General features: G+C 40.9%; 2 protein-coding genes across 4 annotated transcripts; both read left to right on the forward strand.

Annotated features, from left to right (window-relative positions):
- Positions 1-22,804: 22,804 nt before the first annotated feature.
- On the forward strand, positions 22,805-29,971 carry LOC114299259 (DIS3-like exonuclease 2). The gene is made up of 8 exons (XM_028243961.2): positions 22,805-22,899; positions 23,223-23,344; positions 24,355-24,710; positions 24,851-24,904; positions 24,991-25,059; positions 25,971-28,229; positions 28,374-28,445; positions 28,780-29,971. The coding sequence occupies exons 2-8, from the start codon at positions 23,230-23,232 to the stop codon at positions 29,242-29,244; spliced, it is 3,390 nt and encodes a 1,129-aa protein (XP_028099762.2). The 5' UTR covers positions 22,805-22,899; positions 23,223-23,229; the 3' UTR covers positions 29,245-29,971.
- Positions 29,745-38,286, forward strand: LOC114299258 (uncharacterized). Of its 3 annotated transcripts, none has more exons than XM_028243959.2 (7): positions 29,745-31,932; positions 32,073-32,214; positions 35,576-35,677; positions 36,014-36,138; positions 36,245-36,519; positions 36,615-36,708; positions 37,702-38,286. In XM_028243959.2, exons 1-7 carry the CDS (start codon positions 31,822-31,824, stop codon positions 38,152-38,154), a joined length of 1,302 nt encoding a protein of 433 aa, XP_028099760.2. In that variant the 5' UTR covers positions 29,745-31,821; the 3' UTR covers positions 38,155-38,286. The 3 variants fall into 3 exon arrangements, with proteins under 3 accessions (XP_028099760.2, XP_028099761.2, XP_082777221.1); XM_028243960.2 differs by having other exon boundaries at positions 36,245-36,513; XM_082921095.1 differs by lacking the exon at positions 35,576-35,677.
- Positions 38,287-72,089: the final 33,803 nt, after the last annotated feature.

The raw sequence follows: 72,089 nt of genomic DNA on the forward strand, positions 1-72,089 counted from the left end.
ATAAGTACTCGATTGCTTCACCTCCTTCGACTGGATGATCGGCTAAGAACTCTGCCACTGCTCTTCCCTTGACTGACTTGCGTGTCACATATTTTAGATCGAATTCGGAGAGCAACAACAACCAACAAGCTAGCCTACCCGTAAGTGCTGGTTTCTCAAAAAGATATTTGATGGGATCGAGTCGTGAAACCAACATTACAGAGTGAGCTAACAAGTAGTGCCGCAGCTTCCTGGTAGCCTATACCAAAGCTAAACAAGCCTTCTCCAGCGGAGTGTAGCGGGTCTCGTAATCCAACATCTTCTTGCTCAGATAGTAGATGGCCCTCTCCACTTTATCCTATGATTCTTGTGCGAGCATGCAGCCCATTGTAGTCTCAGTCACTGAAAGGTACAATATCTACGGTTTCCCCGGCTCTGATGGCGACAGCACGGGCGGGTTCTGTAAATATTTCTTGATCTGTTCAAAAGCAGCTTGGCATCGGCCGTTCCATTGGAATTTCTTGCCTTTCTTCAGGAGACCAAAAAGTGGTTCATAAGTCAAGGTTAATTTTGAGATAAACCGTCTTATGAATTGCACTTTACCTAGAACGCCTCGCACCTCCTTTTTAGTCCTTGGTGGTGGCATTTCTATGATGGCCTTGATCTTTGAAGGGTCGACCTCGATGCCCCTTTGTGTAATCAGAAATCCCAGCATTTTTCCCGCTGTAACACCAAATGTACATTTCTGAGGATTCAGCCGCAACCGGAATTCCCTAATCCTTTGGAAGAACTTCTGTAAGGCGGTGTAGTGGCCCTCTGTTTCTTTGGACTTGACAATCATGTCATCCACGTACACTTCAACCTCTTTGTGGATCATGTCGTGCAATATTGTGGTCGCGGCCCGTTGATAAGTAGCTCCAGCATTCTTCAACCCAAATGGCATTACTCTGTAGCAGTATGTCCCCCACGGGGTGGTGAATGCAGTCTTTTCCCTATCTTCAGGTGCCATTACTATCTGATTGTACCCTGAGAAGCCATCCATGAATGAGAGCAAAGCATGCCCTGCTGTGAAATCCACCAACTCATCGATATACGGCAAGGGAAAGTCGTCATTCGGACTAGCTCTGTTCAAATCCCTGAAATCCACGCATACCCGGATCCTGCCATCCTTCTTCGGCACTGGAACGATGTTGGCCAACCAAGTCGGGTATTCGGACACCAGCAGGAAGCCTGCATCGATTTGCTTGGTGACCTCTTCCTTAATCTTGAGAGCCCAGTCTGGGCGGATCCTTCTGAGTTTCTGTTTGATAGGTCGGGCCTCGGGGTCAAGAGGGATCCGGTGCTGTACAATCTCAGGATTGATCCTAGGCATGTCTTCGTAGGACCACGCGAAAACATCTTTGAAATCTTTTAATAAGGCGACTAAGCGCTTGCATTCCTCCGAAGACAATGTGGACCCGATCTGGACCAGCCGCGGGTCCTCCTCAGTACCAATATTCACGGTAATGATTTCATCCATTAAGGGTTTGACAAATCTCTCCTGCTCCTGCTCAATTAAACATTGCAAAACCGGAGCAATTTCTTCATCGTCGTTTTCATCAAAATTTTGAAAGTCTGCGTTTATGCAATAAATTAAGGGCACAGAAAAGTACTCAGAAACCACAGTCACTTGATTCTCATTAAGCACATCCAAATCGTCCGAATTCTCGATTACAACAGACTCAAACGAGAAAGAAAAAGACGACCTGGACATAACTGCGGCATCCGGGTTATCATCCCCAGGATTACCAGACTCAGACTCAGTCGAGCTGGAACTTGATTTCGACTCACAAGATTCGGTGGAATCAGATTCCGGCTCACTACCTGACCCAGTGCTGCTGGACAAAAACCCCTCCTCGTACTGCCAAGTGAGAGAGGGTGCGATAGATGCATCCAAAATAGTTGCTGGCAGGCCCGCAGCCGTTCCATTCCCGATCACGCATACCGAGAAGTTATCCCCCAAGCACTCCTGGGCGATCGGAGGATCTGAAAGTAGACACGCTAGCGCTACCCCCATTTCAAATTCGGTGCCCTTAGACTGCACTTTCTTACTCTGTTCAACCTCAGTTGATGGGTCTGTCTGCTCCTCGGCAACGTCATCCCCGGATAGTTGCAGGTCGAAGAAGATCTCGAAACTAGGCACGCGCTTCCTCTCCGCGTTCAGCCATGGCTCCGGGAAGCCACAAAATGGGAAGTCCTCCCCCTCCCGGACGAAGCGTCCGTTTAGGGTACCCTGAATGGGCCTATGCATTAATTCGAAAGGCTTCCTAGCCTTCTTTGCTCTGGCTCTCCCAGCCATCTCTTTACCCTTCCTCACCCAGTCCTCTTTAGTGGGCAGATAACCCAAGCCAAAGGTATGAGGGTTGTGTGGCACTTCGGCCAATGCTGCGACGCCCTTCCGGCCGCTCCTTCCTAACCCCATCCCGGGGATGTGTTGTAACTTGTTCATGAGGTAGACGGATTGAGCACTGACGTATACTCCCTCATTAACGGCCATGATATTTTGCACAACCCGGGCCTCAGCCAGAGTAAATCCTGATAAGAACACATCCTCCATGCCGTGCTCGATTTCCAAGACTGGTGTAGACACTTCTGGCGGTGGATGGATTGATGAATTCCCAAAAACAATAGCTACCCCTTTCCCGTGAGGGTACTTTAACATCTGATGCAAAGTGGAAGAGACTGCCTTGACCTGGCGCAACCACGGTCGCCCCAAAAGTAGGTTAAAGGTTACGGGAACGTCCAAGACATGGAATTCAATGTCGTGTTGTCCTGGACCAACCTGAGTCTAAATTTTGACAGTCCCCATCACCTCCCTGCTAGTGTTATCATAGGCTCTGATCACTTGAGTAGTTGGCACGAAGTCCGCGGGCTTCAACCCGATCGCATATGCCGTCCTTGATGGGCATACATTAATGGCGGATCCCGTGTCGATAAGAACCACTGGCACCCACTTGTCTCTACATTCCACGGAGACGTAGAGGGGTTTGTTGTGATTTGTGCCCTCAGGTGGTGGTTCTTTGTCTGAAAAGGTTAATGCCGGGGAACCTCCTCCGGGAAAAACCAGCCCAACCAGTTGTTCTGGTGTGGTGTCTATAGAAAGCTTGGCCTTGTCCATGGCTGAAAGGACAGCCTGCCTGTGTACTCGCGATGCCATAAGCAGTCCCCAGATGGAGATGTCTGCTTTTATTTTCTTTAACTGCTTCAATACAGCCTCCTCTTCAAGCTGCTTCTCCTTCTGTTTCTCAGCTTCTTTATCCTTCCCAGATGCCTCGGGTTGGTCTAGGTGCGGGGGCTTGAAGTACCGCCCGCTTCTTGTCATGTGATCAACCTCATCGAGGTACCAGGTGTCATCTGGTTGATTGCTTCCCCAGTCTTCGTCTGTGTGGGCAAGACATAAGTCATTGTCTTCCCACCACATTCCGTTGGCATTCAAAAGGCACCTGTCTGGCTCAGGCATGTTTGTACTCACAGCACTTTCAGCCTGCCTTCCCACAGCATCCTCTGTTCTTGTGCCCACAGCACTTCCGATCCCCTCATGGATTTTGGCTTTCCCGGTTCTCTCAGATCCTTGTTGTTCTACCTGCATCAGTGCAGTTTGTTGTTCAACTTTCCCTACATTCACAATGCTTTTGTCCTGAGCGAAATTCTTTGTACCGACACTCTCCGGCAATGTAACCTGACTTCCGGCCCTTCCGGCCACAGTTGATACTCTCGCCCTTGTCGGGCCCTGTTCTGGTTGGGATTCTTCCACCACATCTGGTTGATCATCCAGCCACCCAGTGGCCTCTACCGATTCCTCATAATCAAACCAGTTGACTGCCGCACCCCCTGATTCTTGGTCATTGAAAAACTGTAGGTTGGCAAAGTCCTCCTCCACAGCTGTCAGATCATTTGCCCCTTGCTCAAATCCACCCCCTGGATCACACACAGCTCTTCCTTCTCTGGCAATTCTATACCCAGCCCAATCTGGCCTGTTGACAAGATGTACTCACTTGGATCGTAGGCTTCCCAGCAAAACTCTCAGACTGTTCAATCCCAGACTCAACAATCCCATTCTTTCCTGAAGTCTGCCCTGCCCCATCTTCGATGGTCACCACCGTTAACTCGGGTTGGGTTGTGGAGATGTCCATCATGCACAAAAAGTCAGTGCAGTCGGGAAGGAGCACCTCCGGCTTAGGTAGATGGATAGGAGTAATATAGATGCTAGGATCGTAAGACACGACCCCAGTCTGGATAAGATTGACTCTTTTGGGAGGTGGAGCTTGGTTGTGTGTAGGGAGTGGATTGGTTGTGACGTTAGGTTTCTCTGGGGGTAGAATCACATTTTTATCAATGAGGTCTTGAATCTCGTGACGCAGCCTGAAACATTGGTCAGTATCATGACTGTGCTGCTGGTGATATGCACAGTACTTGGCTGGGTTGTGAGAGGGTGGAAGTGGATTTGGTAATGGCCTCGGCTCCAGGGGTTTTAGATGCCCCTTTCTGATTAAGACCCCCAGAGCCTTAGACAAAGGCATGTACAGTGGGGTGAAGGTTCTTTGGCCTCTGGGCTGGTATTTAGTGGTTTGGATATTACTTCCGGATGCACCGGAGAAGGGTGTGGCTGCCATGGGCCTTGGAAGGGGAGGGGGAATAGTGGCGACCATGCTGACCTCCGAAGCTCTTACGGTTGCAGCGCCACTCGGGCCTGCGTTATTGTTGCAGTTAAATGTTCTCCGGGGCTGCTCCCTGTCCTGGTCAATTAGACCTTGCTTCATTGCATCCTCGATTTGTACCCCCATCTCATGTAGATCCGAAAAGGTGGGGAAGGGGAGTACAATCATCTTCTGCATCAATTTTGGTTGGAGATTGTGCACAATTATCCTGATTTGGTCCTTATCAGTGGGCCTCAACGTCATCATCGATGCCTTTGCCCTCCACCGAGTTACGAAATCTGAGAAAGTCTCCTTGGGCTCCTGCCTCGTTGTTTCGAGATCACGAGTTGTAATCTCGATCTAGGTATTGTATGAGTACTGTGCGACAAAGGCCTCGGCCATTTCATCCCAACTTCTTTTTACCTCATCTTCCAACTTCGCGTACCAGATAGCGGCCACGCCCAACAGGGTTCGGCCGAACAGCGAAAGCTTTTGTGGTCGGGTTAGGCCCATTGGCCGCAGTATATCTGAGAATAACCGGAGGTGAACCATGGGATCCCCGGACCCGTCGAAACGATCAATCTGCGGCATCTTGAATCTATCTGGCAACGTTACAGCCACATCAGTATATCCGTCCTTGATATCCGGAATAGCCTTTACTCCTTGTGATTTCTTGAAAAGCTTCTCGAGCTTGCTCAGTTTCAGAGCTATATGGTCTATTTCTAACTCGAAGGGGAGTCCGGGTGGTTGGGTGTATGGGTCTTGGACAGTTGAGGCGGAAGTAGGGGCGGAGCTGGCCCCGTTGGAAGGTCCGTGTCCTCTTGGATGTTCTGGACATTGGGTAAGGTGTTCTGGGTGTTTGGCAGGGTATTTTGGACAATAGGTGCCTGCTCGGGTAACGGGATCCCTGGTGGGGGAGGAACTGGATGTGAGGCAGATGCTACATTTTGCTGTTGCAGTCTAGTGATTAGTTCGGCCTGCTGAGCCATGATTGTGGCCTGCTGTCTAGAGAACTATGCTTAGCGGGCAGCGTCCTCCTGCATTTGTCTCATGCTCTCTTGGAGCTGACGCATCATTTCTTCCATCCTGGCGGTATTCTGCTGATCTTGCTGACTGACTGGTATGTGTATCTCTATGGCAGAAACTGACACCTCAACCCGGCTGTTCGCTGCTAGGGTAGACCACTGTTCTGGTAACCTCACTGCGTTTTCTTGGCCTTCTTCTGACAATTAGGGGTAGAGAATGAAACACTGGCTGTCCGTCAACCAGATCCTCCAATCGATTGAGCCGGCGACCTCTTGTCCAAAGTGCTTGGGGAATATCTACTGGGTCGGAAGCAATTGTGCTAAAACTACCCCTAGTAAAAAGATAAATAAAGCAATAAGGAAATAAATAAACAGATAAACGGACAGCGTAACAGCTTAAAGTAAATGCATGACACACAGCCGGGCATAACAACACACGGTCGATAAGCTGAATACACACTGTCCTCAATCACTGATCATTATCCCGAATCACTGTCCCGAAAACTGAATCTCTGATACCCGCAGATAACTGATTCTCAAACACTGACTGATGCCCGCAGGCCTGATGCCCCAAACTCATAAACTGATACATGCATTTCCCTGTAGAGACGCACTCTAAAAGCACATAGCAGATAAGTGAAAGCCAAAACACCCCTATGTTGGGGCAGGGTTTCCCTGTCCTATTTTGTTAGGAGCTAGGGTTTCACTACGCACGCAGCGGTTTCAAACAACCTATAAACGGGTAAGCAACCTGTCCTAGTTTGGAATGGTCACTATAGATCCGAATATGCACTAGGTCGAATGGTCAAAAATGGTGCCCCGGTAAAATCGGGGTTTATGTTCCCATACTGGCAGAGCCCACAACCGGTCAGCCTTATGGTTATGCCTTGACAAGACAAGCCTCCAGCAAACCGTTCAGGAATAGCAGATGGCAAACACGGTGTCTTAGGCGCACCAATGCAAATGCAATGCAAAGAAACACATAAGTGTAATCAAAACAAGATATCATGAGTTCGAGTCAAGTTCTCTAACTTCCCAGCAGAGTCGCCAGAAACTGTAGACGTCCCCGAACGCCCCGGGAGGGATGAGTCCCGTTCTGTTCATTTGGGGTTCACTACAGTTCGGACTCTCAAATTGTCACGGTTCTAAATCTGAACCAAAGAGTCCAAATCCGACAAATCGTTTTGAGAAAACAGATTTTGAAAGAAGTACCAAACATGGACTGCTTTGCCAGATACAGAGTCGCCACCTAAATGTTTTATTTTGGGGAAATTTAGGAAACCCTGACTCGTTTGCCTAAGGCCACGTGTCCGTCATCACCAAAGTTGCCTCAACTCGGGAACTTGGGTACGATTGGGGAAGGTCACTTCGTGAGCACCCCCGCTCGCCCGATCAAAGATCGGCCTCTACTAACCATGTTATCTATTTTTGAAAACATTATGTGTTCTTATTCCGGTTATTAGCCTAGATTTACTATGTGATGCGCACAACATACAAGTATAGACTGGATCGTCTGAATTGGAACAAAATATTTCATGTTTATTTTTTTTAAAGTGGTTTGATGGTGCTACCCGCAAGTAGGCTAAGGCGTGGATTTGTCACCCTCGGGTGGGCTTAGAAAAACATGATTTTGCCACTATCTAGTGGGCTTAAAACACACATTTGATGAATTGTTCCAATTTAAATAACCCAACCTTCACCCACAAGCATTCAGGCAGTTATATCACATAAGCATATAGCCTCATGGTAAGCATGCTATTCATGGCAGTCACTCACACGCATGCAAGGATGCTAAAGCATAAAACTTACCGAGTACTCCAAGCCAAAACAGAAGCTAATTAGAAATCCATGCATGATCCTAATTATATGGAAATGCCTAATGCAACACATGCAAAAATGCAACTATAGCAAGCTCGGCTATTCTAAACATGGCATATGAAATGCTACAGCTAACATGTATTGAACTTGGAATTGAAAATACAATGCAGTTAGTATGATGCGCCGAGCCCGGTTCATGCAAAACAGATGAATGAATGCAAACATGCTATCATACTGTGTGCTAATTGAAACATGCCCTAATCTAATCATCATAAGCGGGTAAATAAAAGGGAGAAAGACGTGGGGTTGGAAGACATACATCACACACACGCACACTTATTACAACATTGCCCTCGCGCAGAGGGTCCGAATAAATAATATACAGTCCCAAATAAATAGTACAGTCCAAATAAATAATACAGTCCAAATATGTACAAAAATCCTAATTAATTACCAAATTAACTAAGAAAACAATAAATTGGCATGCAAGCCAGGGGATTGCCTTGACTCTGCTTCGGATGATGAATGATGCATATCCGGGTTGCTTTTGCACGGAAATCCACTGTGATGCCCCAATTAGCCTCTGTTTTGCAATAATTTTTGGAAATCGCGCCAAGCCCCAGAAGACTGTTGATTCTTGATTTGCTGCAACAGAGAGCAGGAAAGGGGCATGGCAATGTATTTTCACAAATGTATGCATGCTTCGATCCTCGTGCCACCAATCACGCATCTCGATGCATGATGGCCGAGGAGTCGAATTGCATGACTCAATATGAAATGAATGCACATATAAACACAACAAAACCTCAACTCCATCATGGGTAATCCGGAGTGTCGATGACTGGGAATTGAGACACGTTCCGTCACTTGGAGTACGAAACGTACCTCGTTTCCCGTGCTCGGGCTAACTCCTATCCCAAACACAATGCAGTATGCATGACATGCATGAGTGCAACTAAGATACAACCTAACATGCACAATGCTATGAAATGGCATACACGATGCACGAGGTAACATGGCATACACAATGCTCTAACATACAACCTAGCATACGCAATGCTATGAAATGAAATGGCATATACAATGCACGAGGGACTTACACCAACGTGAGTGGACCTCAGCCACACTCACATAAGAGGCCATGAGATGAAAAAATGAGATACTCGAAATGCGTGCACACATGCACGCAAACCGAAGACCGAACCTAAGGCACGAAATGCCACTCTAACAAAGTATGGCAAGGCATGGAACATGGTATGCAAACATGCAAATTTCAATGCTGAAATATGACGCAAAACAGCCCCGAATCATGGAAACATGGTACCCGATGCATGAAATGAATCCCGAAACATGAAATGAGGTACATGGAATGACTTATGGCTATGCAAAGCATGCATTATTTGAACATGAAGTGTGAAGACAGAATCAAGAAAGTCCCAAAACAAGCATATTTACAGTTTCAAGCAAGGCCAAACAATGGACACAAATAGGACTAAACTAGCATGCAAAAAATGGCCCCGTAAGAGAGGTAATGAAGCAAGTAACAGCTTTTGGCCCTAAATGGCCAAGATCCCTTCAACAAAGTTGAAGAGGGACTCACAATGAAGCACTTTACAATTTACAACAAGCCACGGATCTAAACACAAACAGGCCTAAAACAATGTGCAAGAAATGGGCCAAAAGGGAGACAAAGAAGCAAGTGATGGTTTCTGGCCTCAAACAAAAGAGGGCCCTTCAACAAAGTTGAAGAGAGGCCCAAAACATGGTATTTTACAGTTTATGATCAAACCCAAAACAGTGCACATGCAAGCTTAAAATACTATGCAAAATAAGGCCTAAAAAGAGGTTTAAACACAAAGTGTAAAAGAAAAGCCTCAAACAGCAAAAGACCCTGGATCAAACATGAATAGGGAGTCAAAATAAGGCTATTTACAGTTCGGACCAGAGTCCAAAAACACAAGCGGAAGGGGCTAACAAAACATGCAAAAATGAGGCCAAAAGAGGGATAAAGAGGCAAGTGACAAAAGGAAGCCTCAAACAGTGAAGATCCCTTCAACAATGTTGAAGAAGGGCTCAAAATAAGCCCCTTCACAGTTTATAACCAAGCTCAAAAAAATTTATAAATAGGCCAAAAATACTATGCAAGAAAGAGGCATACAAGAGAGGTAAAGAAGCAAGTGTTAAAAGGAAGCCTCAAAAAGGGAGAGACCCTTAAACAAATATGAAAAAGGGCTCAAAATAATGCTATTTTCAGTTAGGGTCGGAGCCCAAATATGCAAGCAAGTATAGCTTAGATTGTATGCAAAAATAGAGCCAAGAAGAGGAGAAAGAGACTTACCCTTGAAGACCAATCTTTGACAGCCTTTTGGACCAAGTTTGGTGGCTCCTTAGCTCTGGAAAATAGTTCCAAATGGCTGGAATGGACGGTGGTGGTGTGGTGTTAGGTGGTGGTGTAGAAATGGTGTAGGGTTTGGAAGGTTTTTTGAGGGTTGGAGTGTAGGGAGAGAGAGATACAATATAAGAGGCTTAGAGAAAATTTTTGTAACCCTGAAATAGGAGCTGGAGCTGCTGTTATATAGGCCAAAGAGGGGAGAAAAAGGGGGGAAAAGAATTCAAGTTTCCCCCCAAAAGTGCAGCCCCCCGGATACAAATTCTGGGGGGAAACAGAATACACTTCTGTAATGTACCTGGAGAGAGGATCATGGCCGGCTGGTTATTGAGGTTGCAGGTGGCCGGCCGACTCTCCCCATGGCCAGCCGGCCAAGGGTCAAAAGGGCCAATCATGATTAGTGGCCGGCCACCCCAGAAAGAGGGCCTCTCATGTGTGCACAACACAACCATGTAGTAAAAAACTGGAGAAAGTGAACTAGGAGAGAGAAAATGCCACTTTTAGGAGGGGTTCAAAAGGGTCACACAGAATTACTGGCCGGCCATGTGATATTGGTGGCCTCCCATGTGTGTACAACACAAATATGTGGTTTGGGGCAAGAAAAAGTGGCCTTAGGGTGGTCAACATTGGCTTTTAAGTGAGAAAAAACGGGCGACGAAGGGCGATGGAGGAATAAAACTGGTTGTCAGAACAATTGCTGGCCTTCCATCCTTCTACGACCTTCTTAACAATGAAACAGAGGTCCCTGCCAAAAATGAACCCAAACCGATGCAAAATGAAGGTTCGGGGGCCGAAACGCGCAGCCCGAGGCCCCGAAAACTGACTGTTAGGCACCGGAAGTGGTGTTCGACCACGAAGTTGGTTTCTCAGACCCCAGTGTCCCTCAAAAGGGAGCAAATAAGATGCATGCCAAAAATCGGAGCAAACGGAGGTGGTTAAGCGGACCCGAACCGAGGCATACGGCCAGCGGCTCTGAAAAATCGGAAACCGGACTCCAAACGGGCAAAATGGCCTACGACCACAAAACGTAGCCTACGGCCACTGAGAGATGATCTACGAGACCTCTCCCTCCCTTCGGGAAGAGAAAATAGAGAAAACAGAGTCTGGTTCGCAAACCGAGGCAAAGCATGAAAGAGTTCGGAAGTCCGGAGGCAAGGCTCGCAACCGAGACTCTGAAACCTCTAAACGAGCACGATATGCAACATTACCAAGCGCTTAATTGGTGACGTCTGAGTCTTAAGGTCGGTCAAAAATGGGGTGTCTACAGCACCCCAGACCGTTTAAAGTTGGCGACTGGGTTTTAAGAAAGGTCATGGGTAACACCCTGGTGCCAGGCGAAGGCAAGCTAGGGGCAAACTGCGAAGGACCCTACAGAATAACCGGTCTAGCGGGCAAGGGTGCATACCACTTGGAAGATTTAGACGGCAAAGGCATACCCCGACCACGGAATGCAGCCAACCTCAAACTGTACTATTTTTAGTTTTCATAGTTGTTATTCTTTTGAGCAATGACTTGTTTGCCTTACATTTCAGAATGTAATACTCTTTTTGTCAATATAATAGAAGTGATTTACCTTTGTTGAAGCAATCTGTTGTTTTCGATGCTTATTTCGTGATTTTAACTGAGATGTTTTATTCTGTTTGATCGAGTTGATGACTTGCTCAACTTTGGTATTCTAACCGAGATGTTCTAGTCCGGTTGGTTGAGTTGATGATGTACTCAACTTTTTAGATTCCAATGGAGATGTTTTATTCCGGTGGATTGAGTTGATGACTTGCTCAACTTGATATTGAAACCGAGATGTTTTACTCCGGTTGGTTGAGTTGATGATTTACTCAACTTTTAGATTCTAACCGAGATGTTTTACTCCGGTTGGTTGAGTTGATGATTTACTCAACTTTTAGATTCTAACTGAGACGTTCTAGTTTGGTTAGCTGAGTTGATGATATACTCAACTTTTAGATTCCAACCGAGATGTTTTATTCCGATTGATTGAGTTAATGGCTCGCTCAACTTTGATATTGAAACCGAGATGTTTTTACTCCGGTTGAATAAGATGATGTTCTACTAAACTTCGAGATTTCAACCGAGATGTTTTACTCCGGTTGAAAAAGTTGATGTTTTACTCAACTTTGTGATTGCAACCGAGATGTTTTATTCTGGTTGAATAAGTTGGTAATTTGGTCAAGGGCGAGTCAATGGTTTGCCTAGCCAAGGTCGTTTGCCTGGCTGAAGTTGTCTAGCTTAAACACAGTGCAAACACTTGACGAAAATAGAACTTTTCATTAATGAGGAACAACATTACAAAAGGTGGGGCACTAGCCCGGTTACATTTTCAAACGAAAAAGAAAGAAGACAAAGAAAACTAAACCAAGGGGGAAAGGTCTGTGAATTCATCCCCGGTCGCGGTCGCCTCCAGGTCGACCGTGGTTATGGTGTCCTGGGCGCCGGTCTGCTTCTGGCTGGCCTGCTTTGGGCGGTTGTCACCCTCGGCATTTTTCTCGGCGTCTTCCGCTTTATCTTCCTCGACCTCAATCTACAACGCGCTGAAGATGTCGTTGGCATATGGCACAAGGTACGTCGGCAGGAAGGCAGCTGGGGGAGAGGCAAACACGTCGGTCTCAAATCCTTGGCCGAGCTGTTCACAAGCAGCCTTCCAGCCCGCCTTGAAGAAGATGTCTTAGGTGGCATGGACTTGCTTTGTGTAGTTCTCTTCAGCCTCCTTGAAACCGGCGTTGTTGGCGTCCTCCAGCTTCTCCTTCCTTGACTGCTTCAACGCCTCCAGCTCGGTCCAGATGGCGTCCCTTTCTTGTTCGGCGACACCAAGCTAGCCGAGCAACCTGGAGTTGTCTGAATTCGCTATCTCCAGCGAAGCCTTGGATTGTCCGAGCTCGGCTTGAAGGTGTTCAACCTGGCTGGCAGTGTCGGTTGCCTTCTGCCGGAGTCAGTGGATCCTCTCCATCACCAAGTGTTGTTTCTAGATGGCCTGCAAGAAGAAAACTTTATCAGAGGAAGGAAACCGAGTAAACACTTGGAAAAATTTGAACAAAGTACGCAAAGTCCTTACCTGGGTCATGGACTTGACCGAGGACTTCACCAGCCGGGTGTCCAGTACGTGGTCACTGCCGACCATGTTGCTCAGTAACAACAAGGCTTTGGTTAGGTCAAAGGCGAGTAGATGCTCCTTGTCACCTTTGACCGAGGCAGTCGCCGGGATCTCCCTACCCCGGTGCTCGAGCTGTGGCTTCCATAGCGGTGTTGGGTCAGTTGTCACCGCTGGTTACTCGGTGTTCAACTCAGCAACTAGCTCAGCAGAGGGGTCGGTACGTGGCCTTTTCCCAGCTCGGCGGCTTTCTTTGCTTGCCTGCCCAGCGGCAGGAGATACCAGTGCAACTACAGTCCCGCTCGATTGACCGGCAGCGGCTGTGCGGGGCGGGATGATCGGTAGCTCGGTAATGTAGCAGTGAGGAGGTTTTTGATGCGGCTTCTTTTGGCCATCTCTTCTGCCTCGGTCAACCGGATAAGTGGCACGTCCGGTAATGTGGGACCGGGAGGGGAAGATGGTGCACGGAGGAAGTTTGTAACCTTACTCCGGTGTGGAGCTGAGTACCTGTAAGTTGGCACGTAATTGAGGAGTTCGTGGCAATCCCGGTTGCGGTAACGACGCACAGTTCTGATGGATGGTTCGTTGGGATAATGGTAGTTGGCTTGCAAAGCTTTGATCGCTACAAAGAGGATAGGAACAAAGCATATTAGTACAAAATGGTTAAGGAAAGTAATCTAACCGAGTAGTTAGCACAACTTACATGTTTCGCCGAAATTCTTGCTGATAAACCAGCCCGGCACATCGGCTGTCTCGTAATTACTGGACACCCAGAAAAATTCGTCGTCATGTAAGTCCTTGTTTGGGGTACCGGTCACTATTTTCTTCTTGCCCGGTTTGATCTTTAAGTAATAGGCAAGACAATTGCCTGTATGCCCGAGGGTATGCTGGCGAAGTATCTCAGCCATTCCTAAGTTGGTTCCTAGCTGGTTGTTCAGCTCGTGGATCCCGTTAATTATGCGGTAGGTGTTGGTTGAGACCTGGGTTGGAGCTAGCCCAGTGCGCCGCAAGAATTCGCAGATCAACGGGTTAACCGGGAAACGGAGGCCACCTTCGATGATGGAAAACACGGTGAAGGGGCACTGGTCTAATCTGCCCCACGGGGTCGTGTCCTCGGCCCCGAGCGCTAGGTGAACGTCGCCCGAGATACCATATTCTTCCCGGAACGTGGCTAAAGCGACTAGCGTGTCAACCAGGAAGCGGTAGCACCGCATGTGTGGTCGGCTGGTTTTAGCGCGGCTGAGGTGGTTTGGCACAAATTCTGGTTTGGTGGCTACTCGGTCTTTGAGAGCCTCGGTGTTGGTGTGTGGTCCCCTTGGACTCTGCAAGAAAAGGAGGGTAAGTGTAAGCAGGAGCGCGGTCGCGCAAAACGAGCTTGACTTCAGCTCGGTCAGGTAGAGTGCCAGACCACCTCGGTCACGAAGGTAAACATAAGAGTTCGGCCGCTTGAGCGGACCAAATGTTAGCCCGGTCGAGTGGTCAAATCCTCTGCCTACCTCGGTTTCTACAAGGGTTTTTGCAAACTTGCAATTTGCTCGGTTTAGATATTTTTTTGGGATTGAAAGAAGACCAGGAGCCCGGTCCTGTAAAACCCCATATTTTTATATAATAATAATAATAACATATATTTTTAATTTTCTTAAATAATTAGTCACAATATTTTGAATTTAATAATCTGTATAGTTTTATACTGAACATTTATTTAAAATAAAATAAAATAAAATATTTTTTTGACTTTATATTATCACTCAATATAAATTTATGAACCTTATGATATTTTTATTTAAATTACACTGAAACCTAATATTTTATATACTAAAACCTAAAAAAAAAATATATATATATATATACATATTTAATCAGACTCTAATGGAAGTCAATTAGACTAATTAAATTAGGTGGGATTTGAGATTAGATATAATTAACTAATTTTGTGTCAATCAAGACTTATTAAGAATATGTATTATTTAATTAAATCAATCTTAATCATAAATTAAACTATGGAAAAAAAAAAAAATTTATGGGTGTATATGAAGTGAGGGTGTGCTGAGAAACCCAAGTCTGTGTACTAAGAAATCTGTTTGTGTGTGCATGTGTAAGTGATGTGCTGGAAGCTTGACCAAGGTGCACGTGTGCAATATGTGTCAACAAGAGAAGTGCATGTGTTTGTGTATAACTAAGGAGTTAAAGGTGTTTGGGCGAGGAATTGGTGGGTATGTGCTGTGAGAGTCCTAGAGGGAGAGAGAGAGAGAGAGATAGAGAGAGAGAGCCGAGAATGAGAGAGAGGGAGTGAAAAATAAGAGAGTATTGAAGCCTATTCAATTTTCTTTGCTAGAAGGAATTTCATGGGAAGCAAAAAAAAAAAAAAAAAAAAAAAAAAAATTTAAAGAAAGGAAGATCTTGAAGGCTAATAGTTAAGAAAACCCTCTCAACCTTCTCATTTTTTTTTTTTATATAATTGAAATTTTCAGATTGTATACATATGATACATTGTCTAAATTGTTTTGAATCTGCCCGCATGTTTACCCGAATTTTTAGATAATTTTATACTCAAAATTTCGAGATGATTTCTTCTACAAAGTTGTTGATAATGATGTCTAGTTTGTCCAGAAATTTTTGGAAATAATTTTTGAGCTTTCTACGAATTTATACAAATTTTTAACTAAATCTGAAACTGTGTTGAGAATAAACTGTTTTGAATCTGCTCGCATGTTTACCTAAATTTTTAGATAATTTTATACTCAAAATTTCGAGATTATTTCTTCTACAAAGTTGTTGATAATGATGTCTAGTTTGTCCAGAAATTTTTGGAAATAATTTTTGAGCTTTCTACGAATTTATACAAATTTTTAACTAAATCTGAAACTGTGTTGAGAATAAACTGTTTTGAATCTGTCCGCATGTTTACCCGAATTTTTAGATAATTTTATGCTCAAAATTTCGAGATGATTTCTTCTACAAAGTTGTTGATAATGATGTCTAGTTTGTCCAGAAATGTTTGGAAACAATTTTTGAGCTTTTTACGAATTTATACAAATTTTTAACTAAATCTGAAACTGTGTTGAGAATAAACTGTTTTGAATCTGCTAGCATGTTTACCCGAATTTTTAGATAATTTTATACTCAAAATTTAGAGATTATTTATTCTACAAAATTGTTGATAATGATGTCTAGTTTATCCAGAAATTTTTGAAAACAATTTTCAAGCTTTCTACGAATTTATACAAATTTCTAACTAAATCTGAAACTGTGAGACAGATTTTACCATGTATTTGAAAATTTATTTAAAATTCTATACTAAGCCAAATCTGGTAATTTCTAACTAGAAGATGAAATTTAAGAAGTCTAGTTTCATAATAAATTTTTAGATTATGGGTTTGATCTATAAATTTAAGCATGGAATTAATGTAAGGAAATGTGACAAATCTGTGTCATAAACACCCTTGGAATTTGTTTAGAATTATTTATAAGTTATTTTTGGAAAAAGTTTTCCGAAAAATAACCATAACATGTTTATTGAGTATCCTGTAGATTGATATGAATTTTAGAGTTGTATAAGTAATGTATTTATAATTTTAATTGCAAGATATATACTCTGAAAATTTTTCTGGACAGAATAAAATCACCACTTTAATATTATGCTAGTCTAATTTTGTAAATCAAAAATTGTGCATGTGTGTGTTTAGGGTTTAATTCTTGTATCTAAGTTATTATTTCATATCATGGTTTAAATAAATTGTTTATTTAAATTCTGTACTTTTATTTAGTATTGTGTGACACATGCAATATTCTATGATTGGGAATTTTAATGAGTTGGTATAACATTATTTGTGATTAAAAATTTGGAATTATTTGTGATTAATATCAAAATTAACTGAAATGATTAACGGCATATACAAAGTTAACAATTGACGGTTAATACCAGTTGTTCGGGGTGAGTCTTGGTTTAAAGACTTTACGGAATTAAGGGCTGACGGTTAACACCGATTGTTCAGGGTGAGCCCTGGTTTTGAGAATTCTCACGTAAATTGTGTTGCGAAACTCTAAGATGGCACGGGACTTATTTGAACCCTTTTCGGTATTCGGTTTTGGAATAAGGGTGGATGTGCAGGTGGCACACAGGGGGGTTGCTTACCCCTGGCAGACCGTTTCCTTGGGGCAGACCACGGATGCCACTACTTGGGTATATAACTCCGGACGTGGGCATCCCTGGTAGTTACGGTTGGTAACACTTAAATATTTGACCAAGGGAGGGTTTCAAATTAACCGTTGCCATGCTTAGTGGTTGGTAAGTTAAATCTCTTTGGTGAGATTTCGAGTGTCACCTAAATTATTAAAATTACTGAAACTATTCTAATGGTTGTAATTTCTGTGTATAATTATATTGTTATCTCATGTTTAGAATATTATTATTTGTCTCTTAAAAAGTATGGTAGGTTGGTTACGTTTTCTTACTGTGTTGCAAAACTCATGGCATATATTTTGTTGCCCTGGCGTTTCATGCCAGATTATGTTGAAGAAGGGACTGAGGCTGAAATTGGAGCTGCTGCCAATATCGAACCTTGGCTGACTTAGAGTCAATATTTTGTCAGAATAAAATCCTGTTATCCCTTGTATTAGGATTAAACTATGTTGTGACGTTGTATGTGAACTTGTAGTTTTATTTTGTCGTTGGACTTTGGCTTTGTAAGAACTTAAAAGTTCCTAACTAGTAGTTAAAATTTTATCTAGCAAGTTATTGTTATTTAAATCTTATGGCGTTTCAAAAAAATTTTTTTGGGGCGTCACAGGTTCGCTCCAGATCTTCTTGTGTTCATCACTGGAATTGAAGAACAACGAAAAAGAACAGGGGCATGAAAGGGTCTTTGGGGAGGGTATATTCTAAAACCTATGGACTCTATGCCCTAGAATGTGAAATACCAAATAAAAAAAGAGTAACAAAGAGGATTCGAAGAACTTACCAGTTTGGAGGCAAATGCTACTTCTTTGAGCACAAACGAAGAAGAAGAACAAGAATGGAGGTCAAGCACTGTAGCTCAAAGGCGCCAGGAACGGAAGAGAGGCAGTAAGAAGAGAAAGTGAAGGGAAAATGACGTACTTATAGGAGTGAAAAGCCGCCTAAATTTGAATATGAAAGGACGTCTGGGTTGGCTGCCCGAGGCCAATAAATGCACGACGCGTGTTCATAATGGCGGCGGCGTCAGTTCTGAAGAGACAAGATGGCAGATTGAGGCAATGACCGAGCAAGCCCAGAAACCGGGCATGGAGATTAGAGCGGTTAACATCTTGCAAACTTGGGATCAAGAAAGAGTCTACCCCGGATGGACCATGTAATCCCAGTCACGCTTACGCAGACGGAATTAAGGGGCAATTGAGAAGGAGATTTATGAGCTGGAATGGGCCATGGTAAGGCCGGGCAAAATGAGGGGCCGAACATGTATGGGCCATGATAGCTTGGGCTAGTCTAGATAAGGTTTTGCTCGGTTGAGGCCTAGGGCCATGTGGGGACCGAGCTATTTGGGCTTGTCTATATAGAAAACTGAGCCACTTAAGTTGCTCGGCCGAGATGATTGCCTGCCATGTTAGATTCCACGGTTCATGCGTTTAGCGCGGCAAGAAGGCCTTCGTTTTGCTGGCTTGACCTATCGTGAACTCGGCTTTGCCAGAATGCAACCGAACTCGGTCGTTCTGGAGCTCGGTGAGTGGAGCACTCGGGTACGCTGCGCAACACGGTTGTGAAAGGCCGAGGTGGTTCCGCCGGTCTGTCGGGCTCCGGTAATATAGCCTGACGGTTTGGTTAGGTGGTGATTGCAGGATTTGTGCTGACAGATGGGAGTGCAGCACCATGTGTCAAGAGACTAATGGGAGCAGATTTGGGTGCAGAAAGTATATAAGCGTGTCTGCGTCCCCCATGCTGGGGACAGAACATCATTTGGTGAGAACACCCTAAACACAAAACTCTCTCCTCTCTCTCTAGATCCTTGAGTGTGTGCTAACTTGACCGTCGGAGGGATTTTCCGGCCACACACTGCCGGGTAGTTTACCGCCGTTGTGTTCATAGGTCGATCGGACGGACAAGGAGCTTGGTAGAAAGAAGTACGGGCTCTGTGGAATATTTGCTCCCCGTACATGTACTTTTTTCCAAATATAGCATTCACAGTTTAAAATTATACATAATTTTTGTATTCCTTTTGGAATGGTTTGAAGAATCACACATCTTCTTTTCGCAGTATTACATTGGAGTGTTACTTTTGAAAAAAGTATACTAAGAAGTTTTTTTATATGTTATATTAGAATGTTATACTAAGGAGTTTTTTTAAGATGTTATATTAGAATGTTACATTTAGAAAAAGTATACTAAAGAATTTTTTTGAAATGTTACAGTTTAAAATTATAAATTTCCAAAGCTTAGTAAGGAGTTTTTGTGCTCTTTAGTTTGAAGAATCTCATATCATTTTAGAATGTTTAAAAAATCTCACATTTTAAGTTATTCTTATACTTATTTTGAAATGTTTTACAAATAAAAAAGATTTTCATACAAAAATTCATCATAAATTTGATTCTCATAAATTGTGCATTTTACCTCTCTAACACAAAATAAAAGGAGAAAAAAAAAAGAAAAGGAAAAACATAATAGAAATAAGGGTATAACCGCAAATCTAATTTTCAAATAATAGTATATTAAATTTACTTTTTCAAAATCAATGAATTAATTGGTTCATAAAAAAATTCTTGGAACTAAACAAATCACTATTCCTTAAGATTGGATTTATTGGTAAATTTTTCTAAATTTATTAGAACAATAAATAATAAATTTATGATGATTTACCCTAATTTCTTTTACAAATTAAAATATATAAATAACTACGCTGAACTTTATAAATTTTACCGTAATTACTCTATGCAGGGGCGGAGGCACAACAGGATCAGGGGAGTCACGTGCCCCCTTAGTTCTGAATTTTTTATTTATTTTTTTGTTATTGTCATGTATAAAATGTATTCTATTTTTTTCTTAACATGATCTTTGGCTAAATGTTTATTGTATTGTTCACAACAAGTAGTTATTTGATACTTTGGGAACACAATGTGGTTTATTTATGTAGTAGCTTAAATCAATAGTGTAACAAAAAAATATTATAAATTAGATATAATGAACTCATTATTTTCAAGGAATTGACATACCACTTAGATTTTTATTTTTTACTTTAATCATTTTATTTTAGTGAGTTATGTTTCAACCTTGAAGATAAATTACTGCATGTTATATATATATATATATATATTTACTTATTATCAAAAGCACAACATGACTTTAAAATAAAAAATAAAAAATAAGTCCTAAGAGCTTTTATTTCGACACCTCTTCTAAAACTTTAAAATTGGGTGGCAAACATATCCTTACAATGCAACATTCACAGCTTTGAGTTTTTTATTTTTGTTTTAAATCAATTTCAAATTCCACTACTCTAAGAAAAAAATTAAAATTTGTGTTTGAAAATATATTTTAAAATTAAATTTTGTAAATAAAAATGAAAAAATTAAAATTAAGATGGGTTTGGTAAATACAGCTCTTCCATTGAAATATAAAAAGGGGGGGGGAGCAAATTACAAATATATTCATGATGTTTACTTAAAATACGATTTGCTCCATATAAGTCTAAAAATTACACCCGGTCTCTTGAAATTTCTAATTTCATAACAAATGGCTCATTTCGTTAATAAATTATTAAGTCAATTAACAGTTTTTAATGATATCAGTAATTTATTTCAATTAATATTTCAAGCAATTTTATCATTATATAGAAGAGTAGTTATGAATATCATTTTTTTAATTATTTCTATTAAACAAAAAATTTAAACAAGGGATATTTGCAATTTTTAAAATCAAATGGGACAATTTGTATTTTAAACAAATATCAAAGAATGTATTTGTAATTTATCATAAAAAATATAGAAAAAACAAATACTCAAGTAATAAATCTAATTTTTAATTTTTTTGAGTAATAACTCCAAGTTCTTATGTTTTGGAGTCACAAAAATAATAACAATTTACAAAATTATATTACTCTTACCTATATATCTATTTGTTTGCGTTACTTGTCTATTGGGTGCTTTGGAAAGTTAGTTAAAAGTAGGTTTCTTGACCTTTTTGTCTTGTTGTGTATAAAAAATATGAGAGATGATATGAGAGTACCTCTATTTACACACCATTTTTTTATCTCAAGGCACACTAAAAAAAATATAATTACAATTATATCCATCAATTAAATATCCAAATTACCCTCATCTTCTTTCTTGAAACCCTAACAGCCAACCCCTCAACTCAACGAAAATGTGTTGCTACCGCCATCACTCCCAGCACAACGCCAACCATCTCCTAACTCTCCACTTTCGTGATCTCTCTCCATAGCCACTCCATCACTGATATCACTCATCTTCTCCTCGCCCTTCTTCACCCCACCGTTCTTCCATCTTCTTAGAACCACTGCAACCCCTCCCTCTTTAACCGGAACCATCATCTTCTCCTCTACCTTACGCACAACTACTACCTCTCCCATTTTCTTCTTCTAAAATCGCTGCCCTCTTCCACTGCTCACCACTGCTAGATCGCAAAACCACGTTTGGTTTGCAACATCCGAACTCGCGACTGAAGTTCGTTTTGCAACTTTCGAACATTGTAAACTAGTTCGGAAGACAATATCAGAACATCGATAATTTGTTCGACACTGGTTTGCTGCTACTATTTCTTCACTTCTTCGTTGAATCTCTCTATTTTCTCTTGCTCAAGATTTACAGGGTTAGGGGTTATGGCATTGACAGAAGAGGGTTAGGGAAGGGGTGGCGGGGAATAGGAAGGAGTTGGGAAGAATTGGTGAGAAAAAGAGATGGCTAGATAGAGGAAGAGACAGTACGAGTGAGGGAGAAATGAGGAGACCGGGGAATGACGATACTTGTGACGAAGAAAAGAGAGAAAGGGAAAGGGGCTACATCGGCGCCAGCGACGGAGTTGGGTTACAAGTGGTAGCAGTGGTGGTGGGTGTGTGACTAAGGGTAAAAATGAAACATTGTGGTGTGTATTGAGGAAAATTCTTATTTTTTAAATTACTAAAGGCGTGCATTGAGTAATGGTGTGCTTTAAGATAAAAGGTAGTGTGTAAATAGAGGCACCCATGATGTGACCTAAAATGAATTAAAAGTTAAAAACTAACTTTCAAAATTGTCTCTGTACATGTGTTACCTATTTGTCAAGTGTCACTTATTTGTGTATATCACTACCACCACCAACTATTGCTGACTTTCTTCGCCAACTTTTTCGATACCAATGCACTTTCTAGTGATAGTAGAATAGTGACAGCAAAATAAAGTAAACAAATATTTATTATTGTCACAAAATTATTCTATTAATCAAATCTTTATAATTCAGACAAAATAATTTTTAGATTTTAATGTCATACGTATCTATAAAAATGAACCTTTTTTTTATATATAAATTATATATATAAATTATTACGCTTTATATTTTGGGGGATGCATCAATAAATCCCAAATTAATAATTTATACACTGTTTAATCTTAAAAGTTTTCTTATAGACTGAAAGGTCCCATTACAATGTTTCAAACATCAGATTAATGTTTCGAACATTAGCTTTCGAACATCAAATTAATGTTTCGAACATTAGATTAATGTGCAAATGGGACTAAATAGAGTATAAGAAAACTTTTAAAACTAAATGGTTCAACTTTTCAGAAACTAGGACTTATGGGTAAATTTTACTTATATTTTTCTATATATTTTTTAATAAAAAATTGAAATAAAAAAGAGATAGATGATGATGGGGGCAAAAAGGTGAACGAGGGAAGACAAAGAAATCAGAGTCGGCGCCCATGTCTTTCGCCGACCAGTTAAAGGTAATAACGTCCCTTTCAATACTTCCTTCCTTCCTTCAACCACCTCTCCTCTCTCTCTCTCTCTACGATTATATATAAAACCCTATCTCTATCCATCCTCTCTTCTCTCTCAGATTCTTTTGTTCTTTCTCTCTTCCCCCCTTCTCTCTTCATCGGTTTCTTCCGTAAATATTTTTTACCAATCGGAAGATTTCCGACTCTCAGCTTAGCCTAGGGTTTCCTTTTTTTTCTTCGATCTATTATTTTTTTTTGAGATTTAGTTCCTTGGGTTTAATTGATTTGTTATTTGAATTTCTGGGTTGTTAACAATTTTGGATTATCAGCTGAATTATGAGAGGGGCAGTTGTTGAGCAATCTCAAGTTGAGAAGACTGAGGATGTTGATAAGGATAAGAAGAAGAAGCGTCGATCCAATCGACGATCCAAACAAAATTCCTCTGTTTCAGGTAGTTTCACATATGTATATATATATATATATATATATGTTAAATTGTTTGACATCTTCTTTGAAATTCTTGTTGTAGTCATTGCTATCAATCAGTGGTTTTTTGTTTTTTGTTTTTGGTTGGCAAAGTGAAAACCATTTAGTTGTTGGATGTGAACTATGATTTAAAGGCTATTTTTGGTGGCTGAGAAACTGAAGGAAAGAAAAGTCATGATTTTGAATTTGGGTTTCCACTTAAATTGATTCTACTGCAAATATTTGTCTTTAGTTGAATTAAGGTTCTCTTTATTTATATATTTATATATATATATATATATATATGGTTGTCCTTTATTCTTTGTGACAAAGTGAGAGGAAGCAATTTTGTGTTTTTCGTGTGGAAAAGATACTCTGCCTGGTAATGAGAAGACAATTTATCTGTTAAAAAAATTTGCATCTAGGAAAAACAAGAACATCTACATAATTGTAATCGTTCGATTATTTGACCTTTGAGTTCTTTTTGGAAACCAAATGGCCATGTGAATCAAAATTCTGGCTATGTTTGGTAGAGTTATTTAAAAAAAAATGATGTTTTTTGTTCTCAAAGTAGCATAAAATAGAAAAAGAAATTGAAAATGGTTGGGTTTGTTGTTGTCGGAAACTTTTCTATAAACCTGAGTTAAAAAGAACCAGTTTTAACTCAGGCTATTTGGGAATTATCTAAATGTTGTTTCCTGACTCTGTTTTTTTAAACTACTTCAGACAGGTTATTACTTATTTTCATTCCGTTAGTTTTGTTGATAACATCATGCGGATGGAGTTTTCAAGAGTATAGATCATACATCTACTTGCTTTTCAACTGCAACTTGATTCTTTTGGAACGTGAATTTTATTAACTGTTTATGGTTTCTAAGTTTTGGTTCCTCCTCGTTTGTCTACACTCTCCCCTATATTTGTGAAATGGATGTGTTTGTTGGGTACTGAGATTATCTGTGCTAGCTCTGATGTTTCAATTTTGTGTTTTTGGAGCAGATTGTTGTTCGCTAAATGAATTACCTGCAGAACCTTCAGAAATCATGGGGAGTAGTGGCACACCAAACGAGCAACAACTGCCTGGAGCATGTAATGTTGCTTTTAATTCATTGCCAACAATACATATAAATGAACAAACAGCACCACAGGAGGTTAGAAGTATGCAAAATCAGCTACTGTTTTCGTCTGATTCTGGTGGAAGAATGCTTTTAAAATCATATCCCAAGACAATTGCTTGTGAGGAGTCAATGGGGTTATATGCAAGTAAGGATTTTCTTATGTTGCATCAAACCTGTCATCAGAGAAAATATTTTGCTCCTCACTGGTCTGTTGAATCTGTTAATGAGGCATTAGAGGTCAGTCTGCCAATGTATTTCAATCAGCATTTGTTTTGATGCTGTTTATTATTGCTCCGAATTATTGATCTTTTTAGACCATGTAAATACATCATGGAGAAGAAGAAGGTTGTTATCATATTTAGTGTTTAATTCTGCAGAAAGGCAATGTCTTTAAAGCGCTGTTTCGTGTGAATGCTCACAACAGACTTGAGGTGCGTTATAATTTTTTCCCTGTGTTTCTGTTGCATCTCCTTGTTCTATTATGATGCAAATATTATGCACTGTTCTGTGTTGTTAGGCCTATTGCAAAATCGATGGAGTTCAAACAGATGTTCTCATCAGTGGAATTGCTGCTCAGAATAGAGCTGTAAGTCTGGGGTTGCTTTTTCTAGTGATTTTCTAAATGAAGTGCTGCTGACTTCAATTGTCTGCGTACTTTTTGTACATTGTGCATTTAATGGATATAAAGTGATAGGAAGTTAACTCACTAATCATGATTTGTTTGCTTTCTGTTCCTTCATCAGCTGTATACTGTTAATCATTGGCATTCCCATTTTTTCTTTAATTCATTGCCAAAGAATGACATCTGAGTATATCATAAAATACAAACTGTTGGGTTGATCAGTATTATCTTTACTTGAGGTCCATTTATTTTTATTTTTTAGATCTTTTGAACTATTATCTTAAAGCATTTATTTGTGCATCCAGAAAGGTAGTCAATGATTCAAATTTGTACTTCATTGTTTTTCGTTTCAGAAGTTAACAAGTTTGATTTGTTAGTCTATGCAAACACCGTGGATGCAATTAGTGAATTGTTACATTAGATTATAAATGCAATAACATTTTTTTTGGGATGGGTATGCATTGACAACTTTTTACAGTCTTGGGGAAACCATTTTTGCCTTTCATTTGAAGCAACAAGGGGTCAAAATTCAAGGACATGAAACATGCAATTTACTTAATCGGTCATGTGACTAATTTTGGACATTTTACCTGGCAATACTTTACATTTACATTGTTACCAGATGCTTAAAAGGAAGATTACTATTGTTATTCACCCAAAAAAAAGATTACTATTGTTATTATGGTGGTTCATATTGAAAAAGTTATAGCTTCTTCAGACAGGCAGCATGTGTGCCCAAATTGTGCCTCTTTTTTCCTTTTCATTTCCTTTCAAAAAAAAAAAAAAAATTATAGTTCACACATTAAATGTGTTTTTAAGTTATATACTGATCCCTGTAGCGATGTATTTTTGATGGAACATTTTCTGTCACATAGGTTGAAGGAGACATTGTTGTGATAAAAGTTGATCCTTTCTCAGCATGGACTAAGATGAAAGGGTCTACCGGGACTTTCAACAATTCTGCTCCGTTGGAGGATTATAACTCCGTCTCTGATGCCACTGAGTTGGTTGGTGATAGCTGCAAAGGAAAAAACAAGGTAGATGCAGTTTATGAGTATGTAAATGGTAGAAATGGCTCATTTTCTCCAGAGAAGGGTTTTCAATATGAGGTTGGTACTTCCTCTGGTGCAAATGTTGGTCCGGAAGTAATTGGACAGCACAACTCTGTGTCAGAATATAGTTATAGTTCTGTTAATGGACACTGTTCTTCTGCACTGGATCTTTCACAGGCAGGTTGTTCCAATGACCGGAATGATGTTACAAGTTCAGTAGAGAAGTTGTGTGCACTGATAAGCTCATTCCCATCAAAGAGACCAACTGGCAGCGTTGTGGCCATTATTGAAAGGTCTCCTCGTCGGGATGCTGTTGTTGGATTTCTTAGTGTTAAGCAATGCCTTTCTTATAGGGAAGGTTGCGGTAAGGGAAATAAGAAGAAAAAGAATTTATTGTCATCTACCAACCGGGAGTACATTATGTTGACACCAACTGACCCAAAGTTTCCTAAAATGATGGTATTTGTGAGAGACTTGCCTGATGTCATCAAGAAAAGATTGGAGGATGGTGATGAAACAATAGAAATGGAACTTGTTGCCGCACAAATTGATGATTGGAGGGAAGAAAATTATCTCCCGCAAGCTTGTGTCATGCATGTTTTCGGGAGGGGTGGAGAGATTGAATCACATATTGCTGCAATTTTATTTGAAAATGCAATTCAGTCTTCTGAATTTTCTGCTGAATCACTTTCTTGCCTTCCACGTGTTCCTTGGGTGGTTCCACCGGAGGAACTTAAGAGCAGAATAGATCTAAGAAATATGTGCATATTTACTATTGATCCTTCCACTGCGACTGATCTTGATGATGCACTATCAGTCGAAAGGCTATCCAATGGCATTTTCAGAGTCGGTGTGCACATCGCTGATGTATCATATTTTGTTCAACCCGACACAGCATTAGACATAGAAGCTCAAATTCGATCTACTGATGTCTATTTATCGCGGGGTAAATTACCTATGTTGCCCCCATGGCTTTCAGAGAAACTAGGATCACTTAATCCTGGAGTAGACAGACTCACCTTCTCAATTTTCTGGGACATGACTCTTGCTGGTGAGATTCTGGACCAGTGGATTGGCCGTACTGTCATAAAATCTTGTTGCAAACTCTCGTATGAAAATGCTCAGGCCATTATTGATGGGCTATTTAATGTGGGTAGTTTTAGTACCTTAGACGGTTGCCCTCAATTGCATGGCCAGTTTGAATGGTCTGATGTTATTAGATCTGTTAAAAGCCTTCATGAAATTTCGAAAACATTGAAGGCGAAGAGGTTTGACGATGGGGCATTGCGTTTGGAAAGCTCCAAACTGGTTTTCTTATTTGACGAAGATGGAAATCCTTACGATGGTATACTTTCAGAAAGGACGGACTCAAATTTCCTCGTTGAGGAATTTATGCTTTTGGCCAATAGGACAGCTGCAGAAGTAATAACTAGAGCTTATCCTGATAGTGCATTGTTGCGTAGGCATCCGGAACCTAACTTGCGGAAGCTGAGAGAGTTTGAAGTTTTTTGTAGCAAACATGGTTTCGAATTGGACACTTCTTCTTCAGGCCACATTCATCATTCATTAGAGCGGATTAGAGAGACACTCAAGAATGATTCTGTGTTGTTTAATATTCTCTTGTCGTATGCTACGAAGCCGATGCAATTGGCAACATATTTTTGTAGTGGAGATTTAAAAGACAGTGAAAATGATTGGGGGCACTATGCTTTGGCTGTTCCTCTCTACACTCATTTTACTTCACCGCTGCGTAGGTATCCGGATATTGTAGTACACCGGACATTGGCTGCTACAATTGAAGCTGAAGAGATGTATTTGAAGTATAAAAGAACTATGCAAAAACTGAAGAATGGGAAGGAATTGACAAGATGGTGCTTCACTGGTATTTGTTTTGATAAAGATGCAGCAGAATCGAGTGAAGGTCAGGAAGCATTATCTGCTGCAGCATCAAAACACAGAATTCCATGCATGGAAATCCTTGCAGACGTTGCTGCTCATTGCAATGAGAGGAAGCTGGCTAGTAAGCATGTCAAAGATGCTAGTGATAAACTCTACATGTGGTTTCTTCTCAAGAAAAAGGAGGTATTTGTTCTCTTTTCGAATGTAGTCCTCGTCCACTTTTATAACTGAACTTGTACTGCATTTAAATTATGTTTCTCTTATGATTTACCATAGTTTTATTTGCTTATCTGTCAATCCTCCTAACTGTTGTTAGGTCTTGTGCAGATTGTATTGAGTGAAGCAAGGGTACTGGGTCTGGGGCCAAGATTCATGTCAATATATGTCCACAAGTTAGCTGTGAGTAGTTTCCCTACCCATCTCTTATTCTTTTAGGGTTAATTACACTAAGACCTCCTCAACTATTAATGAAAATCAGTTTACTCTCCTCATTTGTGAACCGTTACAGTTTGACCCGTCAACTATAAAAACCGTACAGATGTCCCCATATTTGGAGGGGGTAAGAGTGATGCATTTTTATAGTTGATGGCTTCAAAATATACGGATTTATGGATGAGGGGTAAACTAATATTCACTAATAGTTGGGGGCTTTTTGGTGTAACTAACCCATTTTAGTTATTTATTTCCTTCTCCATTTAGTTAATGTGTGTCCTGCTTGTTAACATGCTTCTAGATTGAGCGGCGTATATATTATGATGAAGTTGACGACCTGAATGTAGAATGGCTTGAATCAATATCCACATTGTTGCTCAATTTATCCACACATAAACGCTTCCAGAGGAGAGGTAGCCCAGGTAACTACAGGACAATTGAAGATGTTGCACTTATTATGAGTCCATTAGAGTTGCCATTGGATTTTCCCGGAGATAGTGGTGACAAGGGCTGTGCAAAAGGGAATATTGAACCAAGTAGCAGCGGCTGTGCATCTCAAATAGTAGGGGATACTGGTGTAGCATCACTGGATGCGGCACCCATATCAAAATCGGGAATTGCAGAAGCCAATGAAATTGAGCCTTCTGTATTCCCCCTCACGCTACCCCTTCTTTCAACAATTCCCATTGCTCTTCATGCTGTTGGTGGGGATGATGGTCCCTTTGATATAGTTGCAAGACTGTACATGAGCTCATATTTCAGGTAATTTGGTGTTTGGGAGTCATATACTAGTTGTTGCAGTTGACGGAATTAGGATGTGGAAACAGAGTTTCGTTTTTTGTTTTTGGAATGGAATCTCTGTTGTAGATATGAAATAGAATATCGTTGAAGTAGTTTTTGAAACTGAATAATCTATGGCTGATGCAATTATGTGTTCGATATTGGATATACATCTTGTGGGGAATAGGCCTTTGTTTTTGTTGGCCATTTCCACGCAGGATAACTCGGTTGACATGCCTGTGTCCAGTGTTTCAGTGCCATGCATTGGAGTTGGAGTCTGAGTCTGGGTCCCAGTCTAATTCATTTTGTATCGGAAGCTTTAGCTTTGTTAGACTGCACAACCCAACTAGTTTTTAATGTTGGGTGGTCTGTTGTAGTTGAATTAGTTTCCAAGACATTGATGCACCATCTTGGCTCTCTGGAGTTTGGTGACTGTTGCGGCTTCATATACTCTTTCAATCTTTGCTTGAACTTTTTGGGATATGTATATTGCTGTGCTTCTGTTGGTCAGCAATTTAGCAAATTTTTGAAGGGACAATTAAACCGACATTGCGTTGTTGCAATGCTAATGATGTGTCATTTAATTATGTTTCATATTTTCATAGGAGCAGTTTGGGCCTTTCTTGTGAAACATTGTTTGCTTGTTTGGTGTTAAGAAAACATCATATATGTCTTCAATAACACTAAGCAATTATATGGGGGGGCTTTTCTCATGATAACTTGCTACTATTTGTCGGGTTGAGTTTTTCAATATTTGCAATCTTATTAAAAATTATGTATGTTATATATAAACAGGTCTTCTGTATATAAACAGATTTTTACTACTAGACATGCTGGTACATCATATATGTCTTCATTAACACTTAGCTACGTTTGTTTAGTGAATAGATTGTTAATGTGAGAATTGTTAGTAAGGGAATTAAGTAAAAGTGTATTTATTTTGATAAAGTATGAGAGATAGTTAGTGATGAGATTGTTAAATTATTTTTATATAAAATAAATAAATAAATTATTTTTATATTAAAAAAATTAAAACAAATATTAAAATAAACAGGTGCACTTGGTAAAAAAAAAAAAATTAATTTAAATTTTTTCTTTATTATGCACAATAGATTTCATTCTCTTACTATTTTCTTTATCTCATCTAAAATATAGGTAAACTAATCCTCCACTGAGGGGATTACTAAACCCCTTAGATTATGAATCCGTCCATCCATTTCACTACTAAACATGCTTTGGATGGGATTCACAGCCGCCATAATAGTCAAATTTGACTCCTCAAACTGCGAAACAAGCATGGCTTTAGAGATTATATTTGGGGCTTATCTCATGATAATTTGTTACTATTTCTCGGATTGAGTTTCCAATCTCATTAAAAATTATGTATGTTATATATAAACAGTGTCTTATGTACATAAACAGATTTTTACCAATAGACAAGCAGGTTTTGAAGTTCATAATAAAATATGGGTCTGGCTTTCGTCCAGTCCGCCATCGGAGTGGACTGTGCTGTTGGGCTTGTGAGGGCTCACCACAGGTTCCGTTTTGAAAATCTGAACCGTTGAATGTGTAAAACTCGTTGAGTATTATATGCTTGTGAAAAATTACGTTGATCGGATATCGATAGCTATGTGATCAAATCAGTTTTGTATACAAAAAATAGACGGTGAATAAATTTACGGTTGATAAAAAACTGTTTTGATCACATAGCTATCGATATTCGATCAACGTGATTTTTTACAGCCATATAGTACTTGACGAGTTCTACACATTGAACGGTTTAGATTTTCAAAAAGGGACCCGTGGTGGCCCCCAAGGGCCCAACAGCACGAACCAATCTGATGATGGACTGGACCAAAGCCCGGCCCTAAAATATACTCGTCAGATTCACTATTTTTCTGTTTAATAATGATGCACAGTACATTTATGCATAATATGAGTTTCATTTACATGTAAATTAGAAATTACGGAAAAAAAGAAGAAGAGTGTCAACCCTTGTAACAAAATAAGTTTTTAATTTTTAATTTTGTCAATTTAAATTGTAATATTTTTATTTATTTTCTATCAAAACTATTAAGTAAAAATGATGGAAAAATTGTAATAAGAAATGTTAGCGCAATTAAAACCGATCAATTATATATATCACTTATTCACGTTTTTTTTTATAATCAAATTAGAAAAAATAAATATTCTCAAACACACTGTTAATTATTTTTTAATCTCATTAAAAAGTTAAAAAAATTGTAAAATGAATAAAAAAAATCAAATCCCCAAATCCAGAGAGATTCATTTTGGAAATTGATTTTTAATATTTTTTGACTTTTTATGAATTTTATTATTATTTTTTAAATAATAATAATTTAATAAATCACATTTATACAAAATGAAAAATCCTGGCCCTGCATAAGGTTATCCCCCAACTAGTAGTGGCTAGAATTACCTTTGCAGCCAAACACTCCCTTAAATCCCTAAACAGAAATTTACGCGCCAAAATATTTTCAGAGGAGCCAAGAAGGAGAAGAAGAAGAATGATAGGATTATCATTATATATACATCGATAATTATGGCCGCAATCGGATGGTACGGACCTCTGATCGATCTCTCCAAAGCTTCTTCTCACATTGGCGATTACGTTCAGTTACTCGTTTTCATTCACAGATCTACTCCCATTCAGGTCTCTCTCTCTCTCTCTCTCAAGCATTATTATTTGCTCAATTATTGTATAGTGTGTACTTGAAATTGTAGCTTCGAAGAAATAAAATTAGTTGGTTTGATTTTGGGATTGTAAATTTGAAAGATTTCAATTTTGGGCAGTATAAGATGGCGAAAGGAGGTGGAGAAGTTATTAGGACAGACATTCAGGTCGGTGACGATACACGCAGATTTTTTTCTGTATCCATATGGCAAAAGCAAATTGGTTCCATGGTTTTTGCTGGTGATATTGTTTTGCTGCAAAGTAAGGTCTTCTTTTGTGCTCCTAATTAAGCTCTTTTTAATGACAATTACATATATTTGAAAGCAGCATGTGATTATTGGGCCCTCTTGTGCTTCAACTATGCTCGATTTCGCAAGCATAGCTGTATATATGTACTCACTACTCTGTTTGCCTGATTATTTTGTTTGTTACTGTGATTTTTCATTGTTTTTGTTTCTGGGTATGTTTTGTGGTGGTTGGGTTTTCACAATGTAGTCCTATTGGTTTGAGAACATTTTTTTGCCCCTTTTTGCCTTTACATTTCATTGGAAAACCTACATTTTTCGCACTGATGTTGAGTTTATAAAGTGGCTACTTGGCAAGACAGTGAGTGACAAATTTGAGGTAAGTTCAGTGGAAATAAACTTTTGACAAGCAAACAGCTCTGAGGTTTGTGGATTCTTGCCAAATTTTAAATTAATGGGAATTAATAAAAGCATGAGAGATGCTCTCAAAACCCCCCAAAAGGTCCAATCTAGGAGAATTAAAAAAAAAATTCCATTTAGAAACTTGAGGAAATCAAATTGCAAAACCCTTGGAAGCTTGTTAACAAGCAAAAAGGGGAAATATCCTAGCCCAAAGCGTCAAGACAGTTAGGGTGCAATTCCCTCAAGAGCCATCAGGAAGAATCTTGTCTAGTATTCTAATTTGGTCTAAAAAGAGCCTCACTAAGAGACCTTCTAAATAAAGCTGAAATCAAAGGCTCTAGAACTTGGCATCAGGAACCTCCTTCTTGGGATGAGGAATCAATATGAGATCGCATGATGAAAAAAAAGTCATGAGTGGAATACATTTTCTCTTTGGTTTATGTAAAGTGGACTTGGGTATGGATATTGAGTGCAGATATGTGTGTCAGATTCATCTAATTCTCATGTCCAAGGACGTGTGGACATTGCAAAATATGCATATTACTTAATATATACTTTTTTTTTTTTCTAGGGAAAAATGGTATTTACAAAATGTCTTATCTATGAAGCATGGACACTCCAAAAATGGTGCCGTGGCAGTGTCCGACACGCGGACACGCCGGGGACACGGGGACACGCCGGGGACACGTATGGGACACGCCAGATGGCGTGTCCCTTTAATTTAATGATTTTTTTGGAAGGGGACACGGCAGGGACACGGCGGGGACACGCGTGTCCATATCTGGACACGCCATGGGACACGGCGGGGCTCTTTTTCAAATTTTTTATATTTATTTGGGGTCAAAGAATAATATTTAAAAAGTTTAAAAAAAAAAAAAAAAAAACACCAACGGGCAAAGCCCTAATCGAACAACTAGGGATTAAATGAGTAAAATCAGACCTGCGAAGCCCTCCTCTCTCTCTGTCGAAGCCTTCTGAAGTCGATCGAAGCTCTCTCTCAGTCGCAGCCCTCCATTGTCGATCGAAGCCCTCCGACGTCGATCGTAGACCTCTAATCCAGTCGTCTCTGTCTCTGTTTCAATCGATCCAGTCGTCTTCGACCCTCGATCCACTCGTCTTCGAAGGTAACCCTCTTTCGCCTCTGCCTCTCTCTTTTGCTCTCTCTCTCTCTCTGCTTTGCCTTTGTTCGACTGAGACAGACTGATTTTTAGTTTTTTTTATATTTTTTTTATACGTTTATATTTAATGGTATGTAAGACTTTTTTTTATTTTTATTTTTATTTGTTTATATGTTTATATATATATATATATATAAGACTTTTTTCTTTTCTTTTTTTATAATTATATGTTTATATATATGTATATATATAAAACTGTATATAAAAAAAAATAATTATAGGTTTATATATATATATATAGTATGTAAACTCTGTTTTTTATTTTTATTTTTTTGTAACTAAAACATTTTTATATAACTAAAAAAAACATACATTTAGAATTTAATATAACTAAATGAAAAATCTTACTGATTCTCTATCATTTAGCACTAAGAACTTTCAAATGCTGAATTTTCAAAATTCAAAAGCCAAGGAGAAATTTTTATATATGTTTATATATATATATATATATAACTGTATATAAAAAAAATAATTATAGGTTTATATATATATATATATATGTAAACTCTATTTTTTATTTTTTATCCTTCTAATGTTAATGTTAATTTATAGGAAAAATGTTTAGTTCAAATTCTGCCAATAACACACAATCTGCCTTTGATGTAATACAAATCTACATAACACATAAAAATATATATATATATAAAAAAAAAAAAATCGCCGTGTCCCCCGCCGTGTCCGTGTCCCCATTTTTTGGAAATTCCCGTGTCCCGTGTCCGTATCCGTGTCCGTGTCCATATCCGTGTCCGTGTCCGTGCTTCATAGTGTCTTATAGCAAGCAGTTTATGCATAATATGGAGTTTTATGCGTAGTTATATGCTAAACTTGAATTATTAAATATTTTCTATGGGTCAATGTTCAACTGCACATGTTGGACACATATCTCTTACCCTTACCCTCACCTAAGTGTTGAGCATCCAACATGAGTACTTCATCCATTTGATTTAGAAAAGTTCATGTAATATAGCTTCTGGAATTATTGAATTTGTAATAACATAAGTGTATAGCATACATAAGATATAGAAACTACATGAGGATCTCCAATGGCAAATGCTATAATAGCATTGCCATTGCCAAATTATGGCAATGAACAGTAGAAAATGGTAGAATTATAGCAATTGTGCTCCAATGGAGGTTTGTCATTTTTGCCATTTTGACACAAAAATTGGTGTGTGTTTGGAGTCGGACGACCTGCCCACACCAGTTTTCAGCTTTTGTCTGCAAAAATGGTGGATGGGAGAGAGGGAGGGATGTTTTGCTGGGAGGGAGGGGGTGAGGGAGGGCAGCTGTTTTTGTGAATTGGCAGTTATGGCAGCTGCCAAAGCTTGCGTCAAATTTGTGTGTGCCAAATTTGACACAAGCTTTGGCATTTGCCAAATTTGGCAGCTGCCATAACTTGCCATTGGAGCAAGGTTTGGTCTTTCTGCCGCCAAATTTTGGCAATAACAGCTCCCATTGGAGATGGCTGAAGAGTTATTTGAGTAGATGGGGTTGTATATCTAATGCAGTTAGTGTTTGCTGCTTCTTTTCTTTCTTTCAGTTTCGGTTTCTGTTCAGTGGTGCAGGTTGTTCTGCGTCCATTTAGTATTTTTTAATTGGGATTGTTTAAGCTTTGATTGTTTTTTCATTCTTGGAATTTGGCTGCATATTTTATTCATTGAAATATTATTCTCTCAGGTAGTCAATGTATTTAATTCCTTTCTTTTTATGCTATGCCAGTTTTGAAGTTTTGTATCGTAAATACTATAACTGATTCTTGTCTGACGTGGAGTTTTGATATATTTGTATATCATACAGATGTCAAGATAACAAAATTTGGAGATTTTGTTGAGGCCAGAACCATCCAATGCTCATCTTTACTATGTTTAGTCCACCCTAGTGAATCACTTGTTTCTAAGGGTATGTGTTCTTTTCCTCTTGTTTTAAGGGATTTATTTTTTATTTTATTTCTGTTGGTTTCGTGGTAAGGTGGCATAATGTCCTTTCTCTGTTGCTTAAGGTTACTTGGTAGTTTGAAATGACTTTCTTTGCTTGGGATGTTGCTTGCCGTGAATTCACTGAATTTATTCATATTATTTTATGCATATGTTTCAATTTAAGTGGATATTAGGATTGCAATCATAATGATATCTCACTTGATTGCCTTGTTATGTTTCTGTTAATCTATCATAGCAAATGCAGCTTACTTAACTCTACTCGATAAATGGAATATAAGATGTTATCTTCATGTTTTAGGTGTGGAGGGCATCATAGGGGAATGTCGAGTTGGTGTAAGAACAAAGGAAAAGCTTAGGAAAGTTATTGAGTGGGTGCAGCAAACTGGGTCTACTCTTTGCAATGTGCAATTGCACAGGCACCAAGTATTCTCTTTGACTTTTAAGTTCTTAGAAAGAAGTATTTTAATCAGCCAGTTCCTTGTTTCATGCATGATACATGTTTGATTTTCACTGTTTATAACTTCTGCAGCCTATGAGGCAACAATCTATAAACTGGAAAGTACATGAAGAGAGAGGCTCTCAGGACTTCTTTTCTCTTTTAGAAGTGTCACATCTAACTGATTCTTGCAAGGCTACTTTCTATGCATCCATTGGTGAAATTTTTCTGAAACATCTTCATGAATCTGAGGAGGAGAGGATGTTCATCAGTAGGAGATTATGGACAACGGGAGAGAATAATTTGACTGAAGATCTCATTTGCTCTGGTTGCCAACTATGTGGCTCTCCATTGAATTCTGAGTTGGGGCATGGAGAAGACTCAGTTCTGCTTTCAACTGTTTCATGATTTATCATGATCATATTAGTTACTGAATTAGCGTGTCATCCATCCTTGTTTGCAGGTCTACTACGTTCGACCAAAGCACCATTCCACTCTATTGTCCAAAAAGCACTAGTCACCTCCATTTAATAACCTCAATATACAGACCCTTCATGGTATGGCTGCCTTGTTGGTCTTAATTTGATTTTTATGGGAGACTTTCTTACTTGTGACATTATGAATGTCGTATACTTTATGGAAAAAACTTGCTGTCCAGGGTTGCAAATTTACTTGATTCTTCTGTTTAATTATTCATAATTGGCTTATTCTCTTTATGCATTTACTTGTATCATCATCCTGAAGATAAGAATTTCAAAAGATAATTTCTAAACTCTCCTAATCTACAATACTTCATTTTGTGGAACATTGTATCTCTTAATCGAAGGTCCTTTGAAAACCCTTTGAATACCAAGTACCACATTGAGCTTCAGCTTGGCTTATAATCTATACTAATATATAAAGGGAGAGCACCAGTTTGGTATTCCCCCCATTTATTGAAGTCGTGTCAATTTTTCACTTCACAAAATTATCTAAATACAAATTTGTTATACACAGTTCAGTGAGTTCCATCTTTGTTGAATTTAAGGTAAGATATGGAAATACACAGTTAACCCCAAAGGGTTGGCCTGGTGGCAAGCCCTTGGTCTTGGAGGTGTGCTCCCTCTAAGGTTTAGGGATCGAGACCTTCCTTGCCAAGGGCCTGTGCACTCCTGGGAATTAGTCGGGCTTCGATCCTAACACCCCAGTGCCAATAAAAAGAAAAAGAAAAAAGAAATGGAAATACACAGTTAGAGATAAGCTCCAAATCTTAATACTCCTTGAAATTCTTGGTGATCTTCCTAACTATAACATCAAATGCACCTAAATATGGATCAACTTGAATAAAGTGGTAGGTGTTTTTTCTTCTTGTTGATAAATTTGCAATTGATTCTTCTTCATTATTTTGAAAATAAATTGGCGGCTGATTGTCACCATGCGAGCATTGGAATATTATCTTTGGACTTCGTACTAGATTCATACAATTTTATATATTTATTTATTATTATTTTTGAATGTGGCAATCTCCTATAAACTTGCTAAGCATAACTGACTTCTGTCTTCATTTGCAGTTATACGTATGGGATGACTCGAAATATATTCCTCTCCTTGTCACAAACAAGGCTGCTGAACTCTTGTTTGGAAACATCAAGGCTGAGAGAGTATACTCCTGTTATAAAGAGCGAAATCATGATCAAACCCCTAATCCAAACAATGTTCAGAACAAGGATCATTCTGATGCAAGAGCTACTACTACTCAGCTGAATGCTGCCGAGAGTGAAGTTAACTGTCTTCACCCTCCACGGGAAGGTAAGAGTTTGGGACGAAAGGGAAAACAGAAGTCTGCAGCCCCTAACTTGTATTTGATTTGGTTAGTATTGCTTAAAGTTTTGATGCAACAAGGGAAGAATAGTCCTCTGAAATTCAAAGTTACAGTCAATGTGGGCAGAGATTGGGAAAGCGGGAGATTTGAAATGGTTTCTGTGTCGATACCGTGCTTTGGAATGATGGCGTCCTTGGTTTAGGTTACTGTTATACTTCTTTATATATCTATATCTATATATATATTTATGAGCATATAGTTGCAACAAAATAGCAAAAAACAACTCATGCATCCAAGTCTAATTGATTGGAATACAAGGCTTTGTTGGTTTGCAGGTTCTTATTGTTTACTGACCAATTAGTTTGGTTGTATTTTCGTTATGTTTTCTATTTTCATTTTCTGGAAAACACAAGAAACTCATTTGAATAATTGGTATTTAGGAACTATTTTAGGGAAACTCATTAACAGTCAGTATGCCTTCAACTCTTTTTTTGGTCATGGTAACAATTTCAACTTGGTTTGCCATTGAATAATTGACGAAGTAATTTCTGTTAAAGAGATCCCTGATAAATGAAGATATTAGATGAGGTGAATCGAAGCTAGCTCAGTGAAACAGGATTCAAAGAAAGGCATTGGATTCCGTAAAGATATTCATCTAAAAATGCAGTTGCTCCAAAGAGGATTCAAACTGATTCAGCGTCTGTAACAACTTCATGGCTTTTCAGAACATGATCTTACAGCATAAATGGACCTCCTTCGACACTAAGAACATTATTTAATATCAGAGCGAAAAAAAAAAAAAAAACTGTGGAGACAGCCACACAAGTGGAGAACAAATTTTCAACATGAGAACATGACGTTCATATCAAGACTCGGTTCCTGTCTCTGTCAAAGCGCCCATAGCAGCAGCATTTTGTTCTTCTAAAAGCTTCATTTGGCGTTCTGCATGTTCCCTTTCACATTGGCTAATTCCCATGATTATATCTAGCATCGTACCAGTTGTGCCAAAGAACACGAGGGGTGCCAATGATTTCCGCTTTATCCCCACTGGTATTGCGAGCAAAGCACCAGCAACGGAGAATACCCATGTGCCCAGTGCACTGCAGACAATTCCACATTTAGTAAGTTTACGATGCATGACAATTCAACTAAAAAGACTCAAAAATAAAAGACGGACATTTATTATGTCAAAACCAAAATTCAATGTGATGATCATATATGCAAATATTTAGCAGAAACCAACTAATGAACAAAGCATGTTTTACTCAAACCAATTTTAACAGCTTATTCTACCAGAAATTATATAGAAATGAGTGACACTGCAGTTCTGATGATTTTCAATTAAACCATTTGAAACCATCGTTTAAAAGTTATGCTTGGTTCGACAATCCGGAGGTTTCCAACTACCCATTGTGAAATAAATGAAAGTGTACCACTTCTTGGATCATGTCATCTAATTCACGGGCTGCTTGCTGCTATCAACCAGTATAATTTCAAATAACTAGATACAATAGATTTGGTGTAAAAGAGAAGCAACAGAATTAAACTACAATAATGGGCATCCACATGGTTGATGTGCCAAACCAATGGCCAAAAGTGACATTCACCTAGATTTCTAACATCAAAACTAGTTCAAAGCTGATAAGGAAAACTACAGCTTACTAATACACAACACAAGTAACAAAGCATATATGACATAGACTAAATGATTCAATCGTCAATATTATAGCTTAACCAATTTAGTAAAATCCTCTAAATTTTTATTCAAGTTTCAAATTGTTATTCACATTGCCATAGACCATTCACAACCTGATCTTATTGCATTTAATTCAATGAAACGCGAATTAACACAAATATAACCAATTTATTAGAAATCATTCACATATTATTTGGGAGAATTAAGAAATTTCAAATAAAGATTATCCTTGTCACCATATTTTTTTCCATTGTCACAACATAGATTTCTATTTTTCCAACTCAATGTCAACCTTTTCTCCCCATTAGTAACCAAATTCCAATTCCTCTCTAGATAATTATAGAACCAAAGGTTTTTGTCATGATTCAACCTAAAAGCATACACACCGACCCACCCCATAAAAACACCCATAAAAGAAAAGGAAAAAAAAAAACAGAATATTGTAAGAAGAAAAGGTGATTGTTTGAAGTAATAATTAAACAACGAGTTTCAATGAGGAACATGACAAACAACGTATGCATCATTACATGAAATTCCAGAATGTCTTGTCAAGAGACATGGTTGCCACAATCACATGTACATTGCATAACTAATATCAAGTGCCAATTGAGATTTAAAATTGAACACATATCATCATATGTTCAAGTTGTATCCACACAAAATTATTTGAAAATATGCTTAGGCAACCTTGATTATGTGCTCATTTCTCTTAGATGCAATGCAAGATACAAGGAAAGTTACAAATAAAGCCCCCTTGCACCTAAACCGTCTATATTGGATATATAATTTGTGATCTGGGACCCTGCAATATCAAGTACTATTTTCCCCCATCATTGTGGCATAGATTTGAGTCATAGAATCAACCTCTCCTAGAAAAAAATGAAGTAATCTCTGCTTCTCCCCAACCCTATTGGATGCAGAAGTCAAGTGCACTAGGTACAACATATTTCGTTTCTTTTCTCAAATGCTAGTAAACCAAACAGATTGTTTAAGAATACATGGAAAAGAAAAAAAGAATTTCCATTGGCTTCTCCCTAATTGTATTTTGGGATTATATGCTCTTTTAAAAAGTTTTAAACTTTGAACTTTAAAATCCCAAAAAAATATTTCAAACACGAATTTTCCTATATCCTAAATCTGAATAGCCATTGTGCAATTTCCATTTTACTTTCAGATAATTGAAACTATGAAACAAACTTAGAGAGCATACTTTGTGATTTTCAAAGCATCATTTTCAGTTAATTAGGCATAATGAATACACATCATATATATATATGCTAAATAGGTGAACAGAAAAAAAAGGTAAACATCTGACTTGGAAACAGAGCAGTCTTCAAGATGCTTCTCAGTCTCTTGGCCTGGCATCTCTCTCTTATTAGCTACCTGCTTTCTAGTTATTATATCTTTCTTTGTGTATTCAAAGAAGGGAAGTCCTCTTCGAACCTGTTTGAATATTTTTGTTAGCTCAGTTCACAATTCTCATATGCAATGCAGAAGTCGAAACAAACATAGAAGATAAAGATACCCAAAACCCCACACCCCACCCCCCCCCCCCCAAAAAAAAAAAAAAAAAAAAAAAAAATCAAAGAAATTAATCTCCGCAAACACCCAACAAGGAGTGTGCAACCGAAATTCCAGTTCATAGAATCATACATAAAAGGGATATATAAAAATAGTAGAGGAGTACTCTGTAAAGGTAAGTAACAGTGGAGAAAGAAACTTACAAGATCGGAGGAGAGGAAACCACAAACAGTGGAGAGAGCGAGAGAGATAGGGGTGGTTTGCTTGAAATGCTGAAGGGAAAAAAAATAAGATTAGGGCTTGCCGCGGAGCAACTGAGTCCTGACAATGGAAGGCAGTGGCAGTCCAGTTACTGGCCCGACCCGAACTCATTGGGTCAAATCCGACCAATATAAAGATTTGCAAGACTAGGGTTTATTGGTAAATTTATACTATGGCTCCGTTTGGATGTTACTTTGGACTAAAATAGTCATACATGACTGACTATTTTAGTTAAGGCCAAGTTTGGCGTATTTGAAAAAAGACAAAAAGTTAAAAAGTCACTATTCTATTTAAGTCAAATCATCTTATTTAAGTCACATTATCTCTCTAACACATCACTTTAAACCTAATCTAAACCCAACCCATATTTCATAAAAAGTCAAAAAGTGTATTTATTTAGATCATCCCAAACAACCCCTAAATATAATAAAATGTCACATTTAACTCATAATTATTTTATTTTATTTCTCACAAAAGTTAAAAAAGTCAAAAAACTTATCCCAAACGAGAATTATAATCCCAAGCTAAAATAACCAAAAAATTAAAAAGCAAACCAACCCACGTCCCAAACGAACCCTATATCCTTATGACCCTCATATTGATTATGTTTATTGTAACTTAAATAAGCTTATTATAATTTATTTTAATTTAAAATTTTGTGATCGATTGTTTAGTGCAGTGTATGCTTATAATGTATTAGGCATAAATAACTTAAATAAGTTTTTTTAAAAAATTGATTATCTGAAAATTAGAAGAAATATATTTTTTTACCTTTTACTTTTTAATTATCATTTTTTACCTTACAATAAGTGTGCGGGGAGCAAATATTCAGGCAAGCCCGCACTCCTTTCTTCCAAGCTCCGTTTCTGTCCGATCACCTGCGTGCACAATAGCAGCGAGCTACCCGGCGGTGTGTGGCCGGAAAACCCCTCCAACGATCAAGTTAGCACACACCTGAGGATAGAGAGACTGAGGAGAGAGTTGAGTGTAAGTATTTCTCTTACCAAATGTTCATCTGTCGCAGCATAGGGGGCACAGACTCGTTTATATACCTTCTGCGCCCCAAATCTACTCTCATTCGTCTCTCGACACGTGGTGCTGCTATCCCATCTATCAGCACAAATCTTGCTAAACACCACCTAACCAAACTGCCAGCCCACTCTACTGGGAGCTCGGCAGCCGGGCTGAATCTTCTCGGCTATCAACGACCGTGCTGTGCAGCTGGCCAGAGCGCTCCGCTCGCCGTGCTTAATGAGGACCGAGCTCGTCTGCATCCCAGCATAGCCGAGCTCGGGACAGTTCATGCTGGTTTTGCCGCTGGCCTTCCTGCCCGGCTAACTCATGAACCGTAGAACAACAACGTCGTTCCTGGCGTCGGACATCTCACTTGCCCGGCCTCTATACCATGCAGCCAAGTAGCTCGGTCTAACCACGCCTTGCCTTAACCGAGCCAATTCGGATCATAAATTTCCCTCTCAATTGCCCCTTAATTCCGTCCGCACAAGCGTGACTGGGATTACCTGTTCTGACCGGGGTAACACTTTCTCGGTCCTCGGTTTGCAATACGGTGACTGGGCTAGTTGGCATGCCTGTCTTCAAAACTTGCCCGGTCGACGCCTCGATTCACCATCTTGTCTCTTCAATACTGACGTCGCCGTCAATAGAGACACGTGTCGTGCGCTGATTGGCCTCGAACAGCCAAACATCACATCCGTTCAGATTCAAATTTTTGGCGGTCTTCCTCTCTTATATACGCCATTTCCTTCTTCATTTCGTCTTTACTGATTTTCCTTCATCCTTGCTGATCCAGAGCTTCTGCCCTTCCTTTCTTGCCATTATTGAGTTCGTGTTCGAGGAAGTACACTGCTCTCAATTGGTAAGTTTTTCAACCCTTTTTGTTGTTATTTCACTTGGTATTTCGCATATTAGGGTACTAAATCTGTAGGTTTTAGGACATAGGCACCCAAAACCGTCCCTATCCCTTCACTCTCCTTGTTGTTCTTCATTTTCTCTGATGATTTTCTCTAATGAACACTGAAGATCTGGGGCGGACCGGGCTCCAGGTCTTCCTTTGATCCAAAAAATCATTCAGACCGAGCAAATAAGCAGTTTGTCCCAACCTTAGTAGAAACCGGGGTAGCAAAAAGGACTTGGCCGCTCGGCCGGGCTAATCTCTGGTTCGCTTGAGCGACCGAGCTCCTTGGCTAGCCTTTACGACCGAGGTGGTTTGGCACAATCCATGACCGAGCTCAAGTCTAGCTCATTTTGCGCGGCCGCGCTCCCACTTACAATTACCCTCCATTTTCCTACAGAGTCCAAGGGAACCAAAGACCAATTCTGAGGCTCTCAAGGACCGAGCAGCCATTAATTCCTAGTCTGTGCCAAACCACCTCAGCCGAGCTAAATTAGTCGGCCACACATGGGGAAATTCCGTTTCCTTGTGGACACACCTGCTGCCTTGGCTGCCTTCAGGGAAGAATACGGTATCTCGGCAGATGTCCATTTAGAGCTCGCCGAGATGGAAACAACCCCTTGGAGCAGGCTTGACCAATGCCCCTTCACCGTGCTGTCAGTAATTGAAGGAGGCCTCCGCTTCCTGGTCAACCCTTTGATGACCGAATTTCTGTGCCACACTGGGCTAGCACCCATCCAAGTTTCGACCAATACTTACTGAATAATCAATGGCGTGCATGAGCTAAACAACCAGCTAGGAACAAACTTAGGTTTAGCCGAGATACTACGACAATACACCCTTGGGCACACCGGCGACGGCCTGGCCTATTATTTAAAAATAAGACCGGGCAAAGAGAAAATAGTGACCGGCACCCCAGACAAGGACTTACATGATGACGACTTCTTCTGGGTGTCTGGCAATTATGAAACAGCCGACGTATCGGGCTGGTTCATCAGCAAGAACTTTGGTTCCACATGTAAGCCGCGTTAATTTGCTCGGTTAATTTCCTACCTTCAACATTCTGTACTTAACCATTTTTCCTGTTTCTTTTGCAGCAATTCAGGCCTTGCAATCCAACTACCAATATCCCAACGTAGAAGCCATCCGGACCGTGCTCCGTTACAGCCACCGGGATTGTAATGAGTTGCTCGGCTACACTCCAACCTATAGATACTCAGCTCCACGCCGGAGCAAAGTTATAGACTTTCTCCGTGCTCCAACACCTCCTTCAGACCCAACTCTACCAGACGTGCCGCTAATCCGGCTGACCGAAGAACAAGAGATGGCAAAATGAAGCCACATCAAGAACCTCCTCACAACAACCTCAGCCGAGATACCGAGCATCATCACCCACTCTCAAGCTGCCGGACAATCCAGCGGCCCCGTGGTCACCTTGGCATCTCCAAGTACCGGGCAACCCAGACAAGAAACTCGCCGGGCTGGCAAAAGGCCTCGCGCAGACCTATCTGCCGAGCTGGTTGCCGAGCTAACCACCGAGCAATCCACCGACACTGTCGACCCAACACCACCGTGGCGACCGCAACTAAAGCACCGGGGAAAGGACATACCGGCTACCGCTTCCATCAAGGGCAACAAAGAGCACCTGCTCGCCTTTGACCTTTCCAAAGCCCTTCTCCTACCGAGCGACGTGGTCGGCAGCGACCACGTTCCTGACACCCGGTTAGTGAAATCGTCTGTTAAGTCCATGGCCAGGGTAAGTCTCAATCTTTCAATGAAATTTTTACCAAGTGTTTGCACGGTTTCCTCTCTGATCAAACTTTCTTCTTGCAGGCCATCCAGAAGCAACACTTGGTCATGGAGCGAATCCATCGACTGCAGTAGAAGGCGAATGACACTGCCGGCCAAGTCCAGAGTCTTCAAACCGAGCTCGGCCGAGCAAAATCTTCACTGCAAATTGCTAACGCTGACAATAACAAGTTGCTCGGCCAGCTCGGTGAGGCCGAAAAAAAGAAGGATGAGTTCCAGGCCGAGCTGGATGCATTGAAGAAGTCAAGGGAAAAAGAACTTGAGGATGCCAATAACGCTGGCTTTAAGGAGGCCGAAGACAGCTACAAAAAGCAAGTCTTTGCCACCCAAGACATTTACTTTAAAGCTGGTTGGAAGTGTGCCCGTGCTCAGCTTGGTCAAGGTCCCGAGACCGACGTATTTACCTTTCCGTCGGCTGCCTTCCTGTCGGTGTACCTCGTGCCCTATGCCAACGACGTCTTCAGCGCGTTGCAAGCTGAGGCCGATGAAGAGCTTGCCAAAGAAACCGAGGCCAATGCTGAGGAAAGAAGCAGCCAAGAGCAACCCAGAGAAACTGAGACCGGTGTCCAAGAGCAAACAACGGTCAACCTGGAGGCAGCTGATGACGAATTCACTAATCTTTTCCCCCTTGTGTAGTTTTCTGTTTTCTTTCATTTTGCTCAAAATGTAACCGGGCTAATTACCCCATCGTTTGTACTCATTTTTCACATCAATGAAAAACTCAGTTTCCTTCAAGTGTTTGCACGGTCCTAGAGCTGAGTAACTTCAACTGGACAAAATATCTCAGCAAGACAAATTTCATTAATTAACTCATATAACCGGAATAAATCATCTCGGTAGTACACCCAGAGTTAAGCAACACATCAAGTCTTTCAACCGGAATAAACATCTCGGTTGAGAATACCTAAGTTGAGCAAAATATCAACTTTTCAACCAGAATAATCGTCTCGGTTGAGGCGAACTAATTTGAACAAAACATCAACTTTTCAACCAGAATAAACATCTCGGTTGAGAGTGACTAATTTGATCAAAACATCAACTCTTTCAACTGGAATAAACATCTCGGTTGAGAATACCTAAGTTGAACAAAACATCAACTCTTTCAACCGGAGTAAACATCTCGGTTGAGAGTACCTAAGTTGAACAAAACATCAACTCCTTCAACCGGAGTAAACATCTCGGTCGAGAATACCTTAGTTGAACAAAACATCAACTCTTTCAACCGGAGTAAATATCTCGGTTGAGACTACCTAAGTTGAACAAAACATCAACTCTTTCAACCGGAGTAAACATCTCGGTTGAGGGTACAACTTGAGGTTAGCTGCATTCCATGGCCGGGGTATTCCTCTACCATCCAAGTCTTCCAAGTGATATGCCCCCTTGCCCGCCAGACCGGTTATCTTGTAGGGTCCTTCCCAATTTGCCCCTAGTTTGCCTTCGCCTAGCACCAGGGTATTGCCCATGACCTTCCGCAAGACCCAATCACCCACTTTGAACGGTCTGGGGTGCACGGATTTGTTGTATTTTCTTGAAAGCTCTTGTTGGTAGGCGGCCACATGGATAAGAGCCTTTTCCCAGCGTTCTTCCACTAGGTCCAATTCTAAGGCCATGGCTTCGGCGTTCAGCTCGGGCTCAAAACTTTCACTTCTGAGGGTGGGCATACCAACTTCCAAAGGGATAACCGCCTCCATGCCATATGCCAAAGCAAAAGGAGTTTCCCCGGTAGATCACCGCGAGGTTGTTCAGTATGCCCAAAGGACACTGGGGAGTTCCTCAGCCCACTTTCTTTTGGCTTTCTCAAGCCTCTTCTTCAGTCCATCAAGAATGGTCTTGTTCGAAGCCTCGGCTTGACCGTTGGACTGCAGGTAAGCCGGAGTGGAGTTGTAGAATTCGATCTTCAAATCTTCACAGAACCCCTTAAACAGGCGGCCGTCAAATTGGGTGCCGTTATCAGAGATCAGAATTTTGGGGACGCCAAACCGCGTGACCACATTCTGCCAGACAAATCGCTTCACGTCTTTCTCCTTGATTGTTGCCAAAGGCTCCGCTTCAACCCATTTGGTGAAGTAGTCTGTGGCCACGATGAAGAACTTCCGGTTGCCTGGTGCGGTTGGTAGCGGCCCCACTATATCTAGCCCCCACATCGCGAAGGGCCAAGGGCTGGTGAAGGGAAGAAGTTTCCTAGCCGACTGGTGGATCTGGTGGGCAAACTTTTGGCATTTCTCACACTTGCGAACATATTTCTGGGCGTCGGCTTGCATGCACGGCCACCAATAGCCTTGCGAAATAGCGCGGTAGGCCAAGGACCTGCCCCCTATATGACTGCCACAGATGCCTTTGTGAATTTCGTAAAGGAAGGCTTCCATGCTACTCGGGTGCACACACTTCAGGTAGGGACCGGTGAAAGACTTCTTGTATAAAGCGCTTGATGGAGAGAGCCAAAACCGCTCGGACTTCACCCGCACTTTATGCGCTTCCTTCTTGTCGGCTGGAAGGGTCCGTTCTCTGAGAAAGAGGATTATGGGGTCCATCCAAGAAGGACCTAGCTCGGCGCAGAGTACTTCTGTCTGCCCGGTTTCTTCAATGCTGGGCCTCGGAAGGAATTCAATCAAAAGAGGGTTGGGAGATGTGCTGTCGACCATAGAAGTAAGGCCGGCCAACTCATCTGCTCGGCCGTTTTCTTCTCGGCCAATCTGTTGGACCCTGATCGCCTGAAATCGCTTGATGTGGTCTCTGACCAGAGCTTGGTAGTTCATCATTCTGTCATCCTTTGCCTCGTAAACCCCAAAAACTTGGTTAACCACAAGCTGGGAATCACTGTAAACCATTAGTTCAGATGCTTGCATTTGAAGCGCGCTCTTGAGACCGACCAATAGTGCCTCGTACTCGGCCTCATTGTTGGATGCTGGGAAGCCAAGAGTGATAGAATGTTCTATAGTCAGTCCGTCTGGCGAAATCAGAACTATACCTAACCCGGCACCGTGACGGTTCGAGGCGCCATCAACAAAAAGTTTCCACATTTCTCCGACAAAGAGTTTCCAACACTCTGAGGGGTCCTAAGAAGCTTGAAGGTTGATGGGATCACGGTTGCTCGGCTGTTCGGCTTCCGGTCCCGTACTGAGCGGTTCCACTTCAGCCCCCCTTGGTGATTCGGTGCCGGACTCAGCAAGTTGATCCATAATGCCTAAGTTCGTAGGCGAATCGCTAGGTTGCGGTATTATGCCGGCCGCAGGCTCTGTGCTGAGCGGTTCCATTTCTTTCCTCCTCGGTGATGTGGTGTCGGACAAAGCGGGTTGGTCAGTGATAGCTAACTCTGTCATTGCATCATCGGGCTATAGTATCGTATTAACTGAAGGGGCTTCAGCGGGGCGCGCAAGTTCTGCATCGCCAATGCTGCCAAGCTGTGGTATTTCGGTCGAGCTTGCATTCACCTCTTCATCTGCCATGGCAATATCGACCGGGCATACTGGATGAGTTCCAGGTGAGAATTCAGCAACGAAGTCGGCCAAAGTCTAGGCTTTTATGGCTGTGCGCGGTTGGAACTTCACATCAAACTGTCCCAATTCGACCGCCCACTTAAGAATCCGACCGGAGAAGTCTGCCTGTTCGAACAAAGCTTTGAGAGGGAACTCGGTCAAGACGATGATGGTATGGGCATGGAAATAGTGTGCCAACTTCCTTGAAGCCATCATCAACGCTAACTCAAGTTTTTCCAGTGGCAAGTACCTCGACTCTGCCGGTAGCAAGGTTTTGCTGACGTAGAAGATGGGTAGATGTTTGATTCCTTCCGACCGGACAAGCACTGCACTGACTGCATGCTGCAATACGGCCAGATAAAGGTAAAGTTCTTCTCCGGGCTTCGGTGTGACCAACAACGGTGCTGAAGACAAATACTCCTTGAGCTCGGCCAAAGCCTGGTCACACTCTTCATCCCATGAGAACTTTGATTTCAAGGCTTGAAAAAAAAGGGTGGCAGCGATCTGATGACCGGCTTATAAATCGGTTAAGCGCGGCGGCCATTCCGGCCAGATGCTGCACATCCTTAGCTGAGCTAGGCTGTTTTAGCTCTTGCACGGCTCGGATTTGTGTAGGGTCTGCTTCGATACCTCGGTTCGTGACTAGGAAACCCAAAAATTTTTCGGATCCCACGCCGAAGGCACACTTAGATGCATTCAGGTGTAGCTTGTGCTTTTTGAGAATGGCGAACATTTCGGCCAAATCAGACAAATGGTCTGCTTGATGCCGCCTCTTAACCACCATATCATCAATATAAGCCTCCATTGTCCGGCCTAGCAGAGGAGCGAACATCTTGGTCACCATCCTTTGAAAAGTTGCCCCGGCTTTCTTCAAACCAAAAGGCATGACTCGGTAGCAGAAGAGTCCCCTTGGTGTAGTAAACGAGGTGATCTCTCGGTCGGGCCCATGCATGGCAATTTGATGGTAGCCGCAGTAGGCGTCTAAGAAACTGAGCCTATTATGTCCAGCCGTTAAGTCCATAAGCTGGTCTATTCTAGGCAGAGGGAAGCTGTCTTTCGGACAAGCTCGGTTGACAGTCTTGTAGTCAACGCAAACTCGCCACTTCCCATTCTTCTTGGGCACCACGACCGTGTTTGAAATCCACCGAGGGTGATGCACTTCCTGAATTGCTCGCGCCTTGAGCAAGTTCTTCACTTCCTTCGCAACTACCTCGGCGTGATGCAACGTCGATCTCCTTGTTCGCTGAATGACCGGCTTGGCTCCGAGGAAGACATTGAGATGATGGCATATAAAACTCGGATTGAGACCGGGCATGTCGTAAGGTGACCACGCAAAGGCTTCGATGTTGGCCATCAAAAACTCAACCATATCGGTCCTTTCTTGGGCTGTAAGGCTTGAGCCGAGCATGAAGAACTTGTCCGGATGCTCTGTATCAATGCGCACTTCCACCAACTCCTCGATAGCTTTGTCCTCGGCCTTTGTGCCCACGTCGTCAAGGACTCCTCGGTCTTCCAGTCCCTCAATCATTTGAACAAAGCCTTTGGCAACTCGGCTCCCGTTGATCGCCACGAAGCATTGCTTCGACATGACTTGATCGCCCCAAAACTCCTCGATTGCCCCCATAACCAAGGGGAATCTCACCACCTGGTGGTAGGTTGACGCTACGGCTTGCATAGCGTGAAGCCATCCCCTTCCAAGGATCAAATTATAAGTAGATGGCACCTACAACACCCAGAACTCCACCTGTTTGACCACGGATCCCGCTTTGACCGGCAGGATAATCTTTCCCAAAGGCCACTCTGGTTGTAAGTTGAAACCAACGAGTGGCGAAGTCGCCGGGGCCAAATCTGTATCCCGGAGCTTGAGCTGTTTGAAAGCGTCATAGTACATGATCTCGACCGAGCTTCCCTGATCGATCAAGATTCGTTTGACATCAAATTCTTTGACGCAGAGTTTTACTACTAGGGCATCGTTGTGCGGCGTTTGAATGCGCTTTAGGTCTCTTGAGGAGAAATTGATCACGTCATTCTCTTCGGTCTTCCCCCTTTTGATCGCAGGCTGAACCGACAAAACTTCCCTCATGTGTTCTTCCTTCTTGATCATTCCTCGGAGCTCGCATACACGCGCTGGTTCCACTATGCCGTGGATGACATTAATAACCCCTTGGGGAGGCGCATCTCGGTCATCCGGAGCTTGATTGGCCTTCACCCCGTCATCAATGTAAAGGTCCAAGTGTCCGGCTGCGACTAGCTTTTCCAAGTGTTGCCTCAAAGGCAAACAATCCTCTGTCCGATGGCCTCGCTCCTGGTGAAACGTGTAACGGTATCGCGGATTGAAGCCCTTCTGTCTGTCACCTAACTTAGCAGGAAATCGGACATACTCCTCGTCACCAATTTCACTAAGTATGCGATAGATTGAAATCTTAAAGACCGTGGTGATGTCTATCCTTGCTTTCAACCTTCTGTTTGCATCAGCTACGTCATCCCGATCATTCCGACGTTCTCTACCTTGGTTTTTACGATTAGTGCCACGGTCCGATTCCTCAGCGCGGTCGCTGGATCGGTCGGACTCCTGCCGACCGCGTGCACTTTGCCAGCTGACCGCTTGTTTGTTGCTACCGGAGTTGCCTTCACGGTAGATACTGACGCATCATCCTTCACTCGGATGTGCTCATTGATGCGCTGCATTAGCTGGTCCATGGATGTCGGCTGGTGCATGGTAAGCGAGTCCCGCAGTCTATGTCCGACCGGGAGACCACGCTTGTATTGTGTGATTGCAAGGTTGACCGGGCAATCCAAGATCTCGTTGAAGGTCTCCCAATATCTGGAGTTGTATGCCTTCAATGTGTCGCTCGGTTCCATCTTGACACTTAGGAGGTGATCAACTTCCTTTGGTGTTTTGGTGTTGGTTTTGAAGCGCGTCACAAAGGCTTCGGCCAACTGCTGCCACCTTTCAATGCTTCCCTCCGGCAACCTCTCGAACCATTTCAAACCCAGCTCGCCCAAACTCGACGGGAAGATCAAGCACATAAGAGCGTCATTTTGCCTATGTCCAGCCATGACCTGTCGAAAATGACTTATATACATATACGGGTCGGTTTTTCCATCATAGAGCGTGAACTTTGGCTGGTAGAAGCCCACCGGAAGCGGTGCGGTCTCTATATCCACGGAGAATGGAGTGGCACTCAGCCTTGCCAAGTCTGTATCTACAAGGAGAGGCGCGGCTGGGCGGGGTAGAGGCATTCCGACCTTCTCACTGGCGTGAACCCCATAGGATAGCCGCTGGAATGCCAGCACCCTTTGAGCCTCCCGCCGGCGAGCCCGTTCCTTCAAAACTACCCACAAATCCTCGGAACGAGCAGAATAAGAATACCTCGACGTCGTCGCCGGACGTGAGGGTCGATAGGTGCTGTCTTGCGCGCTAGACTTCTCTTCGTGCACGTCGGAATCTGAAACCTTGTAACTTATGGTGATAGAAATGGAAGGAGTGTGCCGCTGACTCTAACTGCCTGAACGGCGGGGTTGGGTGCGCTCACTATGGTCTCCCCCTCCAGCTACACCCTTCCCTTTGACATGCCGCTTTAGCTCCTCCATCTCCGCCGCTATTCGCCGGATGACGGCGTCCTGGTTCTGTAACTTGTGCTCCAGACGTTTGGCGTGCGATTCTCTCCGCCGCCGATGACCGTCTGGACTCCGTGAATGACCATAGCTTCTTCCGCGCTTATCCCGCACGTCTCTTGAGTGTCCTCCTGGAGAAATCTCCAGGTCCGCCATTGGAGGAATGATAGTGGGATGTCCTTCTCTCCATCTACCTGACTCTGGGGTAACTCTGTCAACGGCGGACAGCGAAATCTCTTCGTTGTTTGCCATGGACGGTGATCAGACGAGCCTAGAAGACAACGTTTTGTCTGCAAGTTTCCCACAGACGGCGCCAATTGTGCGGGGCGCAAATATTCAAGCAAGCCCGTACTCCTTTCTTCCAAGCTCCGTTTCTGTTCGATCACCTGCGTGCACAACAACAGTGAGCTACCTGGCGGTGTGTGGCCGGAAAACCCCTCCAACGATCAAGTTAGCATACACCTGAGGATAGAGAGAGTGAGGAGAGAGTTGAGTGTAAGTATTTCTCTTACCAAATGTTCATCTGTCGCAGCATGGGGGCCGTAGACTCGCTTATATACCTTCTGCGCCCCAAATCTACTCCCATTCGTCTCTCGACACGTGGTGCTGCTATCCCATCTATCAGCACAAATCTTGCTGAACACCACCTAACCAAACTGCCAGCCCACTCTAATGGGAGCTCGGCAGCCGGGCTGAATCTTCTTGGCTATCAACGGCCGTGCTGTGCAGCTGGCCAGAGCGCTCCGCTCGCCGTACTCAATGAGGACCGAGCTCGTCTGCATCTCGGTATAGCCCAGCTTGGGACAATTCCCACTGGTTTTGCCGCCGGCCTTCCTGCCCGGCTAACTCATGAACCATGGAACAACAACGCCGTTCTTGGCGCCGGACATCTCACTTGCCCGGCCTCTATACCATGCAACCAAGTAGCTCGGTCTAACCACGCCTTGCCTTAACCAAGCAAATCCTTTCAAGGCACGAGCCGCGCTACCTCGACCCAATCTTGTTCGGCCCAAATCTGTCCGGCCATTACCACGGCCCAATCCAGATCATAAATTTCCCTCTCAATAAGGTATACCAAATAAGCCTAATGCACTTTGCGTCCTGCTTATATTTTTTTATTTTTTTTTCTCCACTTAAATATTTTGAAATTTTCTTTTTTGCCTTTTGGAATACTAACCTTTTAACTCCAATACTACTATCATTCATAACCTTGTGAAACTCTAATTCTATCTAGCATTTTGTTATTGTTACTTTCAACTCCGCATTCTTGCCTTATCCACTATCCCCAACCTCTTTTCATTCTCTTAACTACCTCTGTCCATCTACACCACCATGATGCCTAGCATTTCTTCTAATAACCATTGTGACCACATTCAGGAATGGGGTTAATGCTGTACTTTTGACACAGTAGTAACTGTTGTGCCTCAGTTGGAGATTTATTATAGGCTTATTTTTATGATCCGAACTGTTCATTTTGTAGGGTTCGTTGAGTACTTCATTCCTACCAAAAATCATATTAATCAGATTAATAACTATATGATCAAATGTCATATTTTTTATGCTATTTCTGAAAAGAAAAACTTATTGTTTATTTTTTTTATGATAAATGTAATTCGATTATATAGTTATTGATATCCGATTAATATGATTTTTAGTAGGCATGAAATACTCAACGAACCCTACAACATGACGGTTCGGATCATAAACATAAGCCCATAATAAACCTCCAATTGAGGCACAACAGTTATTGTTGTGCCAAAGCATAGCAGTAACCCCACTATTATTATTATTATTATTATTATTTCTCTTTGTGTTTTCCTTCGTGATTTTCTCTTTGTTGCTCTATTTTTATTTTTATTTTATTTTTGGTCAAAGACTGCAAGTTATAGAATGGACAGAAAAGTTAGATAATAAGGTAACAGGAATGAATGGAGGCAGCGGTGATAATTTTTTTTAAAGATTGGTAGTAGTGGTCCTTAGAAGTGAATAATGTTGAGTGGTGTAGGGTTAAATTAGATTTGAAAGATTAGAAATATAAACTAGGTTGAAAGTTTACATCAACATAGAATGGAAATAAATAAATAAATAAATAAATAAATATATATATATTATTAAATGGCAAGGGGTTCAATAAAATAAAGCGGGGCTTGGGTTTGGCTTTATATTTCACAAACATCTATGGATATCTTTGTAATTATTATAAGATTGTTACATTTACCAAATTTCAGCTCACCTAAATTGCTTAAATTTGTGCATACTGGTTGTCAGTCATTCGGACGAATGTCGATGATTCGGACGAATGTCGATTGACATACTGGTAGACAAGGGTGACAATTAAGATTGATAAGGGTGATGCCGGTCATCTGAGATGTCACCTAGCCAGACGTTAGTGAGGCATTTTGCCAATCAAAAGTATGCAAAAATATATTTTTTATTTTGCCAAATCACTTTAGTTAACTTGTACTCTGACAATACTCTATAGTTAGCCATGTAGGCATTACAGAGAGAAAGCATTTCCCTAGTCTCTCTTGGTTCTCCAATTGTAGCTAGTCCCCTTGCAGATGAGGTATAATGCCTAATGTATTGCCTAACTTGTTGGAGCATTGAAATTGTGATTTGATTGGATAAAATGCCAAACAAGCACAATATTAGAGAGCTTGTTAGAGTTGCATGTTTGGATTTTAGATTTACGTAGGAAAAAGAAAAGAGATAGGAAAATAAAGTAATTTCTGTGGGTGTTGATTTCCGACCACACAACTAAACGAGAAACTCAGTTGGAGAGAATCTCCAACCATTGTTGTTATAATGCCATCGTTGTTGCTATAATGCCATTGCTATTGCTATAATTTGGCAATAAATAGTGCTATTTTGCTAAATTATAGCAATGGTGCTCCAATTGTCATTTGCTATTTTGGCAAATCTCAACCAACTTTCCCTCCAAGTTTGTAGGTGTTGTTTGGATATAGGTTTTTTTCTAATTTTATTTTTGTTTATTTTTGTCTCTTATGATCTTTTTTTAATTGTTTGTAAAAAAAATTATATATTTATATTATTCCTGACTAAACAAATATAAAAAATGAAAAAAAATTGAAAAATTGGAAAAAAAAATATAGTTCACCCCAGCAAAAAACATATATCACTACAAAAAAAAAAAAAAAGAAATAATAATTTTGGTTACAAAATTAAAAAAATACATTAAATAGTAATTTGGGTTGACATTGCAAAATTAAAAAATACATTAAAAAACAATAAATGACATTACAAAGTTAAAAAATACATTCTTTCGTAATTATTCATCAGGAGGCAGGGGAAAATAGTAATTTGGGTTGCTGACGTGTGCGGATCACTTGGCGAAAATCTCATTTTTTCGCATTGTACAATACGCTTTCATCTGAGGGTCCAAATGAGAAATGTCCGTAGTCATTATTAAATGTTCTTCCTTTTTAATCTCATGTTCATGTCTTTTAATCTCATATTCTTGTCTTTTGATCTCAAGTTCTTTCATCTCCTGTAGTGCTTGAATCATTTTTTCTTCTCTTTCAGTTTTTTTCTTTTCCTTCTCAGTAAGGTGTTGGTTAAATGTCTCCAATTGTATGCTCATTTTTTGGACTTCAACTTCAATGACTTTATTTCTCCGAAATAATTATTTTGCAGCTTTCCTACCCATAGGCCTTTTACCCCTTACAGAGACATTGCCCTTACCAACAGTTGGATTGTTACCAACATTTAGATTGGTGTCATCTTCAAGAGAAATACAATTATCCATAGGGGAATCGGGGCTGAATCAAGGAAAACGATGTATGTATCCTTGACTTCACCATGTTCATAGGAGCTACATCTTGCCACCTGATGTTGTTTTGCAAGATTAGCTAACAATGTTCAAAAGCAAAATTTTCTTTTCATCTTGATGGTATAAAAGTTTTGCTTGAAGCATCTGTATCAATAAAATATTAAATTAAGTAATTAGTTAATTTTTATATGAGGCGAAATAACAAAAACAAACGTAATAAATGAAAATGAAATCTTACCATATCAACTTGAAACATCCCACTTGGGTGTAGATTTTCGACTTGCGCTAAGCATCCACGAATTTGTTGGAACATTTCATTATTATACCCCATCGTGATTGGATAGACACTTGTGTTATTGATTGATCATTCTGAAGGGAGCAATAATTTTCAAAAATTGTTCCCCAAAAGTGAGCATAAGATTATGAATTGCCAACAATTGGATCTTCAGAAATATGACACCAAGCTTTACAAAGTGACACATCTTCATTAATGATGAATGATTTTCCTCTCTTTATTTTTGATGAACCTTCCATAATGATTGAGTGAAAAAAACTATAAATAAAAATACACTTTGGGAGGTTTGTTGTGAAATGAAATTGAGAAAAAGAGAGGAGAGAAAGAAAAAAGATTGGTGTGAAATGAAATTGAGATTCAAGATTTGTATTTATAAACAAAAAAAAAAAGAGCCATTTTTTTTTATAGCCGTTATAACATAAAAACATGACCGTTTGTAATGGTTGTGGGTTTGTTTGTTTCCTTTTTTTTTAATCAACAAAATAGCACACTTGGATTGATCTTGGGGATTGATCACTGAACAAGATCTCAGTCGTTGATTCCGGTGATTAAATAACAATCCAACGGCTGAGATCAATACTCTAGAATAATCTGCTCAGTCCTCTTGATCACTGTCTCTCTCAACAAACCCCTTTGCTGGTTCTCAACTTCTTTATGACCGATTCACCACAACATTTTGATCACTGTCTCCTTCATTCTCACCATCTTCATCTCTCTCTCTCTCTCTCTCTCCCTGGTTCTCACCTTCTTTATGACCGATTCACCACACATTTGTTTGATTGTTGAGAAACAGAGCAAAGGATAGTGATTGTTTATATATTTGTTCTCATCTTCTCCGATCTTGATCTTCTCCAAACTTCTTCGATTTGATCTAGAAGCTCTCTACTCTTATTTTCTTTGATCTTGATTTTATTTATTTGTTTATTTTGTTTCAAAATACAGTCTCATTAACCAAAAACAAGTTTTCTTTTTGTTTGTTTGTTTGTTTGTTTTTTTTTGTTTTTTGTTTTTCCAAGATTCTCAACTACTAAACAAATAATGTTTGTGCAATGAATTGAGTCTTAGGTGAATTTTGTTGTTGTTTCAGATGTTGTGCAATGAATTTATTTATTTGTTGTTTCAGGATACTCCGAATTGAATTTTTTTTCGTTGTTTAATTATTTGTCTTTGTTTTAGATATTGTGTTGTGCAAAGAGTGTCTGTGCAATGAATTGATTTTCAACTACCAAAAAGTGCCTTTATATCTCCAAACATGCATTGGTTTATGGTTTTCAGATTGCCTCAGATTTACAAGCATGTACATCACTCCTCTTCTCGATGCAGGAAACTTCATTTTGATGAACGTATTAATATATCTAATTCATATTTATCATACACAAACAAATCTGGGCATACACACATTACTCCAATTTGTGATTTTTCATTGAAATTTTTGAGTAATTGGTGAATTTGGTGTTGCTGAAATTTGGTGATTTTTGTATTAGTAAAATTTGTCTGGGAAAGGCACAAATTAGTGAATTTGTTTTTTTTTTTTTTGGACACACCTTGAAGTAATTGGGGAATTCTGTTTTAAACAAAATGGTGAATTTTATTTTATTTTATTTTTAAAAAAAACTTCAAACATTCTGGAAAAGTCCCAAATGAAAGGGAGGGAGGAAAGGAAGAAATCAGTTGGTTTTTGGGTGACTTGGCAGATTTGGCAGTTGCCAAAGTAGCTGCCAAATTTGGCAACAGATTTGGCAACTGTAAAATTTTCAACTGCTATAGCATGACATTGGAGAAGCCATTTTTGCCCAAGCTGCTATACTAGTTGTTCGGTCGGTCATTCGTACAAATGTTGATTGACATACTGGTAGACAAGGGTGACAATTAAGATTGATAAGGGTGATGCCGATCATCTAGCCAGACGTTACTGAGGCATTTTGCCAATGCTAATCAAAAGTATGCAAAAATATATTTTTTATTTTGCCAAATCACTTTAGTTAACTTGTACTCTGACAATACTCTATAGTTAGCTATGTAGGCATTACAGAGAGAAAGCATTTCCGTAGTCTTTCTTGGTTCTCCAATTGTAGCTAGTCCCCTTGCAGATGAGGTATAATGCCTAATGTATTGCCTAACTTGTTGGAGCATTGAAATTGTGATTTGACTGGATAAAATGCCAAACAAGCACAATATTAGAGAGCTTGTTGGAGTTGCTTGTTTGGATTTTAGATTTACTTAGGAAAAAGGAAAGAGATAGGAAAATAAAAGTAATTTCTGTGGGTGTTGATTTCCGACCACACAACCAAACGGGAAAATCAACTGGAGAGCACCGGCAGAATAGATTAAGCTCAAACAACCTGTCACAGAAAGATAAGAATTCAGAGATGGTTCGTCTACCCGGGGGTACTCCGACGATCAAGTCAGTAATCAATATCTTTCAAATATAGCAAATTGTGCTTAAACTCACAAGAAAGGACTTACTTTAGACCCACGAGGGTGCCTTGCTTTTATAACTAGCAGTGACCTGGTCTCATTAGAAGCCTCACTTCAATGGACTTAAGCTCAATGCTCATCCTGGACCTTCATCTAGATAGAGATAAACTCTTCTTGAGCCTTATCCTTATCCAGACTGAGATCCTCCCTTGTTCTAGAACTCTTGTCACTTATCCGCTCATTTCGGATTCTGGTATCTCTACACATAAACCCGGCCTAGCCGAGATCACCTCAGCACATAACCAAGCCACGTGATACCTCGGCTGACACTTTGGCGTCACCTTAGTCATGTGCTGTCATTCACAAAATACTTCTCCACAATTGCCCCCTAAGTTCTATTACCTTGGTCACTTGAGGTGATGGAACCTACACCGTGTGTCCACATTTCATGTCAGCTGAGAATTCATTTATCTCTCCGACCGAGATCATGACTCGTCAGCTTCATATAACCAGGACTCAATTGTCCACTTTATCAAGGATCAAGTTCTTTATGCATCTCAACTGAGATCGCTTCTCTAACCGAGGTTTTTGCTTCATTAATTAAGAATGCCAAGAGTTTTGACTGTGCATGAGCTGTCATACACAGTCTTCCTGCATGAGCTGTTACGCACAGTCTTCCCAACCGTTTCCTCCACACATCCCTTCCTCATTGATTCGTACCTGACACTCGCTATCAGGTTGTGTCGCCTCTGCGCACGCCGCCTGACAAGCACGTCGTCCAAGGTGCCTCATTATGTTTTGTCGCCTTTTCGTATATTTGACAAAACTCTTTCTTCTCTCTCCATCTTTTTACTTTTGTAATCCATAATTTCCCTCGTCTCTCAAACTTTCTCTCTCTTTCAAACCTCCATTTTTGCATTTTCAAGCGGATTGACATTTTTCACCAAGGCTAACCTTCTTTCATCTACCATTGTCACCACCATGGGTTTGGGTTAGAGTGTAGACGTGTCCACCATGCACAAGTCTGTGCTCTCACGGATGAACAACGCTGGTTTAGGTAGGTGAGAAGGAGTGATATATATACTAGGGTCATAAGGGACGGCCAGTGTATGGATGAGGTTTACATGCCGGGGTGGAGGGACTTGATTATGTGGTCGAAGAGGATTTGTAGTGACGTTGGGTTTTTGGGGAGGTGCTATCACCTTACTGTCGATGAGATCTTGAATCTTATCGCAGCCTATAACATTTATCAGTGTCATGACCATGCTGCTGGTGAAAAGGCCGAGTTGTGTTTCAGAGGGAGAGGATCGAGTAGAGGGCGAGGCTCTAGTAGCTTAAGATGCCCCTTTTTGATCAATACGCCCATGACTTTGGATAAGGACATGTAAAGCAGGGTGAAGACCCTTTGGTTCCAGGCTTGGTGGCTCGAGGTTTGTGGAGTTGTGTTGGATGTACCAGCAAAAAGGTTGGCGGTCTTGGGTGTGGTGGTGACCATACTCACATCCGAAGGTTGTGCAGCTGCATTACCAGTAGTGGTTGCATTGGAACTGCATGTGAAAAGCCTCTTGGGCTGTTTTTTCTCATCATTTATCAACCCCTGTCTCATTGCATCTTCAATATGAACTCTTATCTCATGGAGATCAGCAAATGTGAAGAAGGGTAAGACAGTCATCTTCTGTAGCAATCTCCCCTGCAGGTTGCGGACTATCATACTAATTTGATCTTTCTCGGATGGCCGGGTAGTCATCATCGAAGCCTTGGCCCTCCACCTTGCCATAAAATCCGAGAAGCCCTCATTTAGCTCCTAACGGGTTGCTTCAAGATCACGAGTGGTGACCTCGATCTGTGTGTTGTATGAATATTGTGCGGCAAAGGCCTCAGCCATTCCTCCCAGCTCTGTTTCATAGAGTCTTCTAGTTTTGCATACCAGATAACCGCTATCCCTGACAAGGTTCGGCCAGAAAGCGACAACTTTTGGAGTGTAAAAAGGCCCATTGGCCGTAGGATGTCAGAGAATAACCGCAAATGGTCCATGGGATCACTCGAGCCATCGAAGCGGTCGATACGTAGCATCTTGAACCTATCTGGCAAGGTTACTATCGAGCTAGTATAAACATCCTCAATGTTAGGTATTGAAGTAACACCCTGTGCCCACTTAAGAAGCTTTTCTAGCTTGTTGACTTTAATTGCAGTAGGGTCGACCTTGAATTCAAAGGGAGCCTCCGTTTGGTAAAACGGTGCCTTAGAGGCTTGAGGTGGAATTAGATCTACTGGAATGCTCAAATTTTCTTGGACATTAATAGCGACTCCGGGTGCCGGAATACCTATAGGAGGTGCATGGGAAGCAGAAGCTGCTGCTTGTCGTGGTTGCTGTTGCTGTTGCTGCAGCCTATTTATTACTTTAGCTTGTTGGGTTGTAACTTTAGCTTGGCAGGTAGCATCTTGCTGCATAGTTTCAATGGTTTGCTGGAGATGACAGATCAAATCTTCCATACCGGTTGGGTATTGAGCCAATTGAATGGGCGAGTGATTTCTTACTAGAGTGAAAATAGAAGATCGAATAGGACTAGGCACAAATGAAGTAAAAGGTAATTGCTGGATTGGTGAATTATGCCTAACCCTTCTCCGTCTCGTAACCGGTGGGAGTGAAGCAAACACTGGTTGTCCTCCAACAAGATCCCCGGATCTGTAAATTCTCCATATACGAGTCCAGAGTGCTTGGGGGTGTAGACACCCCATTTTTGACCGTCATCAAGACTTGGACGTCACCGCTTGAACACTCGGTGATCATCCATGTTCGTGTTCGTCTTGAGTTCCCAGAGGTCTCGGTCACGTGCCCTGCCTCAGGATCTCTCAACTCGACTGTTTTGTGCTTGGTTTTGCACCAAACACTTGTGTTTTGCCTTTGAGGGGCAGGGAATGGCTTGTTGGCCATCCCCACACTCCACTGGCCATAGCTTGAGGCCACCGGCTGTGTTTTGTTGCCATCGGCCAAATGTTTGGCCGACCGGCACTCTAGATGGTCGACCGGCCATCTATTTTGGTCAAATTGCATTTTCGGCTGGCCGACCACTGTTCATCTACTTTTTCAGATATTTTTGTGCCAGCTGTGATAGCTGGCACCCACTTTGCTCCCCTCCACACACGTGTATGGAGGGATCTCCCTCTTGACTAGCTTACTTGAGAAGCTTTGCAAGAGTGAGCTCTATAAGAAGGAGCCTCTTCTCCCTCCATTAGGGTTGACAAAAAAAGCTCCAGAGCTCTGAGTTTTAGGGTTAGGGTTTACATATACTCTATCTCTATATCTCTTCCTCCTTTTGGTGTATTAGTGTGTGTTTGTTCTTACTATTGCACACAAACACCTACCATTACACCTTTCCTTAGTTGCTGAGGCATTAGAGGGTTGATCTTGAGTTTTTTAAGCTAGTTTTGATCCAAGAAGAGGTCTGGTCTTGTGATCTTGGAAGTGTTTTTCAAGGGTGAGTGTTCTTGCCCTTTATTCCCCATTTTTGCATAGCTTTTTTGACTACCTTACACCTGTTTTCGAGCTTAGCTTATAGCATATAAAAGTCTTTTTTTTGCTTGCTCTAAATAGTTGTTTAAGAGTGTTTTGTTGTTTGGGGTTATTTGACCCCACTTAGGCCTTGTTTGGCTCTATTTTTGTGCTATTTTGGTGAGCTCCGGGACCACTTTGTTTGGGCCTCCTCACCACTGAAATCTTGAGAGATTTCAGTGGTGAGGATGGTGCCTTAAGGTCCTAAGAAGGAGAGGGCCACCCCCTCTCCGTGTTGTCCTTAAAAAGGTCCATTTTTGCCTCATGTGTGAGTACCTAGTTTAGGTTCATGTTGACCATGCATTAACTATTATTTGGTAGTATTTTGCCATCTATTACCTCTGTTTCATGTTGGTTTGGACACACCTTGCATGCCTTGCATACATGTCTTGTAATGCCACATTTTTGTCTTAACATGCTTTAGGTTTAGACCCTTGTTCTAGCATGATTTAGGCTTAGCTTTGTGAAGATTTTGTGCTTGTTTTAGCATGTTGAAGTTCTATTTTTGGTTGCTTTGGTCGACCATGGCATGCTTAGTATAGCCTCTTTGCATTCTTGGCTTGTGAGCCTCAAGTGCATGGACCATGAGCATGCATTACTTGAATTATTTTAGTGGTTTGGAACCATTTACCATGTTATTTCAGTCCTTATAACATGCCTATATGCTCGCGTTTGATGCTCCTTCAATGTGTTAAAAGGTTGTTGCCTTATGCTCCATGAATGTACCTCTTTGTATGCTTGCATATTTAGACCACCTAGATGCCATCTAGGTACATCCTTAGCTTCGTTCAGGTCTGCATTGGACCTGTTCTAAGTCCGCTTAGCCTTGTGAGGCTTGGTTGACTTGGCCTTGGTTTAAGCCTCCTTGGCTTGCCTTGAGTACTTGGACCATTTGTTGCATGCTTAGCTTGTCTTATTGACTTGGATTGGCACCTTTCGTGACATGATTTTCAGAGCTTATAATATGTGCCATTTGCCCATGTTTGCATCCTCTTAAGTGTGCTTGAGAATTGCTCTTTAATGCTTAAGTGTTGGTCCTTGTGTGCATGCATGTTTACATGTCATTTTGCCTTCATTCTTGAGCATGTTGGCCACTATTTTGGGTTTAGTATAGCGCTGCCCGAATCAGTTTAAGTCCATTGTTCGCATGTTGTTGCATGCTCACCTTGTGTGTTGTCGCATACTTGTGTGTTGTTGCATGATTGAATGAAGTCACATGCTTGCTTGCATGTTTGAACACCACATTGTGTCTTACATACTTGTTGGTTGCATTGCTTCATGCCATGCATGCTTGTTTGCCTAGGTTGTGTGTCCAACATACATTACTTGCTTGCATGCCCATATTGCATACTTAGGCTCACATGCTTAGGATTGCGTTGCATTGGCATGCATGCCTTGCCTCTTGAATTGCTTGTGATAGAGGTTGAGCTCCATTTGTTTGTTTATGTGCATTGCATGACATTTGAAATCAAAGTGCACACTTGGTCCCTTGGGCCATCACGCATTGAAATGCGCGATTGGTGGTCCGAGAACCAAGAACCATGTCCCTTTGAGTCATAAACATGATAAGGGATGTGTTGGTGCACACATTGGCTTGGAATGCATTGCCATGCCTTGTGTTGCCCTTTGCTGCTGTCAAAACAGGATTCTGCAGGAAGCTTTGGCCGGCCGGCCATCTTTAGTGCCGACTGACCAAGTATGGATGGCCGAGAGCTTAACCAGTGGCTGGTGATCATTCCCCATGGCCGGTGACCATTCCTTATGGCCGGTGGTGTTCCCTAATGTCCAGAGAGTGTTCCTTGGGAATTATGCCATTCTCAGAGGAGTAGAGCAGGGAAAACAGAGGCAACTTGTGCATGGCAATGGACTCCCGAGCGAAACCGAACGCGCATGCATTGGACCCTCTTCCCGAGGACTTTTATCGTTTTCTTTACTTAATTGATTTGTTAATTAATTAGGTAGTCTGTAATATTTAATTAGTTTGTAGGTTAATTAATTGTATTATTCTTTTAGTCCCTCCGAGCGAGGGCAAATTTGTAATAAGTGTGGGTGCGCGTGTGCATGTCTTCCAACCCCCACTTCTTTCTCTCTTTTACTGACCTGCTTTGATGGTTAGTACTAGGACATATTTAATTTAGCATCCTTATGCTATGTATACGTGCATCATTCATCAGTATTGCATGCATCGGGCTCGGCGCATCATACTAACTGCATAGTATTTTAAATCTAAACTTGAATATATGCATCAAATGGTTGCATTTCACATGACATCCTAAGATTAGCCGGGCCTATCCTAATTTCATTCTGTATGCGTTGCATTAGGCACTTAACATGGACTTGGATCATACATTGATTGCTAACGAATTCTTTGTTTTGGCTTGGAGTACCCTGTAAGTATTTTGTGCTTTAGCATCTTGTACGAGTGTGAATGTTAACATGACAGTATGCTTACCATGTGGCTAGATGCTTATGCGATATGAACTGCCTAAATGCCTGTGGGTGAAGGTTGGATTGCTTGAGTTGGAACAACTCATCAAAATCCGTGTTTTAACCTACTCGCGAGTAGCAAATTTCAAAACATTTTCCAAACAAACGGATATGCGATGCTTTGTTCCAAATTAGGCGATCTAGTCTATACTTGTTTGCTGTGCGCATAACATAGTAATTCTAGACTAATAACCGAAATAGGAACACATAATGCTTTCAAAACAAGATATCACAGTTAGTAGAGGCCGATCTTTGATCGGGCGAGACGGGGTGCTCATAGCTGACCTTCTCCAATCGTACCCAAGTTCCTGAGCCTAGACAACTTTGGTGATGACGGACACGTGGCCTTTGGCACCGAGTCAGGGTTTCCTAAATTTTCCAAAATAAAATATTTAGGTGGCGACTCTGTATCTGGCAAAGCAGTCCATGTTTGGCACTTCTTTTCTAAAAATTTGTTTTTCTTAAAACGATTTGCCGGATTTGGACTCTTTGGTTCAGATTAAGAACTGTGACAATTTGAGAGTCTTGAACTGTAGTGAACCCACAAATGAACAAAACGGGACTCATCCTCCCGAGGTGTTCGGGGACGTCTACAGGGGGTATCCGAACTGTCTGAAGCAATTGTGAAAAACTACCTTGCAAAAAGAAATAAAGCAAAAGGGAAAACAAAAATCAGAAACCACACAGCACCTTAGTTTAGATTTTAATAAATACACTGATGTAATCAAAAATTGTAGGACCATGCTTAACACTGAATTTTGCCTCCAAAAACTGATACCTAGACTTGCAACTGATAGGTACGTTCCTGTAGAGTTTCATTCAAAAAGCACATAACAGTTAAGTGAGAGCCAAAACACCCCTATGATGGGGTAGGGTTACCCTGTTCTAGTTTCGTCAGGAACTAGGGTTCACTATTCAAGCAAAGTGTTTCACACAATCTTGAATTTGGGTAAGCAATCTGTCCTAGTTTGGAACAGTCTTTATGGCTTTCGCCATGCAACTAGGCCATTTGGTCAAAAAAGGGTATCTCAGCAAGACTACCTAATATACCTCTCACACCTAACACTGAGAAATGAAAGGAGGATCAAACGGTACAGTGGTAGTCCAGATCCAAGGGTTGTGTTCCTATCGTGGCAGAGACCGCAATCGATTAGCCTTTTGGCAAGCTTTTTCCAAGCAAGTCTCCGGCAAACCGTTCTGGAATAGCAGATCGCAAACACAGTGACTTAGGTGCACCAATGCAAATGTAAATGCAAAGAAACACATAAGTGTAGATAAAAGTTCATATCATGAGTTCGAGTCAAGTTCTCTAAATCCCCAGCAAAGTCGCCAGAAACTGTAGCTCCATTTTTTTGCGCCCCTTTTCGGAAGTTCAAAAATAATCCCTATAGTTCAGACTCCCGTGGTTCTGAATCTAATCTCACAAGGGCAATGTGAAACTGATAAACACCAAAGAGTCCAAAACCGACAAATTGTTTTTGAAAAATCGATTTTAAATCAAATAATGCCAAAATTGAACTGCTTTGCCAGATATAGAGTCACCACCAAAATATTTTTTCTCTTGGGAGAAATTTAGGAAATCCTGACTCGTGCCAAAGGCCACGTGTTTGTTATCACCAAAGTTACCTCGGTTCAGGAACTTAGGTACGAGAGGGGAAGGTCATGAATTGAGCACCCCTGCTCGCCTGATCAAAGATCGGCCTCTACTAATCATGATAGAATTTTTGTCAACATTATGTGTTATTATTTCGGTTATTAGGCTAGCTTTACTATGTGAAGTGCACAAGCAAGTGTAGACTAAAATTGCAAGAACTGGAACAATTTAATTTCATGTTTGTTTTGCGAAAAGGGTTTGAATTTGCCACCTCAAGTGGGCTTAAAACTTGCAAATTTGCCACTCAACAAAGTGGGCTTAAAACTGTGAATTTGCCACTAGACATAGTGGGCTTATACACACATTCGTTAAATCGTTCCAATTCAAGCAACAAGTGTTCATCCACAAGCATTAAAACATTTTAACAAATAAGCACTTAGTCTCATGTCAAGAATGCTAGACATGGTAATCACTCATACTCATGCAAGTATGCTAAAGCACTAAAAACTCACCTAGTACTCCAAGCCAAAATAAACAAAAAGAGTTAGAAAAAATGCATGATTCCTAACTATGCCAAATGTCTAATGCAACACATGCGACATGCAATTACTTGGCTCGGCTAGTAAGATGGCATATGAATCAATTTGATAACATTCGGTTAAACGTGTATTCAACGAAGTATTGAAATGACGATGCAGTTTGAATGATGCGCCGAGCCTCGGTGCGTGCAATACAAATGAATGGATGCAACCATAAGGTATGCTAATTCAAACATGTCTCTAATCTAACCATCAAAAACGGATATAAAAAAGGGAGAAAGACGTGGGGTATTATTACATTGTGCTCTCACAAAGGAGAGTTCGAATGAATTAGCTAACCAACTAGCTACGCTAATTAAGCTAACTAATTATTACAAAACTTGAATTAATTAACTATTCTAGTTAACTAATTACAAAACGAAATCAAATAACTAGTTAAGCTAACTAATTAATTAGAACTCTTAATCAGCTACAACCACCTAATTACAACACATATTTAAGCTAGATATTTAAATGTTAAATAAGCTTGGAATGTAAGGGAGGCTCATGCACGTCCTCAATTTCTACCCGAAAAGCCACCATTTTGCTGCTGCAAGCCTCTGTTTGCACATTTGAACACTAACAATGTTGCCCACTTCTAGAATACCTCTCCTCCACCTTACCAACACACTGCTCAACATTCATGGATGGCCAACAGGGTGCCGGTCGGCCAATGTTTTAAAAACCGGACCGGTGAACGAACCGGAAAAAGGATTGGGTGGACGGGTCACCGGTTCAACCGTCGGGTTGAATCGGAATTGAACCGTGACGTAATAAATATATTAAAATTATATTTAAATAAAAATATAAGTAATAAAATTATAAATTAAAAATATTAAATTACCCTAAATATTTGTCTTAATATTTTTTTTACTGAAAAATATAATAATATATTTTGAAATATTATTAATTTCAATTTTCGAAGATGAAATCAAATATTTAATATTCCCTCCATATGATTTTAATTCAAATAATTTGATTGAAAGGAGAGCAAAAATTTTGGAGGGATATCAAAATTTCAATATTCCCTCCAATACATTTAATTGAATCCCACATGGATTTCTTGAGTCTTTTTGAAAGAATTTTTTTCTTATAAATAGGTGAAGACTTTCACAATAATTTCATCAAAACTCTTAATGGGATTCCTCACAAGAGGAGACCCTTAAAAAAGAGTTTCAAATTAAAATTTTCTTATAGAAAGAAAGAAAAGAAAGAAAGAAAAACTGAAAAAAAAAGGAGCCGGACCAGTTCGATCAACCCGTGACCGGGTCAACCGGTTCACCAGTTTAACCAGTGGGTTCACCGGTTTTCAATAAATAGTCCGGTTTTTGCAATTGGCCGGTTTAAGAGGGCTAACCGGACCGGAACCCCATCCGGTCATCGGTTCAACCGGTTGAATCGGCCGGTCTGGTTTGGGTTTCAAAACCTTGCGGTCGGCTACTGGTGGTGGCTGTCAGCCACTAATAACCTAAACTTCCTTACTGCAACAGAGAGCAAATAGAGCAAAACAGTGTATTTCTCAAGGGTTGTTTGTACTGTATATCTCTCCTTATCATTGAAACAAGCTCAAAGGAGTGATACACTTGGCTCTCAAACCATCAACCAAGCAATTTCATTGCATGATGGCCAAAGAACCAAGTTGTACAAGTTCAAGAAATGCACAAACAAGACCAAAATGACCATCATCCTATCATCCATGATCAAGGGCAATGGAGACCTAGGAAACTTGATACATTTCATCACTTTGAGTATGAAATGTCTCAATTCTCCTTGTGTTCAATTAACGTCCAATTGAACACATCAAAACAAAACCAATTCCTTATCTTGCACACTTTTAGTTTTTACTTTTGTTTACTCATTTTAGATTGCCAACCATTTTTTAACCAATTAAGTCCATTGGTGAGAAGTTTTCTAAAGAGAATGAATGGTCAAACAAGGGGTAGTTTAAGGCAAGAGAGAGGTGTCATGCCGTTGGTAATGAACCCCCAAAAGAGGATTAAACCATTAAACATGACCCTTAATCTCAAGCTTAAACAACCCTAAGGTTAAAACAACCCTCAAAGAAAATGAAAAAGTGAAGAAGTGAGAGAGATTGCAGAGATTATAAGTGCTTAAATTAGGTGAGAAAAACACTAAAACATGTAATCAACTCAAACCAATGGTGGTTAAAGCCTTAAAACACCAAGCTAGTGAAAGGACTTACACTACAACTATGCAAAACAAGACTCAAAGGCAACAACCAGCCTAAAATAGAGTTGAAACAACCCTAAATATAGCCTAAAACATGCTGGAATTAAGCTACAAAAAGCTTGAAAATCAAGCTAACACACAAAGCTAACTAGGCTAGCAAACAAGACACAAGGAGAGGAGGCTAGCCCCTTCTATTTTGGACTTCAAAACATGATTTTTACCATTGAAAATACTTTGAAATTCAGCTATCAAAATCCCAAAAAAAAAATGGTTGGAAGGTGGGAAACAAAGGTGTAAAAGCCTTAGAAACAAGGAATAAAGGAGGGTGAGACACCCCCATAACCTTTAATGGCCTAAAACACCAATTTCAGCCCACAAAATAGACTTCTTATGACCAAAAAACAGCCCAAAAACAATGGAAAGAAATAGGAAAACAAGTATGCAAAACAAGCTTGAAAGACTAGTATTATACCTCTTGAAGCAAAGAACAATTTTAGGTACAAATTCAAGCCAAAACCACATTCAAGAGCTCCAAGAAGGCCCTAAGGAACCTCAACCCAAAGGTGAGAGGATTTGGTTAAGGAAGTGTATGCAAAAGTGTAGAGAAACTAGGCAAGTGTACACAAAATTGCAAGAGAGAGAGAGAGAGAGAGAAATTTTGTAGAGAGAGAGATATTTTTGTTCCAAAATTTCTAACCCTCAAAAATGGGGGAGGAACCCCCTATATATAGAAAAACATGCCTTTAGCTTAGAAACATCCCACCATACACGTGTAGGGAGATGCAGTTAATTGTGTTAACAACTGGCACAACTGTCACAAAATATCTGAAAAAAGACACTGGTGGCCGCCGGCCACCACAGGTAGTTGATCGGCCACCATTGATGGCCGACCGGCCACACCAATGGCCGACAACAAAGAGACAAGGCCGACAACCTATGTTGGTGGCCGACAGGTCACCAAAAGTTCCAGACTTGAAATACCAACGTTTTGGTCCAAAACAAGGCACAAAATGGACAAGGCTTAAAGGCTCAAAGACAGGGCGTTCTGCCGAGGACTTTGAGCACTCAAAACGAACACATACAGTTAAAATCATTGGGTGCACAAACGATGACGTCTAAGTCTTGAGGTCGGTCAAAAATGGTGTCTCTACGACATCGTATAGGTTTGCACCTGCTGAGTTGAGTGAGTTGAAGATTCAACTCCAAAAATTGTTAGATAAGGGTTTTATCTGCCCTAGTACTTCACCTTGGGGAGCAAGGCTCTCTTTACCAAAAAGAAAGATGGTGTGTTGCGACTTTGTATTGATTACCGAAAGTTGAACCGGGTAACTGTTAATAACAAGTACCCAATGCCTCGTATAGATAATCTGTTTGATCAGTTGAAAGGGTTTTGTTGTTTTTCCAAGATGGACCTAAGATCGGGTTATCACCAGTTGAGGGTAAGGGAGGAGGATATCTAGAAAATGGCATTCCGGACACAGTATGGTCATTATGCGTTCCTAGTGATTTCTTTTGGGCTAACTAGTGCACCAGGCTTGTTTATGGATTTGATGAACCAGATCTTCCGTGAGTTCCTGGACCATTTTGTGGTCGTCTTTATTGATGACATCTTGATTTACTCACCCTTTGAGAAGGAACACGAAGAACACTTGCAGGTAGTACTTGAGTTGTTTAGAGCCCACAAACTTTATACTAAGTTCAGGAAGTGTGAATTTTGGTTAGGAGAAGTAAAGTTCTTAGGCCATGTGGTATCCGGAGGAGGGGTGACTGTAGATTCATTCAAGATAGAGGCGGTGCAAGATTGGGAACAATGTAATAATGCTTTTCAGATCTGTAGTTTCTTGGGGTTGGTTGGGTATTACCAGCGGTTTGTGAAAGATTTATTTAGATTAGCCTCACTGTTGACTAGACTGACGAGGAAAGGAATCAAGTTTATGTGGAGCAAGACTTGTGAAAATTCATTTCAAGAGATTAAGGTTAGACTTACCACTGCTCCCGTATTGATTATTTCAGAGAGGGGTTTGGGCTATTTAGTGTATTGTGATACTTCACAGGAAGGTTTGGGTTGTGTTTTGATGCAAGAGGGGAAGGTAGTAGCTTATAGCTCGTGACAGTTGAAAACACATGAGAGAAACTACCCTACTCATGACCTAGAGCTAACAGTGGTAATCTTTGCTTGAAAGATTTGGAGGCATTATTTGTATGGTGTGAAGTTTGAAGTGTTTTTTGATCACAAGAATTTGAAATATCTGTTTGCACAGAAAGACTTGAATCTGAGGCAAAGGAGGTGGATGGAGTTTATAGAGGAATATGACTTTGAATTGCATTATCATCCGGGGAAGGCCAATGTTGTGGCTGATGCCTTGAGTAGGAAATCCATCAGCAGTGTAGCTAATATTGCCATTCAAGAATGGAAGATGTTCGGTGCTATTGGTGAGTTCGACTTGCATCTTAGTGAGTTCGTTGAGTCTACAACCTTGTTCTTGGTAGTTACACAACCTACACTTGTGAGCCGAGTGGTAGAAGCATAGAGGGGTGACCTTGAAGTAGAATCCCTCTGGGAGAAGATCTCTAGTGGAAAGGTAGAAAATGGCTTGAACATATATTTTGACTCGAGTGTTAGATACCTTAACCGTCTTTTCGCGTTGGAGTCTTGACAAGAGGAAGTACTCTAAGAGTTTCACCATTCACACCTTGCGGTGCACTCAGGAGGCACAAAGATGTATCACGACCTTAGTCGTCAGTTTTGGTGGAGGGGAATGAAGAAGGATATGGCTTTGTTTGTATCTAGGTGCCTTACTTGTCAACAAGTGAAGGCTAAACATGAGAGACCAGCGGGTTTGTTGCAACCCTTGCCTATAGCCGAGTGGAAGTAGAAGTATGTCACATTGGATTTTATTATGGGTCTTCTAAGGACTCAATGAGGTGGTGATGTAGTT

This window comes from Camellia sinensis, chromosome 3, assembly GCF_055761805.1.
Source record: "Camellia sinensis isolate YWXY chromosome 3, ASM5576180v1, whole genome shotgun sequence".
In the NCBI taxonomy this organism is placed as follows: domain Eukaryota; kingdom Viridiplantae; phylum Streptophyta; class Magnoliopsida; order Ericales; family Theaceae; genus Camellia; species Camellia sinensis.

Bases quoted from the DNA above. Each gene is read 5' to 3' on its own strand.
- LOC114299258 (XM_028243959.2), top strand. From the start codon at position 31,822: ATGGCCGCAATCGGATGGTACGGACCTCTGATCGATCTCTCCAAAGCT. The intron at 35,678-36,013 runs GTATGTGTTCTT...TTCATGTTTTAG, and splicing joins TGAATCACTTGTTTCTAAGG to GTGTGGAGGGCATCATAGGG. The intron at 36,139-36,244 runs GTATTCTCTTTG...TAACTTCTGCAG, and splicing joins TGCAATTGCACAGGCACCAA to CCTATGAGGCAACAATCTAT.
- LOC114299259 (XM_028243961.2), top strand. From the start codon at position 23,230: ATGAGAGGGGCAGTTGTTGAGCAATCTCAAGTTGAGAAGACTGAGGAT. The intron at 24,905-24,990 runs GTGCGTTATAAT...CTGTGTTGTTAG, and splicing joins ATGCTCACAACAGACTTGAG to GCCTATTGCAAAATCGATGG. The intron at 28,230-28,373 runs GTATTTGTTCTC...GGTCTTGTGCAG, and splicing joins TTCTTCTCAAGAAAAAGGAG to ATTGTATTGAGTGAAGCAAG.